The sequence below is a fragment of the Juglans regia genome, chromosome 2 (assembly GCF_001411555.2).
Source record: "Juglans regia cultivar Chandler chromosome 2, Walnut 2.0, whole genome shotgun sequence".
NCBI classification, from domain to species: Eukaryota; Viridiplantae; Streptophyta; class Magnoliopsida; order Fagales; family Juglandaceae; genus Juglans; species Juglans regia.
The window spans coordinates 3,317,615-3,389,703 of NC_049902.1; the positions used below are offsets into that span (position 1 = coordinate 3,317,615).

Here is a 72,089-nt window from a genome sequence, read left to right on the forward strand (position 1 = left end):
TGGAATTAATTGGTTATCAGCAACTAAATTAAAGTGAATTAGGGGAGGCAAATAAAAAAGATAATTCAACATTCACACAAAAGACACCAAGATTTAAGTGTTTTGACTCAATGTGAGCTTACATCCATTGGCGGGATCGGTCTCCATGAATTCACAATTAACAACGGTAGAGTACAAGAGATCAATCAAAGAATCATCAATCCCAGAGTCTCAATACACCCAATGAACTCTTAAGATTCTTTACAAAATGACTATGTGTGTGTATGTGTGTATAATACGGCTGCTTCAAAAGTAAAATACATAAACAATATTATGTATATATACTCCATGGCGCGAGAATTCCTAAACTGAACATTCGCTTGAGCGGTATATCGAGTGGTGCTCGATCGAACATTAGGGCTGGCGTTGGGCTCGAGTTGATTGTCAAGCGAGTGTTAAGTGAACTCATGGGTTGGCTTCCCGCTCATGCTAAGTGTTGAGCGGGTGACGAGCGAACTCTCTATCTGAAACTTCACTCGAGCTAACAATCTGTAGGTGCTCTTTTTCGATAGGAATCAAGTCACCTCTCAACACATGGTTTATATTGACAAGCTCATGCATTCATCATTCTCAAGCATCCACTCTTCTCTTTTGCCCATTCTTCTCCACTGGTTCTTGGTCATTGGGTCCCCAATTTCCTTCTTTTTATTTCTAGTTCCTTGCATTCCCACTGGTTCTTCGATCACCTCCAACCAAATCAGGTCTATGTGCAATTGGTTTTAAGGAGAAGGTGCCCTATACGATTCATATTGACAAGTTTGGGCCCACTCCTCTTCCCTTTTGCACGTTCCTTCTCCAATGGTTCTAGGTCATTTAGTCCCCAACTTCCTTCTTTTTGTCTTTGTACCCTTACTTTGCCTAGTCGTTCTTCGATCACCTCCAACCAAATTAGGTTTGGGCACACTTAGTTCCATGTAAAGGTACCGTGCATGGTTCATATTGACAGGCGTAGGCATTTACCATTCTAGAGCTAGCCACTCCTTTTCACTTGTACCCTCAGAACTCAACCCCCCATTTTAGATTTACAACACCATCCATTTATATGGTTTTCTTCCTCGAGTTCCTCATTTCTCATATCTATTTTCATTTCAGGCTTTCATGTTGCCTGATGTAGTGTTTCTTCTTATTTTTCACTTCTATGAAATTGTTGTGTTGTGTTCTCCAGTTTGTCTGGTATGGATTTTAGGGTTGATGGTTTGGGGGGACCATTCGGTTGTGAATTTCGAGGTTTGATGGTTCAGGATGCGATTTACCAGAGAATTCTACCCTAATTCATTGCCCTACTCATTGATCTTGAATGAGATCTTTTTTTGGTTCCTCCAATGAGTTCTTTATGTCGCCTTCGTGGAAGTATTTTCAATGTCTCCATAAAGGCTTTTTTGGTGCTTCTGTGTAGGTCTTCTTCTTTCCTCCTAGGTAATCGCAAAAAATTCTAGTAGAGATTAGTCTTACTCGATGATTCCGAGCAAGGCTTAGTTTCAATCCTCATCAGTAGTCACGAGGAGATCTTATAGAGATTGACCTTGCTCAATAATGCCAAGCAAGTTATTTTTCTAAGCTCGATAATCGTGACTAGTGCCTTGTAGAAACTGGTCTTTCTTGGTGATCCTGAGTAAAGGCTTAGTTCTCTTCCTCCTCAGTAATCCTGGGCAAAGGCCTATTTTTTTCCTCCTCGATAATAGCAAGCTAGAACTTGGCCCTCAGCAATCCCCAGAAGTGTGGAGCACAAAAATGCTAGCCCCCCAAGCGAGCATCAGGAAAACAAAGTGTTCGCCCTTGACGAGAACAAGGGAAAGATAAGTATCTGTATACTAGACAAGTATCGTGGAGTGCAAAAGTTTGCCCCCGAGGAGAGCAAAAGTGCTTGCCCACATGAAAGCACCACGAAAATGAATGTGCTTGCCCCTAATGTAAAGGAGTATGTAGCTCATGACTTTGGCAAGCATCGTGGAAAAGCAAAGTGCTCACAGGAGAGCAAAAGTGCTTTGGGGGTGGGGGGATGAGCACCAAGGAATTGTTATCGTATTTTGTATGCTCGCAAAAGCATGCATGTCAACTTATTTCGCTTAACATTATTGATAGGGGGTACAACTTTCAGTCAGGACCGAAAAAATTAACTGGACCAAAATTTTCGATCTAGACCGGACCAGACCAAAAACTGTACCTATCGATTTCGGTCCCACAAATTGTGGACTGAAAAAATTTGGTTTGGTCCCGGGGTCTATAAATTCTAGACCGGACCAGACCGAACTATATATATTTAAAATATTACTAATAATTTAATATATTATTTTTTATAGTAATTATATAAGTTAATGATATAATTTTTATTTAATTTATTATTATTGAACGTATAAAATATAAAATAATATATGCTATCAATTAATAATAAATCATAAATCATGTGATAATTTATATACCTCATTATATGTAAATAGTTAATACATCATATATTCATATATATTCTATTACTTATACTTAATTAAAGTATTTAAGTATTTTTCTAAAATATCTAATTTGCAAGCAAGCATGAATAATCTATGTACAATAAAATTATTTGATATTCATTAACCATATATAAAATGTATGGCATTATTAATAATTATGCATACTAAAAAGTAAAGTCTAAGTTAGTAAGTAGTAACTATCAACATAAAAAAATATAATTATAGTTAAATACTTTTTTAATGAGTTAGTTACATAATCCAAGTTAATAATTCACGTAATTTTCATTTTTTTAGTAATTTTAACAAAATTATTAATTTAATTGCAAAACAAGATGAAACAAAATAACAAAATAATTTGGCCAGACCGAACGAACCAGACCGAACTGATAGCTATCGTATTGTAACGTCCTATTCCCGGAGGTCTAGAGAGTTAGCTCCTATCACTTAAGAACATCTCCAATAATCAATAATATAAATAGAAAGTCTACAAAATACTTAACTTATTTGTTGGATCCAAAAATCCGTGTCCCTCCATAGAAATACTAAACAAAAACCTCAATAAAATAAAATAACATCCCCACAAAGACTCAAATTATTCATAACTTAACGTACCAAAAGAATCGCTAGAGATGAAACTACTAAATATGATCCTCCAAAATACTTGTACCCTTAGCACTCATTCATCTGTGATCATCAGACTTTTACAATACTTCCTACTCTTGATCTCCAGTTGAACCATAAAAATATCTGAAAAATGTTATGGAGATAAGGAGTGAGTTATTAACAACTCAGTAAGTAGATAACATATGCTAGTATGTAAACATAGGCATTTTCGCAGAGTTTAGAATGCAAAAACAAAACATTTCAATTTCAATATGCAAATCTCAAAAATACATATTATCAGAAAATCAGAGCGACATTTCAAACATTTCATATTCAGAAACCAACTTTTCATATTCAAAGACTCATTTGGCACAACATGACTGAACATTTTCATCTTATCATATCAGAGCATCATATCATAACAAAGGCCATGTTTAACTCTCGTGGTACGGTTGTGCATTATGCAGAAAGTCAAGCAGAACATAAATCATCATGTTATGAAAGCAATTGCATTCAGAGTAGAAACCACTATTATATCCCGTGGTAGGGCCAGAGACTACTATTATATCCCGTGGTAGGATCATAGGTCACTATTGTATCTCATGACAGAGCCAGTGGTCACTATTGTATCCCGTGACAGGGCTAGAGATCAAAGCAAAACAGAATCAGAATCACCATATCAGAACCAGACTCAGAGTCAGAACAGAATCAGAATCACCATATCAGAACTAGAATTAGACCAGAATCAAAAGTCATGCCAAAGGTTGTTCAAATGGCACATCATATCAAAACAGAGTACTAAAATTCAAATCATTTCACATTTTCCAAAACAATATCAGAACATCTTCACGTCACATGCAAAAATTATCAAATTATTAAATTTTCATATTCGTTCATTTTTCTCAGTTCAATAACAGAATGCAAAAAATCAGCTCATGTCAACACCAACCATGCCAGAAAATACTTTATTCTTATTTAGAATTCCATGAGTAATGCAGAACAAATAGCTGAGGTCGTTTCAAATTTCTTTTCAAAACATATAATGCACATTTTCATAAATCAACATCAGTTCATTTTTATTTTATGCAAAATCTAACATAGGAACTCCGCTTACCTGGACTTCTTAGTTTTTCAGAAATTTTTCCTTAATAATGTTGAACAAATATTGCTCGTCACCTATAAAATAGTCACGTAACTCTTGTAAATTTTCAATCGAACACATATTTCAATATTAAATCTTAAATACCAAATCAACCTATTTTCACTCCTTAAAAAAAAAGCTAGAATTCTCATAACCCTAAAATATCATCACTTTCCAAAATCCTCAATATCCACTTAATAAACAAAAATCCATCTCAAAACTCAACTTCAATTAAAGACCAAGTCTAAGCTACAAAAGCTTTTGTAAAACACAAGTTGAACATAAAACAAAACCCAACCTAAAAACAAGGCCCATTCAAAACCCATTTAAAATATACATTCAAATCTTACTTGGCTTAAGGGAAAAATAGTAATCTCATAAATCTATAATCTCCCCTTACCCTCTAACTTCATGTAATTCCAGCACTTAGAAATGCCCATACATTTTCGAAACTCACAAGAGAGGTAAGACGTGCGACAAAAGCTCATCGTGAGGGAAGGAGGTCGTGGCGGAGCTGGGTTGCGACGGGCAGTGGCTGTCCCAACAACAGCGCACTGAAAGACACAGAGAGAGAGAGAGAGAGAGAGAGAGAGAGAGAGAGAGCAGCTAAAGGGAGGTTGAGATGGAAACCGAGGGATAGAGAGAAATCTCACATACGGGGAACGCGTGGGCTGGGCAATGTTTGGTGGTGATGAAAGGTTCTTCGGCGCCCTCTGTTTCAGCTGTCTGCGGTGGTGTGGCCTCACTGTTGGTTGTTGGTGGTTGCGCAGGGAGGAGCTGTGTCATGCGAAGTTTTTGGGGGTGAACCCTTTAACGTAGAGAGAGCGAGAGAGGATGCTGGCTAGTGGCTAGTGGTTGATTCACGACGGATGGCGGTGCAAACATGCTGGAACTTGAAAGGAGGGGAGGTAGCGGCTTGGTGGTAAAACCCGGCTCATGCTGGGGGAAAACGGAGTGCTCTATTTTGATGAGCAAAAGCATGGGCTAATTGAGTGATGGAGAGGACGTGCAGCATCCACGGCAGCGACTTGCGGTGGTGTTGCCATGTGTGTGGGTGGTTGCGGTTCATGGAAGGGAATCTAGGTGGTTGTCGGTTTCATGTGGGGTAGGGCAGCGGGCTATGGGCTATTACAGGGTGGTTGGATGAAAACCGAGCTGTGGTGGATGTTTTTGGGTCACGATAATGGAGTGTAACACGATGGGGGTTGGCTGTGGCTGGCGACAGCAACATGGTTTGGGCAGTTTCTCCATGCAATAGAGGAATACGTGTATATATATAGAGGTGATGATATAAAGAAAAGAGAAGAAATAGATGTGCATGCTTATTACTAACGAAAAGAGATGTGAAAAAGGTGGGGAGTTTCTACAAATAACAACAATTAGTTTCTTAGTTTAATAAAAACAGGCATGGGTCTTGAGGTGATCAGGTATAGCCCACTTTAAAAAATTTGGGTCTAAGATTAGTAGTAAATAAATAAATAAAAGGGCTCTTCTCTTAGATTTTGGGCCACCAACCAAACTCTGCAATATTCCAACTTGTCTTTTAAAAAAAAAATGTCGGCCCATAAAAATATTCGACAACTGGCTTTCCATACATATAAATCCAAAATATTTTGAAAAGCGGTTTAGTGCTAAGCCCAGTTGTTACAGGTCTAGTCCCTAAAGGTGTTTGTCCTGTCCGATACGGGAAAATGATGTAATTTCGGTCCATCACCCGGACCAGACCGATTTACACCCCTAATTATTGGTTTTGGATTTAGCATTTTTTGATCAAACTCTTCTTTTTTCAACTTAATATTATTAATTTGTAGGTTTGGGCCCCTTTTTTTTTTTTTTTTTTCCTTAATTTGAATCAAGCACGTGCATGCTTAACTAATAATGTAAAAGGGGGACACTGGTTTTGACCCACCTATGTAATAGCAGTTCGTAGATAGTCTTGTAGTATGAATACATGATACGTACTCCTAACTTAATATAAGATGATATACCATTAAAAAGTAGTACTTATATAAGTAATTTTAATGACATGTCATCCTTATTTTTGGAATATCTAATACTTTAATCCTTCAAGACTCTCTTATTTGGATTTAAATATCTTAAAACTCTTTATTCTAAAATTTAGAGTGAGAGAGACGCATAGATAAAAAAAATTATATAGTGTTTGTTGAATATTTAATATTGTTTGTGAAATTCACTTAAATAGTTATAAATGCGAATATCCTACTTTATGTATCTATCTCTTCCACTTTAGTCACTGGAATTTGGAGAACCAAGTATCAATCTCAAGTGAAAGAAAAATAAACAATGAAGATGGTCTTATATTTATTTTTTGAACAACATCAAATATTCGATAATTGTACCATTTTAAAATATTCAAGCTCCATAAAATTTAAAAAAAAAAGTGAAGTGCATACAAGATGAGGTAAGAAAATTCATTTTTTTTTTTTTTTATAAATTATAGATCTCACTATTTTAGATAAGAAACGTATATTATTTTATTTAGATATTAAAAGAAAAAGATTATTTCAAATATTATGGTCTGTTTGAATATATAATTACTTTTTAATATTTACAAAATATTTTATTATTATTCATAAATAATTTATTAATATTCACATATTATTCATTATTATTTATAAATTATATTACTATTATTTATAAACCATCGGAGCTCAAACGTATAAATGAAACCGAGAATGTGGATTTGATACAATTAAAATTTGTTTGTGAAGTCTTGTTTTGGGTCAAAGTCCGCCGAAAAACAAGACTGAGACCTTTGATTATATCCACACCCGACAACACATTAATAACCGGACGATGCTATACATAATCTCATTCTAGTTTCACGTGTTAAGCATTAGAGAAAAGCTTGTTGCAAGCGCCCTATGCGGGGCCTACATGGCAAAAACAAAACGATTCGTTTTGGTTTTGGAATTTGTTTTCATCCCCTCAGTTCCCCTCAGTTCCCTCCCACCCTCTCTTTTCCCTCAATTCCCTCCCTCCCTCCCTCCCTCTCTGTTCCCTCAATTCCCTTCCTCCCTCTCTGTCTTACTTCCGCACGAAGCTTCCTTCCTCGACTCATCGGCGCGAAGCGGCTACCTCGAGTAGACGTCCCTCCCCTTCTAGGCCATCCCTCATCACGTCTATCCTTGGTTCGTCTCCTGTAGAATCGATTCACCGCGGCCTCTCGTCTCCCACGAATGGGAGATTCTGGTAAGTTTCCCTATCTCAAACCCTAACCCATCCTAAGTCGCCCTAATCTCGCTCATCCCGAAACCCTAACCCTAACCCTAACCCGCCTCCCAAAACCCTAACCCTAGCCCTAGCCCTCCCCAATCTCGTTCACCCAGAAACCATAGCCCTAGCCCGCCTCGATCTCGTTCATCCAGAAACCCTAGCCCTAGCCTGCCCCAATCTTGTTCATCCAGAAACCCTAGCCCTAGCCCGCCCCGACCTCGTTCATCCAGAAACCCTAGCCCTAGCAATCTCGTTCTTCCAAAAACCCTAGCCCTAGCCCGCCCCTTCCTGTTCATCCCGAAACCTAACCCAAGCGGTAATATTGTTGGGTCAAAGGTAATATTGATATTGAATTTATTATTTGTTGTCAAATCTTTGATGGGGCAGATTGTAGATTTACTCTGTGAAGTTATTTTTTAGTTTATTTGAACAAGTATGAGATTCTGATATTCCTATGGTAATTGTTAGGTCAGAGGATAGATTGAGATTGAATTTTTGTACTGTTGTCAAATTTTTCATGGGGTAGATTCTGGATTTACTCTGTGAAGTTGTTCTTTACTTTATTGTTTTTGAACAAGTATGAGGTAATATTGAGAGGTAATATTGAACATGTATGAGTGGATCAATTTATTGTTTTTGTTCCTATGGTAATTGCTAGGTCAGAAGTAATATCTCTTGATTGAATTTATTTATTTATTTATTGTTGTCGAATTTGTCATGGGGTGGCTTAACGTGGATTTATTCTTTCACCTAGTTATCTAGTTTATTGTATTTGAACAAGTATTGATACTATTGTAATGAAGTTATTTTTTGTTTAAAGTGACTATTGTAAGTATGAGACTACTCTGTCTCATGGGGCAGACTATTGTTTTTTGTTCATTAGACTAAGGTAACAAGTAAGTAGTTACCTTTTGTTCTCTACTTTATTCTGTGAAGTTGTCCTCTAATTTTTGTTCAATATATTTTCTGGATTTTGATCCTCACCCCAGCTTCTGTTTGTTTGTTCTCCTGTTTATTGCCTGTCTATTGTAATGTTGACAGTTATTCTAGAATTTCAACTCTGTCCTTCTGTTATTTTCCTTATTCAAATGAACAAAAATTCTGGCAGCTTAGATTACAGAAGTTGGGGTTTTTTTTCTCCTTCTAATGCTATGGTAGGCTAGGTATAACTACAACATGCAGTGACACCATTGGTTTCAGTGACCCTTAAGTTTTCATAAATATGTATCTTTTGATATGTGTGCCTTTCCACTGTGCTTATTGTTGAATATTAGAATGTCGTCATAAGCTCTATCTTCTTCATCCTCTGGTATACGCACTTGTCAACCATTGTGTTTCTGCGATCTTCAAGCTACATTCAGATACTCAAATACTCCCAGAAATCCAAGACGACAATTCTTTGGGTGTCCAAATTATAACACGAAGGTAACTACATCACTTGTAATGTAACATATTTAATAAATTGTTTGCAAATTAAAAACATCTAACATTTTTTTATATATGTTTGCAAATATCAGGGATTACCATATTGCAATTTTTTCAAGTGGGTAGATGGTGATCAATACATGCAGCTGGAATTACAAGATAGAAAAAATGAACTATTAAGGAAGGAGAAAGAGGTCGATGAGAGACTTCGTGATATTGAGAAGAGGGAGATTGAGCTCCGTAAGAGGGAGGATGAGATTGAGAAGAGAGAGATGGTGCAAGATGGTCGAGATGAGGAGTTTTTGAAGGAGTTGATGCTCTTTGAGAAAGAAGCTGGAATAACACGTTCATGGACGCTTCTTCGGTTATCTTGGGCTTTTGTAGTTGTTGTTTGTTGTTGCTTAGTGAGTTGGTAGTGGTTGTTTGTTGTTTCTTAGTTTGAATGTGTAATTAAAGTGTTACAAGTCATTTTGGTTGTTTAGTCCAAGTGCGATATGATAGCTATGTAAATTCAGCAATTGCCATTTTGCCTCTGTAAAATTCAGCAAGTACCATGTTACAAGTCATTATGGTTGTTTATAATGCATGTAAAATTCTTCAGGACTATGTAAACTTTGTAGTAGCAACAAGCATCTTTAGAGCTATTTCTTGCTTCAGAAATAAATGCACCATAAATCCAACAAGACTAATTCTTATAAATGCACCAGAAATAATAATATTTTTTTTTTCCTTAATTTGAATCAAGCACGTGCATGCTTAACTAATAATGTAAAAAGGGAACACTGGTTTTGACCCACCTATGTAATAGCAGTTCGTAGATAGTCTTGTAGTATGAATTAATACATGATACGTACTCCTAACTTACTATAAGATAATATACCATTAAAAAGTAGTACTTATATAAGTAATTTTAATGACATGTCATCCATATTTTTGGAATATCTAATACTTAATCCTTCAGAAACTCACTTATTTGGATTTAAATATCTTAAAACTCTTTATTCTAGAATTTAGAGTGGAAGAGAGATGCATAGATAAAAAAGATTATATAGTGTTTGTGGAATATTTAATATTATTTGTGAAATTCACTTAAATAGTTATAAATGCGAAATATCATACTTTACCTATCTATCTCTTCCACTTTAGTTACTGGAATTTGGAGAACCAAATATCACTTTTACAAATGCGCGCCTAAAAGAGAAAAACTTCTCAAGTTATTGTCTGATTTTATCAATCTTAAGTGAAAGAAAAATAAACAATGAAGATAGTCTTATATTTATTTTTTGAACAACATCAAATATTCGATAATTGTACCATTTTAAAATATTCAAGCTCAATAAAATTTCTTAAAAAAAATGAAGTGCAAACGAGATGAGGTGAGAAAATTTATTTTTTTTAATTATAGATCTCACTATTTTAGATAAAAAAAAATGTATATTATTTTATTTAGATATTAAAAGAAAAAATTATTTTAAATATTATGGTCTGCTTGAATACATAATTACTTTTTAATATTCACAAATTATTTTATTACTATTTATAAATAATTTATCAGTATTCACATATTATTTATTATTATTTATAAATTATATTATTATTATTTATAAACCCTCAGACGTATAAATGAAACCGAGAAATAGGATTTCATGCAATTAAAATTTGTTTATTAACAATAATGAAATGAATTAAGATAATTTATAAATAATAATAAAATTGTAATGAACCTTGTTGGTTGGCTGTTTGTATTAAGGAAAATTGATGGTGTAAACACAGAAGAGCTGCTACAATGGGGACTCAGAGTGCATGCAAGATGTTTCATAAAAGGTAGAAGAGAATATTACAAGTGTATTGCTACGGGAATCTTCGAGGGTTCCCAACCTCCATACAAAGTACTCCAGTTCTACAAAATTCCAGATCCCTCGCACTCTCCCTTCCCCTTGGCTATATACTATCAAGCAACTGGAAAATATGAAGGCCATAGGCCAGACCAACTAAGGCCATGGGTCAGGCCAACTCTAAGTAATTAAAAAGAGTCCAATTAAGTCCTATAGTAAAGAAACTATTATTGTAAATGAACTAGGCCCAAAAAATATTCAGAAGCCCATCGAGCAAGCCCAATCTAATTGGGTTCATTACATTGCCTTTCCCTCCAAAAAACCTTATCCTCAAGGTTGGAGCATTAATAACTTGAGGCCCTTTCTTTCAAATACTGGAGGGCAGTGGCGTTCCATGAAACTAAGTCGATGAACACCATACTTCTTCCACCTCCTTGGATCTTGGGAGATTGGACATCACTTGCAACATTCTTAGTGTCATACCTGCTCTTCTCATAACAAAATATCCCATCAAGATAAAAGGAACATCCGCATAGCACCAAAAACATGATTGACATGGGAACAAGCCTCAAACTTTTGTCCCCTTGGGGAGTTGGTTTTCCATCTTTATGTTTCATGATCCTTGAAGTGTAAACTATATTGCCTTTCCCGCCAAAAATCCTTGACCTCAAGGTTGGAGCATTAATAACTTGGGCTTCATATTCCATAACATCCCAGCCATCACAATATATTTCAACAAGGTTTCCTTCATTTCCTCTATCAAAAGACTAAAAAACCACTTTAAGTGGCAATATGTCAAACATATAGTGAGCAAAAAAATTTATTCTCCTTACATTTCTCAGCAAACTCACCCACGTTGCCTTCCTGATCAATGTTCCTCCACCCAAATGCAAGCTCACAAATATCCTTACATACCAACCCAAGAGTAGATTCAATCTTCTCACAAAACCTTAAGGCTACACATAGAGTTCCAGGCACTGAACCATTGGAATACATTAGATACACCCAAGGATTGAGAAACTGATGTTTCTTCTTGTGAGTTGGACTATCATCCACTGCATTTCGATTTTCAGCTCCCATATCAAACAATGCCATATCTCCATCTTCCAAGGTCCTATCATTTGGAGCCGCTGCATGCCCATAATGAAGCACATCACTATTTTTACCAATAGCACAAATACATGTGTATGAGCAGTGCCTACACCCACCATACATGTAGGTGTGGTGAAGAAACACGCTTTCCAATTGATACTCTTTCATTCCCACTCTAGTTTTTTTCATAACCTCAACATGAACTTCGGAGCTTATATCATTGGCATACTGGATAACAGCAAGCTCCAGCTCTAACTTCCAAACACGGCATTCAATCAAAATGGGATGCAAGGTTTCCAAATCCGTCTCACACTTGTCCACACCCTCAAACTCTACTGGTTTTGCATATTGATTGCTGTCGGTATTGAGCCCATGCAATAGAAACAACAAGGTTTTCCTAGATCCATGGAATTGGTCATGTAAAACTCTAGCAATCTCATCTGTGTAGTATACAACGCTAACTAGGTATCTTTCCTTGAAGTATGATGGTGGTTTTATTTCTTCCAACCAAACAACATAATCTGTAGATAAGCGAGGAGCAAATAGGATGGACTCTCCAGTCAATATGTCAATAGCTCCATAGAAGCCTGGTCCTCTGACTTCAAATAGGTAAGCAAAGTAACTCTCTTGCCTGAAGAGTTCGATGTGGTCAGTGTCGTTGCGCAATTGCTCCTCGCCACCTTGGAGGAAGACAAAGCCGTGGAGAGGACGAGATAACTCGGAGAGATGGTGGCGTAGAGATTTCAGGAGCTTCTCTTGGTTGGTGAAGTGGAGCTCCATCGGTACTTGCGGCGGAGAGAGAGACGACGAAGACATGGAGATCGCTTCTCTCGCTTTCTCCATTGATGATTCTCCTTTCTTTCTCCTCTTCCAACTAGCTTCATTGTAGTTCTGCTCGTGCATGATTATGATCCCACCAATCAACCTCAAGATCGAGTTATTCGCAATCACCGAATCTGCTAAGCATTCCTTTAGACTAGAGATAATCGACTCCTTGTTATCGGGGCTGGAGAGATAGAGTACGAACAATTTTACGGGTTGGAGAGGGGTAGCTACGTAGTCATCGATCTCGTTGATGACGAGCTGGCAGCTCTCGAGGGCAACGTAAGAGCAGTAGACGAGCCAGTCGCGCTTCACAGCGTCATCAGGAAAAAAATTGGGGACCATAACGGCATTGAAGGAGAGAACTGAAGAACCATATCAAAGAAGAACCGAGTGTGGATTCATGCGATTGTGGCCGTCGATCACTATACTAACCGTGTTCCTGTCCTCTGCTTCTTCTTGGATTGGAAATTTCTGGATCTCACCAGCCTGCTTAGCTATCTCAGAGAAAAGGTTGGATTTCTTGGCTAGCTCCACCACTGGTGCCTTTTCTTGTCCCTTCTCCACGAGTACATCTTCATTCTTTGCTCCATTTTCTTTTGTCGTCACAGTTTCCTTCACTTCTGGGAATTCTTCTGATTCGGATTTTTCACTCATCATATCAAGAAGAAGATAGCCATCATCAAATACCGTCGTCTCTCTCAACATAACATCATCTTCTAAAAGAATTCCTCTGTGTCTCACTTGTTGTTGCTCTAATGGATAGATATCTCTCCCGTAAGCATACTCGATATTGAGCTTCACATAGTAAATGGTGAAGGAAGCTTCAACCAAGACCTTTAAATTTTTTCCGTTTGAACATTTCACTGTAAGAACTATTTCTCCAGAATCTCTATAGGATTCATCATGGAGGGCACGGTGATAATTCTGAAAACATATTTGGAGTTCTGCATTACTCAAGTCCATGGCAAGATCGTTGGCTCTGGATACCAATTGTAATGAACCTTGTTGGTTGGCTGTTTGTATTAAGGAAAATGGATGGTGTAAACACAGAAGAGCTGCTACAATGGGGACTCAGAGTGCATGCAAGATGTTTGATAAAAGATAGAAGAGAATATTACAAGTGTATTGCTACGGGAATCTTCGAGGGTTCCCAACCTCCATACAAAGTACTCCAGTTCTACAAAATTCCAGATCCCTCGCACTCTACCTTCCCCTTGGCTATATACTATCAAGCAACTGGAAAATATGAAGGCCATAGGCCAGACCAACTAAGGCCATGGGTCAGGCCAACTCTAAGTAATTAAAAAGAGTCCAATTAAGTCCTATAGTAAAGAAACTATTATTGTAAATGAACTAGGCCCAAAGAATATTCAGAAGCCCATCGAGCAAGCCCAATCTAATTGGGTTCATTACAAAAATTTATAAATTAAAGTTTATGAATGATAATAAATGATAATTAGATTTGTTGAGATCACGGAATCCAAACTATGTCTAAACCGAATCTCAGTTCAGGGTCTTGTTTTGGGTCTAGAAAAAAGTTAATTTGTCTTTTCACTTTGTTTATTCTATTTGACCGTTGAACAAAATTTTTATTTATTTATTTTATAATTAAAGGTATTGATATATTTTTTTTTATTTTTTAAAAATATTTAAATATATTAAAATAATAATAATAATAATAATCAAAGAGAAAAAAACGTTGGGCGGTAGCGTAAGAGTGGGGCGGAGAATTGCCCCTGTCGTTAAGTCAGCCGAAAAAGGTCCATCACGCCGACCTTCTTGAGACCTTTGAATCTTTGATTATATCCACACCCGACAACACCCGACAACACGTTTCACGTGTTGAACATTCTCATTAGATTGATTAAATATATATTTAAATTTTAATTATGTAATAATAAAATATTATTATTTAAATAATTAATTATTTTATTTTATTTTTATCACATTTTATAATTTTATTAATTAAATATTAATAATAATTATATTCTAATTAAATTAATATTAAAAAAAGTATTATGAATGTTAATAATAATTATACACTAATTAAATTAATATTAAAAAAAGTATTATTAAATGTTAACAATAATTATATTTTAATTAAATTAATATTTAAAAAGTAGTATTAAATGTTAATAATAATTATATTCTAAATATTAACTGTTAATTATATTCTAATTAATTTAATTTGTTTGCTTAGAGTGAGAAATTAATATTTTAGTATTTGATGAAACAATTGTAGTTAGTTATATTTGGTGAAGCACTGTAACTGAAATCTAAATTATTTTAGAGATGTATAATCTAATGCAGGATCTTTTTGACACAGATTATCTAAATTTTAACCATCCTTCAAATTTTGGCCAAGCCAATGAAGATACTCTTAAACGTTCTCCTCCTACCTTTTTTCATTAATAGGATTCAAATACTTTTTTAATTTTCTATAAAAAGTTAAGTATATTTCTGATTTTAATTTATTTCATATATTTAAATATATTTTAATAAAACACATATTTTTAAATAAAATCCACTCAAACATTTTAGAACATTGATGAGCAGATTTTTCCTTTTTGGCAGGTTTGGGGGTGGGATGAGACATAAAATTCTCGTCTCATCTCATCTTATCATTACACATTTTTCAAATTCTCATACAAAATATATTAAACAATTCAACTTTTTCAAATCTCAATTCAATTTTTTCAAATCTCAAAATAATAATAATACTAAAACATAATATTTTAAACGCTAAAATAAAATACAAAATTCTCATCTCACCTTCCAAACTTGCAATCAAAAATCATATTTTTCTGAAATTTTCTTTAAATTTTACTCATATTTCTAAAAGCACCTGCATCCTACTCTCTTTTCTCTCTATTATATTAAAATAATATTTATCTATTATTTCATTATTATTATTTTTTTGTCACTTTCTTTTACAATCTTAACTAGTTATTCTTTTATATTTTCCCTTTTGTTTTGAATATTACTTTCTTGTGAATATTTTAAACAAAAATTTAAATTATTTTTTGCAAGTACGATAATATATTCAAAATTATTATGTTTTTTTAAAATAATATATCTTTTTATCAAAATTTGCCTTTTCCAACCATAATATTTTATAACGGTTAAATTTTAAAAACTAGTAGGGATTTGAAACAAATAATTAAAAACGGAATAAAAAAAATCTAGAAATATATAATTATGAGGAAATTGAAATAGTATATAGCACTGTACAAATGTGTGTTTGGTAATAAAAATTACTTAAATGTTTAGTAAAAATGACTTTATTTAATATTATTGAAAGATAAAAAATTTGATTTTTATGATATTTTTTCTAGTTTTGAAGAGAGAGTGGGAATAAAAATATATCTAAATATATTATTAAATTCAAAATCAAAAAATTAAAAACTGTTTTAGACTTGCTATAGTTGCTCCCAAAATTTAGGGAGCAACTGTAGCTTGGGGAGCAACCGTAGCAATCCTAAAATCAAAAGTTAGTTTTGGGAGTGAGATGTAGCCACTTTTCTAACGAAAAACAGAGCTACCAAGTGGGGAAAAATATATAAATATAAATATAAAACTTATGCAAATATTGGAGAAAAAGTTGGGGATAAAGTTTGTAGATGCTGGTTTATAAGTATTTGAAGTTTGTATTGGAGAAGAAATCAAAATTGTGATCTTTTCTATTTTCTTGTAAAGCTTCGAAAGAGATGAAGTAGTAACACAATCCGTTAAGTTAAAAGTCTGTTTAAAAGCTAATAGTATCTTAGATTATTTGTGAATAGTAGTAAAATAGTTTATAAATAATAGTAAATTATTTGTGAATAAGTGTGATGTATTCTGAGCAGGTCTAAGAATAGGTGTGTTCCTAAACACAGTGTAAATTAACCAGACCTTCAGATCTTAACACAATCTCATTTAAATAATAGATATTGTCGTATCATTTGTTTTGATCCGTTTAATAATTAATTTGAAATTGATCAACATGACACGACTCATTTCAACCTGTTTCATACAAATGAATTGAACTAGCTCGCATAACTCATTTGATATGATTAAAATAATTTCACATAAAAGTTAAAACATTTATTTATTAGTAGCCACAATATCTAAAAAATACAATAAGATTACTTACTATTAACAAATATCAATATTTTTCGTATTTTAACCTATAATAAAATCAATATTATAATCTCAATAATAACAAATATGAGCATAAGTCGAGAATTACAATTTCAACAATAAAAATATGAACATATTAAGAAATACTAATATTACAGCTCAACAATAATAAAATTATAGTTTTGAAATAAAATTTAAATGAGTTATTACGGATTGATTTCGGGTTAAACAGGTTGATCCGTTACTAACTCATTTATTAATCATATTTTAACGGATCAATCCATTTTGAGTCAAACCAATTTATATTAAGTCCAAACACACTAATTTCGTATCGTGTTTGTGTTAAATTTATGGATCATGTTATATATTACCACATTCAATTAATAAAATATCAAATCATCTCTATTATGTACAGACTGTACAGTTAGAATTTAAGTCTTTAAAAATGCAAAATCAACATGCCATATCAGCATGAACAGTAAAATATTAAAAAAATTAAAATAAAGTAAGTAAAATAGAAATAAAACTAGAAATAAAATAAAGTTATAGCAATATTCATGTTGATCGATCAATGATGTCATTCATTTTCTGAAAAATGGAATTATTGTAAACTAATTGCATGAATCTTGGCCTAGTAACTACCCTACGTGCATCTAGAAGCCATGTATAATGAAAAAGTCTCAAATTGCAGCATGGATGCCGACAGGAATCCATATTTTTTGCAATTATTTTTCGGCAAAAAAATTCATGGTAATTGTCAATTTAAGGATATTCCATATGCGTTTGAGACAGTTTGAACTTCTCCACGACTGCTGGTGTGTTTACTGTTTAGGGTGGCCGTACCTGGGAATTATATACATATACATATATATATATATATATATAAATATATAGTAGGTCAAAGTAAGGTGCAAACACGTTTAACTAGTTAGTTCAAAGAGTTGTTTTATAAAATAATATGTTTTTTTACAAAACTTGTAAAAATAGTTGATGGCATATGTAGCTTAGAAGACATTGCTTCAATTTTTATACAAGTAATATAATTAATAGAATATTACAAATAAACTTTAACAAACAAATTAACTACTAAGATTAGTATTTTAACAAAATGATTAAGTTTAAATCATTAAGATAATGATATTTAATGGCGTGTTTTATGCCAAATGGGATTTATTTCCCCTTTTGTCCATGTATTTTGGTTTTGTATTATATTTTGCATGATAACTGTATAACTTCTTTGAGGATATTTCATTGTTGTGGTTTTGTTTATAAACTTCTGGTACTTATGATTACTAAGTTGTGAAATTTATTTTGTTATTTGAATGTGATTTTTTTATTATTATTATTGGACCCTTCTTTTTTGGACTAGGCTTGTTTTAGTGTGTTTTATTCTCTTTTGGGCCCAGTCCATTCGGATTTGAAGCCAAACCCATAGCTTGCAGCCCAGTCCTCCCTTTCTCTCTAAACGGTGCCGTTTTGAAATCCCGTAGCTTCCGAAGTCCCGATCCTCATCTTCTTCGATTTCAGCCTCAACTACGGTCTCCGCCATTGATGATCTACAGACTTTGAAAACGAAGGTTTGCATCATCGGAAGCGGCCCAGCGACCCACATCGCTGCCATATACACGTCACGGCAAAGTTGAAGCCCATCCTCTTCGAGGGTTGGATGGCCAATGGCATCACCCTCGGCGGCAGTCAACCCCACCGTTTTGGCACCTAGATTATGACCGAGATCGTCAACAAGGTCAATTTTTCCACCACCCCTTTCAAAATCTTCGCCGATTCTAAGACCGTTATTGTCGAATCCATCATCGTTGTGACCAGTGTTGTCGCCAAGCAAGCTATAGCAGGCCAATAAAAGATATTATGATGATTTGATTTTTGTTTGTTTTGATAAATGTACGTACATAGGCATTATTCAATGGGAGGTATAAGAGTTGCCTGCACAGGGTAGTGGTGAACAGGGAAAATGAGAGAAGATCATTGGTTTTCTTCACCTTCACTATGCCATGTGCGATGGTGCGACCCCCATTTTCAGGAAGTCGGTGGTGTTGGAGGCCGACGGGGACAAATAATCAAAATAAGCTTTTGGGAGGATTGGAGGAGAAGAAGTGTTGTGTTGGGTCAGAAGTTAACATGAAAAACAATGGAGGTTAACGGAAAACAAGAAAATTTAACAGAAAAATAAGAAAATTTAATGTAGCAATTAGATAGCCACTTATTATAATAGAGTATATATATATATATATATATATATATGATATGATTTCACCTAATTTATTAGTGTTTTTTTGGTTGGTTTTAGACTTAAAGATGATTAAAATATTTTACTAGAAATTAATGTGAACCATGGTTCAATGTGGTGAAAAATTTTAAATGAAAGGGTGGTGCCATGTAGAGGTGTAAATTTAAATCGAAAAACCGGTCCGGACCAAACCGGACTGGTTGGTCCAGTTTTGAACTAGCCCGATCCGGAACCGGTTCCTATATTATGAAAACCGGCAGGATCCGGTCTGGTTTCGGTTCCGTAGTTTCTGGGACAGGACCGGACCAATTGGAAAATATATATATATATTAATTTTATATATTATACAAAATATATATATAAGTTTTATATATAATTATATATTATATATGAAATAATTTCATATTATAATTTATAATATAAAATTTTAATCTTAAATATGAACATTTGTAATATGTTTGATCATACGTTATTAATATAATTATATATAAGATAATGTTATTATAATTTATAAAATAAAAGTTTAATCTTAAAGAAAAAAATTTAATTGATCATATGCTTTAAACATGATATATATATATATATATATTTGAAATTGTTAATAACATTTTATTATAAGAAGTAATATTTTATTATATACTTTTTACATTTTAAAAAAAATCGAAAAACTAGACCGGACTAGACTGGAAACAAGTAAAACCGGAGGTACCGGTTTATGAGAATAACCAGGAAGTAATCAGTTTTGAAAAATGTAAAACTAGTACATACCGATTCGGTCCTTGATTTTGTCTAAAATCGGACTGGTTACAGACCTAGTGCCATGCATGGTGACTTGAATTAATAGCCAAGACCACTTGAGAAAGAGAGGCTAACCGCTGGGCTATTGCATGAAGTGTTAAAATGTTTAATGAATTAAAAACATTTTAAATGCATTCATTGGAATTGAAAAGTTATGACTTTTCACAAGTATCACTTCATTGTTTATAAACAATGGACCTCATACACGAATTTAAACAATGCAAATTCTCTAGAAGTTTAGAGAATCACTTCCTCCTTCATTTTGTGTCTTTTTTTTTTTGGTTATTTTATATTGAAAAATGTTATATCCACAAAAAGATTTTACAAAAGTAAATTAAAAAACTGACGTGGATTTATATGATAAGTTAGATTTACTTTCTAATAAAAATAACATTATAATATGACGCAACGCATCAAGTCACGTCAGTTTGTAAAATCTTTTTGTGATTCAAACATTTCTCTTTTATATCAGATTCGAAGTTCTCATTTTGTGTGCACTGAAAAAAAGATTAATGAAAAGCGACGTTAATATTGTATCTTAGGAGTAGATTATCAAGAATTCTAATGCATCTTAAGTTTTGGAGGCGACATAATCTTATATTCTGAAAAAAGTGTCAATCATAAAATGCCTCAATATTGGATTCTCTCTTTTTAAATTTTACGTTATTGTTATTTTATTTATTCTCTATTTTACAAAGCTTATGCACATATATTTTTCATATCTTCCATATTTTCCCAACAATCTCTCTCTCTCTCGGGTCTCGATCGACAAATTAAAACTAAAAAAATTCATGTTTCAGTAGCGTATAAACATTGAGAAATCGAGTCCAAATGAATATTTGAATCCTATATATATTATATATATATATATATATATATATGTTTTACTTGGCTTATCACTCATTAAATGGCAAAAGATATGCTCTATATATACATATATATATATATATATATAAACTAGTTATTATTAGTTACATTATTATATATTACTTGCATGTCATGTACATGATCAAATATATATATATATATATATATATATATATATATATATATATCTATCTCTCCCTCTCTCTCTCTCGAGCAAGTATACATGGAAAGCTGATTAGAAAAAAAAAAAATTATGGATGGATAGCTTGTTATTATCAAAGTCAATAATTAAGATATTAGATAGGGTTATATATATATATATAGATTCCGTTATCCTTTATCACGCGGCAATAATTGGCATATATATATATATATATATATATAACCCACTCGACACTCCACATTTTTTTTAATTTTTATTATTTTATCAAATATTTATTATATAAATAATGAATAGAAAATTTGAAATAATTTAAAAAGAATAAACTCAAAAAAAAATATTTTAAAAAAATATTAAAAATTTAAAAATTTTAAAAAATATGGAGTGTGGTGAAAGTTGTGTAGCAAAACTCAATTTTTAAAGTTTAAAATTCTAGAAGGGTAATCAGATTAATTGACCTCATTAATCTTCTTATGGATGCAACTGAAAAAAAAAAAGGGTTCACATTATTCATTATTGTGCCCACAGTTTTTAGGCGTTGTTTGGATTCGAAGATCACTTCAGAACATTTCAACTCTTCCCAACAAACTCTCTCCAAACTTTTTATTTGTTTTCATATAGGACAAAATAGCTTATATTGCTTTTTACTTTTCTATGCAACTAGTATAATAAATGCAAATGAAGACTCACGCGTTCACCCAGCCCTCCTTCACACGGGTGTAAAATAAAAAATTATTTTATATATAATAATCAAAATTATTATTTAACGATTTTGGAAACAATTTAAAAATAATTTTTAAAACAATTTTTTGTAATCAATTTGTATTTAATATTTTACAAACAAATTCCGTTAGAAAAAAATATTGTAATCCAGAAAATATTATTATAAAATATATTATAAAAAATAAAAAATTGGGTAGATAATTTATAAATTATTATTACTTAAGGATAAATATATTTATAAATAAAACAAATTTATTAAAAACACTATGCAATAATTTGTGGGACCCACATCTATCTTATCTCCAAAAAGTTAAAACCATCTCAACTCACTTCCAATCCAAAAACCATCTCACCTCAACTCATCTCAATAATTTCACTACTATTCACAACCCATCTCAACTCATCTCAACTCATCTTCGAATCCAAACGACTAATTTTCGGTGGGTGAAATAATTAAAAAATATAAAAAATTAGCCAAAACATGATTGTCTTAGTTAAGAAGTTAGTAACAGTAACACATGATGCACCGACTCATGTACGGTGAAGAAAACAAAGACAACCGCCCGGCTAATTATGATGGTTTCAAATAAGGAAAAAACTTCAGGCCGGATGGGTTTCAAACCTATTTTCACACCCAACCAATAAGACAATAACATGTAGGCATTCTATAGAAATTCTCATTACACCCGCATACACCCCAAAACGTCTCATTCTCCTTCTTTCTCCCCCTCCCTCCCGCATCTGCAAGACACACGATACCAAAAGCCCCCCCCCCCCAAAAAAAAGTACAAAGCCAAAGCTCCCTCTCCCTCCCCCATCTGCGCTCGATGCCGACGGAAGGTAGCCCTTGCAAAATCGTCTTCTGTTTGAAGCTCCCTCACGCCGAAGCTCTCTCTCCCACCAGAAACGAAAAGAAAACAAGTTCTGAACAGTAATTCTTCAAACAGTGCTTGATCAGATCCCATTGCAGTCACTGATGCTCTTGAAAAACTTTAAATGAAGGGTTTAAATCACCCACATGGTTCATGTGTTTTGCGCAGTAATTGCTTGCCTGCCTCATCAAAATGAATGCTACCCATGTGCATTTGCTGCTTTTCCCCATTCCCCGCCGACCTAAATACCCATTTTGGCATATTTTTGAATTTCTTGATACTGTAGCCAATTTATAGAGAATGACATTATATTTTTCAAAATTTTTTTAAAAGGGTATCTTTATAAAATAAAATTTATACATGTTTCTATCATTTTCATACATACCCATGCATTACACTGATAGTGATGAAACTTGAGCAGTTGTGTGCCTCAGTTTTGTTATGCAACCCAAAACCAGATGCAGCATCTCGGTAGATTCTGAGATCAGGGGAAAACAAGGAATTAATCCAACTTGGATGGGGGGATGGACCTCTTGAGAGTGACTCTCCCTAAGGAACCTGTCCGGAGATTATTCCAATTTGTAAATGAAATTCTCCTGTTGATTTCTCAGTTGGGGAAGGAAAGGGGAGAAAGGAGGGGGGAGGCGTTTTGGGTACATGCGACTGTAATGAGAATTTCTATAGAATGTCTACGTGTCATTATTTTATTGGTAGGTGTGAAAATTGGTTTCACACCCGTCCGGCCTGAAGCGCGACTCTTGGAATAAAGCACCGATCTTCTTTATTTTTTGGAACTCTGCTACAGCCACATAGGACTCACCGAAAGGCAAAAAAAAAAATTTTTCAATTATTTTTTTAAACACTTGAAATATTTTTAAAATATATAAAAAAATCATAAGTTTATTTAAAAATATTTTCTTAATTATTAAATTAAAAAAATAAAATAAAACGCAATTCTGGAAAAATTTTCGATAAAAAGTTTATCTGAAATTAGTATTTCCTTTATTTTTTTTGAAGATTTCATTTATTGATGTGACATGACTTGTAACACAACTTGTGAAAGAAATTGTGTTCCGTTAGATTATTACGGTATATAAAGTAAAGATGGTAATATATGACACGATTTATTAATCTAATATAGATACGACACGATAAAAATGAGTTAAGATTAAGTTTTAACGGATTCGGATCAAAACGAATTGACTCTTTAAGACACGATTGCTTAACGGGCTGATAACGGATAACGGGTCAACTTGTTTTGACTCGTTAAGAAAGTTAAACTTACATTTATATCCTTATACTTAAAAATAAACTCGTTGGGATTTTAATTTCGATATTTTTATTATTTGGATTATAATTTTAAACTTGTAATTAGTTTTATTTTTTTTATAGATATTGTGGTTTTAACATTTATATAAAATCATACTAAACTTAATTAAGTTAAACGGGTTAATTTCAGGTTTGTTCAACTCATTTATATAAATGAGTCAAAATGAGTTGACATTATACAACTCATTATGTTAATGGATTGTATTGGGGTTTGAGATTTTGACACAATAATGTTAACGAGTTGAATTATGATTGATTCATATAGTATAATATACATATTTTGACACGATACGAATACGACCTGTTAACACAATTAAACACCCCTAACATGCAATAATCTTGAAATTAAGTAACTCTCAATTTGCGGGGTGATTTGTGACCTTCATCTCCTGTATATTTTGAACAGACCAGCCAGCCATTCATTTCAATTGGAAATTAGAAACTCTTTGTGTCGGCATCTCCAACACATGCAAGATCTTATATTGATGAATACCATCGATCATAATTGAACATATCTGTCTTCGGCCAATATATATAATTGTATTAATTTATTATATCTTTTCCATGCATCACATGTTTAACGTATTCCCTATTGATAGTGCTGCTGCATTTCTAATACGAGAGATATGAATTTTAAGATGTATATATCAATTAAAATAACACGTATGATAAAAGTAAAGATAATCATAAATTTATGCAAAAATTTTTACAATTTATTATAAATATATTTTAAAAAAATGAAGAAAGCAAAAAATATAAAATTATTGAACACACAACAAATCTAATATTTAAAATTAACTAATTATATTGAAATCATAATAGGACATGCATTACTCCACTGGTTATAAGACCAATTAGACATGTACATAATAATAACAACAATAACAATAATAATAAATTAAAATAAAATAAGATAATAATATTTTTAATTTTTTCAAAAAACTACATAGATGTAAGCATTGTTGGAATGATAAAATGTAAAAAGAGAATATTAATTTGAAATTTAAAAAAGTATAATGTTTTTTTTTTCAAATGAAAATATTATTAATTTAGAAAGTGATTTATTATGATTCGTAATTATGAGAAATAATATGAAGACAATTATTATTTTTTTGAAATGATATCCTATAGTAATAAAATATTATTCTTTAATTATTAATATAATAGTGTATCATGTCTATTTATACGTCTTCATTCAGTCTCAAGAAGATATTTTTAGTTATTAAAAGTTAGAAATACCTTTCACATCATCAATAAGAAAATTTTTGTGGTAGGTAGCGCCAATTAAGGAATTGATATAAAATCAAATATCAGAAGAACCAAGTAAAATAAAAGAGTACGAAAACATAAGAAAAATAATATTTGCAATTTGAGGTGTTGGGACTTGGGAGATCATGGCAAATTTGAAAGAGTTTTGTTACACAACTTCTATTACATTTCATATTTTATATTTTTTTAAAAATTTAGATATTTTTTTAAAATATTTTTTGAGTTTATTCTTTTTAAATTATTTTAAATTTTTTATTCATTATTCATATAATAAATATTTGATAGAAGAAAAAAATAATAAAAATTAAAAAAAAATATAGAGTGGGAGTGTGAGGAGATTGTTAAGATTTATTCAATTAGAAATTTCTAATTAAAAATAATACAGTACATAAAATAAAATAAAATAAAATAATTTAAAAATATTGTTCAATATTGTAAAAGGCTGCATTGAAAACTGAAGTTTATTTTTAAAAGGCTGCAATTTTTTTAATGCAACAGAAATGTTATTTTAAAATATGTTTAATAGATGTTTTTTATAGATAAAAGAGATGAAATAAGTTAGATAAGAACATAATTAAAGATTCTCTATAAAAATTAAAGTACAAACTTCGACAACATTATTGGTATTAAGTGGGAGTCTCATTTAATCTATACTTGCAATTTCACACATACAATTACATACTCACATGTTAGCTATTGAAATTGTAAAAATTAAAATTTAAAATTTGAGATTTCAAGTTAAAAATGAAATAATTGACAAAATGCAACTTGTTGGCAATATTATACTACAGCAAGATTATTAATGATGACTATAGTCGTTGCTAGTTTTATAATTATCGTCACAATTACTTTCTCATTTGTTGGAAAACTCTACCACTAGTGTATTTGCGACCAATATTTGTTGGAAAATTCTACCACTAGTGTATTTCCTTAATCACTACGTAAAAAAAAAAAAAAAAAAAAAATTCGAGACATATTTTCGAGATATATCTTCGAGACATTTAGCATTTCTGATTAGGTAATTGCCTATTACTCTATTGGAAGAAGGTCCCAAAAAAAGTCTAAAAGTATAATTTTTTTAAAAAGGATTATATACTTAATTAAGAAAATTAATTAATCCAATAAGATAACTTCAAAAGTATTAAATAGATATTATGTCATTATTAATTTCAAAAGTTTCTCATATAATAATTATTTTAAGTACTTTCTTTCTAAGAATACACTTTTCTTTCGTCTTTATTAGTTTAATATATAATGTGAAAATTATAAATATCAAAATTTAATTTTCGAATGTTCATAAAATTTTTTTGTATAATCTTTGAAAAGGTAAGGGCTTACTTTTTTCTAAATGTATAGGTTATTTATAGAACTTTATTGATAATAATGATTATAATTGCTTTCAAGGCTCTTTTATATATTAAGAATATTTTAAAATATCTGTGAATAGTAGTGAAATAGTTTGAGTTAAGATGTTTTATTAAATTTTGAGAATATATACCTAAGAACAGTTCTGTTCCCAAATGACCCGAAGATAGTATGAAGCACGTCTTATAAAATTAGATTTGATAAAATATTCTAATCGACATTTTTTTTTTATAAGAACAAAAATCCTTCCTATGAAAGAGGTGTGGATCAATAATTTTCAAATAAAGATTCAGTACCTAAATTAGTTGAAAATGTATTATAAAATCTTAATCAGTAATTTTACTTGGCAAACTATTGAAATTATTTTTAAATAAAAATGGAATGTAAAAATTAAAATTAAAATAATTTAATTTAATTTCCCCCCGGCCCCCCCAAGGCGCCGGAACCATAGAGCTGGGGCCCTGGAGCCTGCATGCCATTCACACCAGAACACACTCGATCAAATTTACTATTCGGCTTAATTTCACAACGGATCTTTCCTGTGAAGTTCCACTCACTTGCTTTTGTGCTTCCTACGTTTCTTTAATTTCCCTTAATTGCAAAATTCAAATCTTTTTTTGTTTTATCTCCATGCCCATGCCCATGAAAGCCGCCTGACTTCTATAAAAACTAGTCACACTTCGAACTCAAAACCATCAGCTTACAGATCGAGCTTAAAAGAAAAGAGAGAAGAATAGAGAGAGAGAGAGAGAGATCAGAGTGATCATATTGGAGGGTTGAAAATGAAGAAGACAGGCAGTAATCATGATGCAACGAAGCCTAATAGAAAGACAGTGGAGAGGAACAGAAGAATCCATATGAAAGGGCTATGCTTTAAGCTTGCTTCTCTTATTCCTGATCTCCAAAACATCAAACCCTCCAGGGTACTCACATCTAATTATTCACTATCTATCTTTAGTTGAAGATATGATTTTCATGCTTGCAGACTAAACGCATTAACTTTTTTTTTTTTTTTTTATCTGCTCTCTCGAATTCATGGAAACTCCATTGGAAATTAAGCTTTGTTTCTTTTTTGGTTTCAGAGATCGTGAGCTAATCTCACTGACTTTTTCTGTGCCAAGAAGCTTGCTGATAGATGACCTTTTCTTACTGTTGATGAGCAGTAATTAGCAATAATAGAGATATGCTTTTTAAGTTATAGGAAGACATTCAGCTTATATATATATTTATAAACAAACTACATATATAAATATATTAGTTTTACCTCATATTGATTAATCTACGCGGTCTCCAGCTTTCTTTTTCTTTAGTTAATTATATAACTTAGAAGAGATCATATTCAAGTACCCAGATGATCTGTTAATTTCAGTACAGCTAGCTAGTTTAATTTGGTTAAGTACTAATTATTTATTTTCTATATTATATGTTTCAGAACATGGTTTCACAGCAAGATAAGCTTGATTACGCCACCCGCTATATCACCCAGCTGAGAGAAAGAATAGAAAAGTTAAAGCGTAAGAAGGAACAAGTTGCAGTGAGTTTAGGTACTGGTAGCTGTAATATGATTGATGACACGGGGAATGGCTCATGGCTTCCTGTTGTTGATTTAAGAGACTTGGGTTCCAGTATAGAAGTGATTTTGATAAGTGGGTTGCAGAAGAATTTCATGCATGAAGTTACTTGTATTCTTCAGGAAGAAGGTGCTGAAGTTGTCAGCGGTAGCTTTTCTACTGTGGGTGATAAAATTTTCCACACAGTTCATGCTCAGGTATATATCTATATATACAACATGATCTTAATTAAATGCTAGTAATTCTTTTGTGATAATTATTTTCTTCGATCCCAATCATCATTTCTGTTTGATGATTTTTCCAGCCGAAGATTTCTAGAATTGGGGTTGAGACTTCAAGGGTATGGCAAAGATTGCAAGAACTAAAAAACTGAGTGGGTTTCTGCATGCAAATCTTACTAGTTTCTCATCAGAGCTAGCTGCTAGCATTCAACAACAGTACTTAATTAAGCCTGTTTGTTCACTATTTGTGTGCAAGTTATATGTCTGCCATATATATAATATATCTATATATATATATATATATGTATGTGCTACCTAGATATTTAAGGTCCGTATATGATCTTATTGAAGTTCTTGACCTCGATCTTGTGCGAGCATAAATTAATTCAAGACAAATTATTAAGTCACATCTTGAATCCTTTATTGATATTGTTAATTGTATTTGTTTAATGTAATCTGAAATCAAGAAACTATGAAAAGTTCCCCAATTATATATTATCTGATTCTTCTTAATTCTAATAAACTTCTAAATGATAATATGTCAGTCCAATCATTAGTACGTACTAGTTGTTGATCAAATTTTACTTTTTTAACTAAATAAAAATATATAAAAATTAAAAAATAATAATCAACTAATGATCTTGAGAAGCGAGATACTGACAATGAATTAGCTCCTAAAGAGAAATGACATTTGTATTCTATTAATCTTGTATATATATATCAAGAAGAATATTAAAAGGCTTTATCAACTAGCTATTAATTACATGGATGCGTACATGTGCATGTTTTTTTATCAGTTCTTCGATCAACAGGAATACGTAGTGATCATCATGAATTTAATGCCAAATAAATTTGAAAGTTTTATAGTTATCTGGCTATTAATCACATGTGGTCGATCGATGCACGATCCCAACCAATCAATGGTTTTTTTTTTCCCAGTAATAGTACTAGTACTGATCATGAATTTCTTATTAATTCATTTTCATTATCTGAATTTATATAAATCACCGAATGTTTTCAATTTATAAGGCTTTACACACACATATTAATATATATATATATATATATATATATATATAATTAAACTACTTAATTAGATCTTCGGCCTTCATGCAGCAATATTTTTGAGGCACTAATTAACACATCTTAATTTAACATGAAGAAATTATAAAAGTAGAGCTAGCTAGCAGCTTGTATATATAAAATATAATATTGTTCCTACATTATGTTGGAGTTACTCCTCATGACTCAGCATGCAAGCCCGATTCTTTAGCAGATAAGGATCTTCCACAACAGAAATCTCATATACAATAGTATTCAAATTTAAATATTGTGTATGGATAACATCAGTTCAAATAGATTTAAATTGTAAATGATAACATTTGTATTGAGAACCAAAACAGTTCCATACACTTCTTATTTCGTTTCATGGAATTAACATTACTGTTAATTCCTAATTAATTTAACGAATATATAATAAATAATCGTGCATACGGCGTCCAATGGCAACTACCCTTTTGTGAGATCCGGCCATTAATATCTCGAGAGCCATGAAATACTTTGATCAGAAAGTAGTATATCATTTTTTGTCTACATGTCTGCAAAATAGTTGGAGACCGAATTAAGATTGCCAGAGCTAATTAAGAATAAAGGGTCCAGAGTTTCATGTTTCATCTAGGGGTGGGTGGTGGCCCCGAACCCGTCTACCTGCCCTCCATCGGCCGGCCTTTGCTTGGGTGGCCGGGCGATCCCGATCGTCAGATGCCCGGGTGCAGGCCTCCACCTGTACCTAAGCATAGACCCTGCCCAGGCTAGGATCAGGTTTGCCCGCATTGGGTCCCGTCTGTCCGCTTAATATATATATATATATATATAATATTAAGAAAAATATTTTCTTTAATAAAACGATGTTGTTTTGATATAGAGTTCTGAATAAAATGTCCCCAGCCCTTCCTTAATTCCTCAAGTGATCCTTGTATCTCTCTTTCTCTTTCTACTCTCTCAATCTCTGTGCCACTGGTTTAGTATTTTATGGCCTCGCCTTCCTGGTCTCTCTCTCCCTCTCTCTGTCGCCCCAGCCAATATCTCTCTCTCTAATTGGTTTTTGTTTCACTGGTTTGGTTCATTAAGCCATGACTGATAGTTTTTGTCTGGTTTGTGGTTGATTATGATCTTGGTTTTTGTCTGGGTGGTGGCTTTTGGTGGTTGATTATAAATCTACGTTGCCGGTTAGTGGTTTTTTGTCTGGTGGGAAAGCAGACGGACTAGGAGCTAATCCTCCCCCTGACATGTGGACAGGGGACCCCACCCACGGGGGTGGGGTCGGAGTTCGGGAGCAAAACCTCCCCCCACCCATACCGGGGGGAATATCCCGTTTGGAGGGTGTGGGTTGCACCCTTAGTTTTAGCCTTGCATTTGGTGCTAGCTAGTTATGTCCTACGACCAATACATGCAATATATAAGCCAGCTAACAAAAATTTGTTAATTAATGATCTTAATAATGAAAAAAAAAAGGTTCAGCTAATCAGATCTAAGAAGAAAATTCAAGTTGATTTCCATTTTGATATGTATATATATATACACGAATAACATAAACTATCATATTAAGTAGTACCATATCTAGTGAGATAAAAAATTTCACGAAAAACTAGTACTCATCTCCCACTATATAAGTTAAAATACCATATCTAACTAATTTCTAATAAAATTTATAGAGAATTCTTAAAAACTCATAACTAATGCATATATTATTTATTCATCAAGTATAAAAAAAATTCATAATTGTTTTGCTAAACACATTGTACATAGGCTCCACCCAAAGTTTTATTGGTAATTTGATACATTATCTTAAGATAAACTTAAAGTATATCGATACACGTGAAACACATCCCTTTACATGGTCTTTATAATAAAATTACATACCCAATATTACATTTCCAAACAAAATCATACTACAATTCTTATAGAAATATAAATAAATAAATAGAGAAGCCACGTCATCAATATACTTGTAAGCTACACCTTATAAGCTACATCGATATGCTGAAAGTGCATGGGGGGAGTGCACTCTCTAAGGCCAGGAGTGGGATTGGTAAAAGTTTAGTGTTCATCATCTCTTTATCAACCCATTTTTCTAGTTTTATTTTTTATTTTTTGGACCACTTGATTTCATTTGGCCATAACTTACTCATTTTAAGTCCAAAACAAGCTTATGATATGTCAGAAGATAACCTATGGTTGGTTAAAATTAGGATAAAATACTTTGATCCTAACATTAACTTTAGAATTAGGGTGTTTAGCTTTTTGAGAATGTATGCAGGTGTTTTCTATTGTACGAATACTCTCAGTGTACATAGGCCATGCCTATCTTCATTCATCTTAATGAAAATTACGTTTTACTGATAAAAAAAAAAAAAAAGAATTAGGGTTTTGGATTTCCCACTCTATATGCAACAAAATTTCACCTAATATAAGGAACATGTTTATGAAATTATAAGGAATTTTTTCATGTTGAAAATTTGATGTTAAACATGTCATAGCAGAGCCTTTAATGAAATGTCTAAAACTCAAACAATTATGGCATATCATCAATTAGATAGTTTTAAACTCATTTTAAAGCATCAAACAATATGTAATCATATTCATATGGACGAAAACAAGCAATATAGGCTATGATGCCAATGTTAGATAAGGTTAATCTGAATTAATTTAATCAGAACAAAATTTCTAAAAGTCTGAATCTTTGCTCGTCTTACAGCCCACGTTAAATTGTTGTGATTACACTTTTGCATCACTTAAGAGGCTACTAGAGTCTCCCAAAATGACTTCATACTTAAAGATCAAGAGTTTAAGATGGTTGTTCTAAAAATTTATAGAGAGAGGGAAAGGTCTTTGTTTGTACATTCACTTACTTTTTCCTCACATACAAAAAACTAACATACGTAAGACTCCTATTTAAAGAGTCTCTTAATGAGGTGGTTAGTTAATTAACTCTTTGTGGTAAAGAGTTAATTAACTACTTGTGATGGGGAGTTAATTGACGTTGCTTGTAACTTTTCCACTCATGTGGACTCTACGTGGGTTTTGGGGTACCCATTTACTTACATAAATGAAACGATGGTTCAAATTAATCAACTTTAAAGAAGTTTGTTGAATTTAATTTTGAGGTACTTCAAGTAATATTCAAAATTGAAAGAGGTTTCTAGATGAGCCTTCACCAAACAGGCATGCGAAAGAGTTTGGTCCCCTAACTCATATATATCTAACCATATCTCTAGCAGGTATACTGCAAACGAGTCAATTATTAATTATTATTATAAGAACAAAGTGCTACAATTAAAAGAGATTCTACGAACTCAAATTTATAAATTAAGGTAGCTTGATATATATGAGAGGCCGTTAAATCTAGTTGACAAGAAAATGAGCTTTACGTACAATTTGACATTTCATATCAAATCACAATAATTTATTTTTGTATAATTTTTTTTTTGTAGATCAAACATGTCTCCTTATCAAATATATTGACAAATTTTGGATGGAAACTAGGTTTTTCCCCTACCGACAAGTGAAACTTGGACCCTCCTCGATCATTTTACTTAAAATTAGGGAGAATATTTTTTTGCAAAGTTTTATATGTATACCCAAATCTTGTTGGATTCGTTCGTGACTTCCTATCGTTGTTATCGATCCTTCACACAAATCACTTTCATGTACTCTACCTATATACGTCGTTTTCATAGTGGCACTAATTAATTAGCATATTCCAATCTCAAGTACTCAACGATAACAAAAATATTGGAATATTATTTGTAATTTCAAACTCCTAGATTAATGTAGGCCCTAGGATTAATTGTTAAATTCCAATTTTATTTATTCTAATAATAAATATACATGAATCTGTGCGTAGAAGAAAATATGTACGTACTTTGATGGTCATGATCATATTAATTGTTGGATATATATATATATATGTATTTATATATATAAACCCATGACTTCAAAGGCAAGCTGGAACCCAAAATATGCCGGAAGGTACGTACGTAAAGGGTTGTATATGATCATTATTATCCTGATAACTTGATACTGATCTTTTACTTAATTATAATAAGAAATAGTTGATCGCTTGAACGTTGGAGCTCTCTCTCACTGGGATCGCCCAGCCCAAGTACTTCTTCTTCTGATCCTATTTGTAGGGCATGCATGCATTGCGACAGGTTGCACTCATGCGGCCGCCCTAACAGTTATATATACCAACAATTATATATTATGTTTCAATATCAGACGATCGCTAGAAAACTATGAATATTGGATCATGCAGGCGATGCATGCAGGTACGTAGCTTAATGGAGGTTTTTCTTATAAAATACTGCACATGAAAGGGATCAGTACCTTAATTAATTGAACTTATAATTAGCTAGTAATAATAATAATAATAAATTATTAATTAATAAGCTGATCATGATCATGATCAAACAATATAAAATATAAAAATATACTGCACATACAAAGGGATTCATGCTTAACATGAGATGGCCGGGCATTGTTTCGATCGGATGTGCGATGCATTTGATGATATAAATTAATATGCTGGATATATATTGGGAGAACATCATGTTCTTTCTATTTCTGTCCCCCTTTTGGGTTCAGTTCTCATCCACAAAACTAGGTCACTTTCTTTCCATGCAAGCCAGGCCACATATATGAGTTTTGCTAATAATCATCTACATGCACCACCACACACTATACTTTTTTTTTTTAAATTTTATTCTCTTTAAACTTATTGAATTCTTCTACTCATCATCCATAACCACACATTTAATAAGAGAAAAAAATAAGAAAATAAAAAAAATGTGGTTTGTGGGGATATCATGAATAGAATTTTTCCACATATATATACCATATAATATACTTACATTAATTAATTTTCTATTACTTTATTTCCATCACACTCAAACCCTACATATACATATATATATATATATATATGTATATATATATATTAATGGCTCACGTACAATATGATATAGTCTTCTCCCGGCCAAATCCCAATATTCCTGATCTGTGCCCTGATCATCAAACATGCTATAGCTCCTCATCATCAACCTTTAAATGAAACTTTCTAGCACTTAAATATGCATATGTAATTATCAAATTTTCCAAGTTTGCAAATCATGCCATTAGGCCGCCGAAAGGTTGTACATAAGTCCACGAGGGGAGTTGTGACGGATGGATGTATCATTATTTAAAGAAAATTAAGTAAAAGATATTTGTTAATTAAATAAGAGATATATTATATAGTACAATGAAATGGTGTGTCTTTCAACGATGTTTACTTGAGAGATGCATGCCGTCCAAAAAATTAAGGCCCCGCGCGGGGGGTCACTTTTACTTTATGTGTTTTTTTTTTTTTTTTTCAACGAGTACTTCTACTGATCTTGAAAGAGATTGATTTGGTTGTATAATAAAAATGCATTGACCTTGAACACTACTTTTCCTTTCACTCCAATTCAAGCTAGCTTATAAAATAAATAAATATATGATCATGAGTCGCTAGCTAGCCTCCTTCTTTGTTTATTAAATCAAAAAACATATTTTATTGCAAATAATTAATAAGATTGTCCATCCGAAATTGAAGTACTAATTAACTTCCACATGACTTGTTGGGGACGTTTTACTGCTACCCACTTCTGATCTCTTACGACCAAAGAGTAAGGTGGCTTAGAGGTTTTGATAGGGTGTCTCCGATGCCTGAGTAATGATATGAATCTTTTTAGAGCTAAATTATTCCAGAGTTTTCATTAGCATGCCTAGATTCTTTAAATAAAGCTTTTGACCTCTTAGAATCATCCAAACTAACAGTTTCTACCACTATTTAAAATTTGAACCTCGAAACATTTGAGCTATTTACTCACTTTGAATGAGTGAACATCCCAACCTTCCCAGGATAAACGGGCGAACGTTCATATCCTTAACAAGCTAACATGAGCCCTATCGGGCTAGAGGAGTTTGAGCCTTGAGTAAAGTGGGTCATCGGGCCACCATGATCTAGGCCCATGGTAGCACCCCGCGAGCCATTACGATTGTATTAAAGCCATTCCATGACCCTTCAGCATTTCCCAAAAATTATTAGTATCAAACCAATTTGTTTTCTCTTGTTTTTCCTTTCAAAATCAAAGGCTCATTTACTTGCTAATTCCTTTCTTTTTCTTTTTCTTTTTTGGGTAGACTTTGCTCAATTTTGAGTGTAAGAAAATTGTGGACATGAAAACAGTACTAAATAATTAAAGGATGATGCTAAATCCACTAGACGGTGGCCACCAAATGTGTATTTTTTTTCAAACATTTTTTAAATTCCCTTAAACATTAAAAAAAAACAAAAATATAAACTCATTAAAAAATATTTTCTTAATCATTAAGTAAAAAAACACAAATTGGTGGACACTCTCCGTTGACCACTCTCGGTGGACACAATATTTTCCATAATTAAAACCAATTTGAAGATATATTAATGAGTTAATCTTATAACTGGTTCAACTGTTGTTCCCCAACCAAGAACCCTCCAATGGGTGACTTCCGCATAGACAACTCACTTTAGTTACTATGTACCCCCATTGCAGGGTATTACGCACGCTGCCCTCTCTTTCTCTCCCCAACTCACTCCCATGAAACCCAGGGTATTATGGCTCTCATTCTCTCCCACGGAACCCAGATGACGACCCCTTTACGCCACTCTCCCCTCCCTCTTTGTTGATTCTCGCACGGAAGCCCCCTCCATCACCACTCTCCTCATTCTCAGCCCCTAATCGTGACCCTCCTAGTGCCGCCAACAAGATTCTCTACCTAGTGCTGCCACCGACGTCTTTCTGGCATCAATCCAGTGTCACCGACGATAGATACTAGATTTGAAATTGCAGGTTTGAGAATGGGTTTCATTGTAATTTTAAATGGATTGTGGTTTGATTATGGGTTTGTGGTGGGCGACAGAGAGGATGGTGGGCGACGAAGATGGTTGGCAGCCGGTTTGAGAGTGGGTTTTATTGTGATTTTAAATGAATTGGAGTTTGTTTGTGGGTTTGTGTTGGACGACGAAGAGGATGGTGGGTGTCGAAGATGATGGGTGACAGCAAAATTACTGGAGGGTGACTGAGCGGCGATGGGTGACAACGGCAAGAGAAGAGTGAGCTGATGTAGTTACAGCTTGAGTTCGAGGAATGCAATGTGAGGAACAATGGGGCTTACGGGTTTTGCTTTGCAGAATTCATATTCCAATGTGATGCACCTCTTTTGGTTTCATATGGAATGTGTGACGTGGCGAAATTATATTGGTGTCTGTTAAGGCTAAGGATGTAACCGGTCCGGTTCAGTCCGATTTTAGACAAAATTTAGGACCAAACCGGTATGTACCGGTTTTACATTTTCAAAAACTGATTATGCGTTGATTATCCACCTAAACCGATACTTCTGGTTTTACCGGTTCCGGTCCGATTTTAATCAACTACCATAAAACAAATTCTGCGATAAAAAGAAAATTAAATATTCTACCATAAAAAAAACTGCTCCCATGTAAAAAATATGCTGTCATAAAAAATCTGCTATAACAAAAAAACTGCTATAGAAAAATCTGCTATAAAAATATAAAATCTGATATGAAAAAAAAAACTGTAACAACAAAATAAACCCTAAATCAGAAGCTCATTAAAGTTTTTACAATATGCAGTTATGCACATATTGATGCCAGTTCATAAAAAATACACAAAAGAAAAAAAAAAAAAAAAAAGGATCAACCAAAACTGACTTTTTTTATAAGTGTTCAATGGACACCAAATAAATTGGTATAAAGAAATCTCAAGTACATGAACTGCAATGACAAGCCAAAAGGGCAAAGTACCCGCCTTTTGTTACATAGCACAAGAGAAAAAGTTTTTGGGTTCCTTATATCAATACACAAAATAAATATTAATAGAGAAAGAAAAATCATCAATGCAATAACAGAAAATCCAAATAGAGAATACACACAATGCAAGAAAGATCATAAACAATACACACAAAAAGAATACACTTAGAATATACACATAAAGAAATTCAAATAGAGAATACACACAATGTAAGAAAACATTGTAATGATTCAAGAAAAAACAAAACACACAAGAAACCAAACCAGTAGAATCACTGATTGACATCCATGCAACCCAAAAAAATTTATCAGGTTCAAATCTACTAACAGATATATATGAACAAACAAACAAAATTACCCACAAAAACAAAAAGGAAAGAAATCAAGCTATTTTCAACTCAATGGGGAACTATACATGTTCATCCTCGATGGAGAGCTATGCAACATATATGAACCCTAAATCCTAAAATATAAAATATAAAATTATACCTTCCACAGTTATAAAATATAGATTCAGATTGATGGGGAGCTATACAAAAAAATTATAAATATAAACCCTAATCATATTTCAAAATCTGTAAAAAATCATAAATCTCAAATCTGTAAATTCGATAAAAAAAACCCTAAATGAAATGAATCAATTAGCAATGAATTGAAACATTGCAATGATTCATGAAGTGAATGTAAGATTTTGAAAATTAAAAAGCATATATATGTTCACATGCCAATTAGCTCGCCGAGAGAGGGGAAAACAATATCTGTCATTCTGTAACCTTGGGAACAACTGGAAGTGGAGGAGAACAGAACGGACCAACAGTTTCGACGGCGAGGGGCTGTTGACGGCGTGAGAGAGGGGTTGAGAGTGAGAGACAGCTGCGGCAACTCAGGGACTCGAGAGGCAGAGCAGAGAATCAGAGATGGTCAAGCGGGGAGAGAGAGTGGGGGTGGGAGGGACCGTAATATATATAACCCCATTAAACGACGCCGTTTGGCCTTTGGGACTAAAATTTAGTCTATATGCATAATATATATAATACGAAGTATAGTATATATTTTATATATATATATTAATTATATATATAATATATATAGTGATATTAATATATAGTATACTATATTATATACTATAATACTAACTATATATTATACTATTATAGTGATACAATCATAATAATACTATATACTATACTAATACTAATACTAATACTATATATAGTTATATATATTTTGTTATAGTGATTTATATCTAATACTATAGTATAGTATTAGTTATAGTGATTTAGTATAACTATATTAGTATAAGTATAACTATAGTTTATATTAAACTATTAGTATTAGCATATATATTAGTATTAGTTATAGCTATATAATATATTAGACTATGTAGTAATATTAATATTAGACTATTAGTATATCTATATATTAGTATTAGTTATAGTGATTTAGTATAACTATAACTATAGTCTATATTAGACTATTAGTATTAGTTATATATTAGTATAGCTATATAATATATTAGACTATATAATAGTATTAATATTGGACTATTAGTTCCTTGGATTGAATAAGAGGTTGATGAATGAGATCTTGCATTATCAAAGAGGAAGAAATTATTTTTATAATTTATAATTATTTCAAGAAAACTCTAATTATATCATTTATGAGTGTTCACTATTTCTAAAATAGGACGACAACGTTAGAGGATCGAAAATGGTGTCTCGTTGTACAAATAAGTATAATTGTACTTTTTTTTAAAAAATATTTTTTAAATATTAAAAAAATACATACATTCACTAATAATTACTTTTTTTAACTAATAAAAAAATACAAAAAATATCACTTTCGGTCCCCTATCATTTTCCTTCCGAATATAACCTCAGATATGCTCTCGCTACAACACCACCAACCAAAAAAAGTCAAAAAACAAAAAAAAAATATTCTAGATAGATTACTGAAAACTTTGGAATAACCATTTATTCAGCAATATAAATGATGGAATTAATGAATAAAATAGAAGAAGACATGTAAAAATGAAAAGAAAAATGATTAAATAGTAGGGGGAGGGGGATGGGGAAGGGTAAAAAGAGTACTGGGGAGTAGGGGAGTAGGGGAGGAGAGGGGTAGACCAGAGTGGGTCAGAAGCAAACGTTTATGAACAGGCAGTTCCATGTGCACACATGGGTGATAATTGGCGAAGGAAGAAACACTCATCCACAGCAAAAACTACACATTTAGTGGAAACAAAGAGAAAGACGATCCACCATATCTACACCCACATGGTTAAAACCCAACCTTTAGCACTCTCTCACTGTTCTCTCTGATCTTTAAGCATACCCGATTCAGAGAGAGCCAAGAGATGGAGAAGAGCAGCGATGGGTTTGTGAGGGCCGATCAGATTGATCTGAAGAGCTTGGACGAGCACCTCAACAGGGCTTGGATCATGGAGAAGAACAAGAAGAAGGAGGATGGCACTTTTAACCATACTCTTAGCAATAGTATTCATATTGACGTCAGGACCACCTCCAGGACTGTGAAGAAGGAGAGGCAGGAGTGGGAGATCGATCCCTCCAAGCTCGTCATCAAGGCCGTCATTGCCCGTGGCACCTTCGGCACCGTTCACCGTGGCATCTACGACGGCCAGGATGTCGCCGGTCTGTCTCCCTTCCTCACACCCGACTTGTAATTTTTTTTTTATTATTATTTTCTCTTCTTCTATATCTACTTCTCCTTTTCGTTTGATTATAATCTGCCAAATTTTATATTTTACACAAATTTTGTTGTTTCTTTTTAATTTTGTTCTTAGTTTTTGGCTTGAAATCTCGATTCACGACGTTCCCATTTTTGTTTCCCTCAGAACCCATTCTCCTTTTTTACTAGTAGCTTTTCCCTTCTTGTGGCTGGGGCTGCCGTTAATATAGTTTCCATAATTGTCATTTCTTGAAGGAGCTTTTTTTGTATGGAAAGTTGTTACTTGTAGTATTTGTGTTTTTTTCTTTGGATTAATCTAATCTTTTCTTAACGATTTGGCAATTCAAATGATACCCAGTTGGTTTTGCATACATGCATGCACTTGTCTTCAATCAATTTGGTTGATTTTGATATAATACTTTAATTCCGTCGGTCCTATAGCGAATTGAGGGGCCATTCTGACTGGCAAGCTGACACAATCTCTTGGTACTTTTTCTACTTTTTGACTTTTTAATAACTATTAAAATTTCTTAATCCTTGGGGATTTTTTTTTTTTTTTTTATAATTGAAAAGAATTTATTAAAACCACGTAATTAGGTAATGCCAAGTACACAGGAAGTATACTGGAGATAACCTAATTACATGCTAGAAGGGATTGGGGATTCTGTACTCTTACGAAATCTGTAACTTATACACGGGTTCGGAGTGAATTTGCTGATGATAGGACATACTTGTTTGATGCTATTGTATTTGTGAACTTTCATGTGATCTCTGCCTATAGTTAAGGTCTTATTAGAAAAAATGGTCTTATCAAGAAACATGGTAATTAATCTAGTGTGGTATCTAAATATTACGATTTGTTTTCTCCTCTCATCGTCGTCACAATTTAGTAAAGCTATTGAATTTCTTTGTAAGATTATGTTAGCCTCTTTTGAATTTGTTATGCTAAGTGGGTTACATTTGTTATATATCATTAATGGTAGTACCCAGAAGCTGTTAACAGTGGTTTTCTGTGGTCTGTATTCGTTCTTGATATTTAGTTAAATTGCTCGATTGGGGTGAGGAGGGTCATAGGACAGAAGCTGAGATTGCTTCATTAAGGGCAACTTTTACGCAAGAAGTTGCTGTGTGGCATAAGCTAGATCATCCAAATGTTACTAAGGTTTACTCTCTAGTTCTGCATCTTTTCTGTCTTACTAAGGTTTACTATGGCTTTATGGATAGCTAATCTTGTTGCATAATAGATCTTTTCAGATAGATGCAAGGCACCTCTGCCTTTTTTATAAGCAATCTCCTATATTGTTTTCATTTTGAAACTGTTAAAGTGAATTAGACCAACCTGAATTGGTTAAGTTGAATAAAACAAACTCAAGTATTGCTGCCTGGTCCAAATATCTGTATCAAACATGCAGGCTACAATCGAAAATGCTGCTCCATTTCTTTAAAATTGTTGTAATTTACTCCTTCAAAGCTAAAAAAAAGTGCTGGAAAAAGTGGTTAACGTGTTTGAGCTACCTAAATTGCTCCTTGTATTGATCTCCATGGAAGTGAGAGACATGGAAAGGCATGTTGGAGTCAGCATCTGAAGCTAACACAAATTGAGAAATGGTTCCCAAGAACGTAACCACTACCAGTGCTAAAAGAACAATTAAGGGAAGAAAACGAATTTCAATTATTGTTGAAAATGTCTGATGCCATTCTATCACATGTAACTTGGTTGTCCATGTCTAGTTATAGGAGAGGCAATGCCTTATGTGTATTTATAGAGGAAAACGCTACCCATCCCGCCCTTAAGTCCCGTTCGGACATCCCGCTCGACGTGTCAATACACGTTGCAAATGAAATAGAGTAAAATAAAGACACGTTGTGATTTTAAAACACAACGGACCCGAACCCGCGCGAACCCATCTCCACTTCACAAGCATCCACTTCGCAAGCAGCCTTCGCGAGCAGAACCCATTCGGACCAGCCATTGCTGCCGAGCTCCCGAGCTCCATCTCCGACCTCATCTCCCCTCCCTCCATCTCCGACCTCATTTTCCTTTTCTTTTTTTTTTCCTCCCCGCGCTCTCTCTGCTTCTCCCTCACCTGTCTACCCCGTTCGGCACAGCCATCTCCCCCAGCCCCACGAGTTCCAGCCCCACCAGTCTCTCAGCCATCTCTCCAACGGATCGGACCCAAGATATAGTGTTTTTGTTTCCCTTTCTGAGTTTCCTCTGCTCTGCAATTGATGTCCGAAGGTTTTGTTTGTTTTTTTTGTTTTTTTGTTTTTTTTTTTTTGTGGTTTGTCTGGGATTTGTTTTTTCTTCTAAGTTATGTTGCTCTAGTCTTGTTGTGATCTCTATGTATTGTACTAAGGAATGAAAATAAAATTGAAAGATGGAGAAATTTGTGAAACAAGAACTTGCACTTTACATGTTTGTTAAAATGTCTCTATGAAAATCGAAATGGATTGGGTAAACTAGAAGTTAACCCTTCAAGCTAGCTGATGAATTTCAAGACTTATGGAATTGCAGGAATAGATGGTAGCTAGTCATTTTAAAAAATTTAGTTGATGATAGACATATGAATCCTTTGCTTGATCTTTTTTATGCCAAATTTAGTTTATGCCAATGCTTTATTTTAATATCCTTGTTTCACATGTTGTATATTTGCAGAGAATTTGAATGTTGCAATGGATGCCGATATAGAATTTTCAAATAATGAGTGTGATGAGGTAGAAATTGATAAGGAGATTGGAGGTGATGAAACAATTGAAGAACCTACGGTTGGAATGCAATTTTCATCTGTAGAAGAAGTGCATGCTTATTATATGAAGTATGGTAAGAAGAAAGGGTTTGGGGTATCCAAAAAGAATATTAGACAGGATGACGATGGGACAGTAAGATGGTTTTGCTTGGCATGCTCGCGAGGAGGCACATTGAAGAGTACGGTTGCCAATGTTATGAAACCAAGACAAACTGTAAAGATGGGATGTAAGGCTAGAATTAATGCGGTATTAAATGTTGAAGGTGGATATACTATATCTAAGGTGATATTGGATCACACCCATGCCTGTAGTCCGGGGAAGGCAAGACATTTCAGATGCTTTAAGAAGGTTGATGCTCGTGTTGCTAAGAGGCTTGAAATAAATGACGAGGCAGGTATAAGGTTGTCCAAAAATTTTAAGTCTTTGGTTGTTGAGGCGGGAGGTTATGAGAATGTAACATTCGGGGAGAAGGAGTGTCGAAACTACATTGACAAAGCACGACGACTTCGCCTCGGGGTTGGAGGTGGTGTAGCTCTATGTAACTATTTCGAAGATATGCAAAAAAGAAATCCGGAGTTTTATTATAAGATTGACATTGACAATGAGATGCGGTTAAAGAATGTGTTTTGGGCAGCGTCAGGAGTAGAGCTGTGTATGAATCATTCGGGAATGTGATTACATTTGATACAACATATCTAACTAATGCGTATAAAATGCCTTTTGTACCGTTTGTGGGTGTGAACCACCATGGACAGTTAACTAATATATAATATCATTATGGATTGGACAGTCAATCCAATGAGGACGCAACTACATTTGAGTGGTTGTTTCAGTCATGGTTGCAGTGTATGAATAACCAACCGCCAAATGCAATCATCACAGACCATGACAAGGCCATGAAAATTGCAATATCGAGGGTGTTTCCAACTTTTAGGCATCGATTCTGCTTGTGGCATATAATGAAAAAACTTCCTGAGAAATTTGGCTCACATTGTCAATACGGGGAAATCAAGAGTACCATACATAGATGCGTATATGACTCTTTCAGTCAGCATGAGTTTGATGAACATTGGTGCCGTATGCTCGATACATATGATTTGCATAAGAATGCATGGTTAGTATCACTGTATAGTGATCGACATTATTGGGGGCCAGCCTATGTTAGAGACACATTCTGGGCAGGAATGTCAACCACACAGCGAAGTGAAGGAATGAATGCATTTTTTGACGACTACGTTCACTCTAGAACTACTCTGAAGCAATTTGTTGACCAGTATGATTCGGCCCTTAGGAGGAAGGTAGAGAATGAAGTAATTGCTAACTTCAATTCCTTTAACACGGACATTTCGTGCATAAGTCGTTATCCTCTTGAGAAGCAATTCCAAAGTGCATATACTTTTGCTAAATTCAAGGAGATACAAGAGGAATTGCAAGGATTTCTATATTTGACTACTAAGGAGATGGGGTGTGAGGATGGTAGATATATGTTCGTTGTTGTGGATGAGGTTCAAATTGGTAATGACTTATTAAAACGTGTAACCTTTAATGTGGAAGTTGATCAAGATCCCATTGATGTGAAATACAGTTGTAAATTATTTGAGTTTAGGGATATTTTGTGTAGACACGCTCTCCATGTCTTAACTCAAATGGGCCAACATACAGTACCATCAAAATACATCTTGGATCGGTGGAGGAAAGATATTAAGCGAAAACACACCTTCGTGAAAAGTAGGTATGACACTACTAGCATCGACGATGCACGAAGGTACGATAGGATCCAAGATTGTTTCTATGAACTGTGTTCCAATGCTTCAAAGGCTGAGAGCAGTTGTGTTAAATTGATTAGTCAGATAGAACAGTTGAAGACACAGTACCCTGGTATCGCTGATCATGATACTAGCAACACAGTTGATACAGCTCCTTCGACGGAGGCTTCAACCCCTAGAGTTCTTAGTCATTTGGTAGTTCGGAGTAAAGGAAGACCACCGTCTAAGAGAAAAGTGCACCCCACTGAGAAGAGTATTAAGAAATCCAGTACGAAAAGGCGATTGCACAATAACCAAGCTGAGGTTCATTTTTATTAATTTTGAATACTAAATTTACGATTTACTTGTTTTTTATTTAATTTATTTTTAATTTATACTTTTAGCACTAGGATCAACAAAGTCAAGTTTGGACACATGCGCCGGACTTTTTTTCAACTCCTTCGACTGCTCATCACTCACAGGTAATGTAAAACTGAAATATTTTGAAAATCTTTTTAGTGAATTGTGTTGACACTGACAAGATTTTTTATGCCTTTATAGGACAACATTACAGAGGCTTTCCATCAGGACTTCAGTGCTTTTTGATTGATAGATACAATGAGACAAATTTGTACTTGGGATATTATTGGACCCGTTTTTGTATTGACGTGTTTAGATCATTAATTGTAATTTTGGGATTGTATTAAACCTGTTTTTGTATTGACGTAGTTAGATCATTACTTCTAATATTGGGATTGTATTGAACCTGTTTTTGTAATCGTCATTTTTATAATAGTTTCTTGATGCAATATCATAATCATACTCATGACATTGAAATTACTTCAAAACAAGCCTAAACAAAGTACCCATGATATTGAAATTAACTTCAAAGATTACATATTGTCTTACCATTTCCCTGCAAATAAGCCTAAACAAAGTACCCATGACATTGAAATTAACTTCAAAGATTATATATTGTCTTAGCATTTCCTCCCAAAAAATAAGCTTAAACAAAGTACCCATGACATTGAAATTACTAAAACTACAATGACTCTCTCAACATTTCTCTTGCGCCTCTCAATCTCCGTTTCTAGTCGATGTCGAGTTGTTTGGACATCCATTGCTAGTTGTATCTTTTCAATTTCGGTTTTTAAACGGTTGATTTTCTTCTCGCCATATGGTGGTATTTCTGGGTTATACCAACAAAAATATCCGCAAGAATGCCCAGCTTGCAAAATCAGCCAACACATTAGGAAACAAGGATTACCATTCACTTCTCAGCAAACAAGATTTAGATTTGAGATACCTGAAAGTTTTGACAACTGAAAAATCGACGCCAGTCATTATCCTCTGTATGTGCAGTTCATCTGCATGCTTTAATACCACAAAAGCATATTGGGTATTCATTTTGACAAGAGTTCTTTGAGCGTGAGATATTGCTAGTGCTACAACGTGCTTCCAACATTGTAGAATATCTAGTCTCGTGCAGGAATATGAAGACAACACATCTAGCTTATTAATTGAATAAATAGTAGACAACACATCTAGCTTATAAATTAACATCAACTAATAAAAAACACGAATCTATTTGGCAACACGAATTAACATCAGCAAATAAACAACAAATCTAGCTTATAAATTAAGTGAATAATAAAATTAAAAGAAAACTAGCATCCACTAGCATGTACTTTTTTTTTTTATATTTGGTGGGAGTTCTAGGATTCCTTTAAGTTTCTTGCAATCCTCCAAGATCAGGATATTCAAAGCATCAAATGTTCTTACGCTTGTTAGAAGGCTAACAATATCAGTCCCTGCAAGATCTATTTCTTGCAATGTCGAATTACAATTAAGTGTTAAAAAGAAATCCAATTTTGATATGGCAGAGTTCTTAAAGATTGAAAACTTCCAGTGCTGGAAAAACTATTGACGAAAATGGAGTAAGATTTGAATAATCATAAGCATAAAGTTCCCTTACGTGCTTAAAATTGAAACATACTGCTTGGTAAATGCATAAGATGTTTATAGCCTCCTAAATTCAAAATGCGAAGCCCACTGAGGTTCCCAGCAGATGGAGGCAATCGGTTTTCACAGAGACATTTTAACAAACATGTAAAGTGCAAGTTCTTGTTTCACAAATTTCTCCATCTTTCCATTTTATTTCCCTTCTTTAGTACAATACATAGAGATCATAACAAGACTAGAGCAACATATCTCAGAAGAAAATACAAATCCTAGACAAACCACAAAAAAAAAAAACAAACAAAACCTTCGAACATCAATTGCAGAGCAGGGGAAACTGAGAAAGGGAAACAAAAACACCATACCTTGGGTCCGATCCGTCGGAGAGATGGCAAAGAGACTGGTGGGGCTGGAACTCATGGGGCTGGGGGAGATGGCTGCGCCGAACGGGGTAGACGGTTGAGGGAGAAGCAGAGAGCGCGGGGAGGAAAAAAAAAAGGAAAATGAGGTCGGAGATGGAGGGAGGGGAGATGAGGTCGAGATGGAGGGAGGGAGCTCGGCATCGATGGCTGGTCCAAACGGGTTCTGCTCGTGAAGGTTGCTTGCGAAGTGGATGCTTGCAAAGTGGAGATGGGTTCGCGCGGGTTCGGGTCCGTTGTGTTTTAAAATCACAACGTGTCTTTATTTTACTCTATTTCATTTGCAACGTGTATTGACACGTCGAGCGGAATGTCCAAACGGGACTTAAGGGCGGGATGGGTAGCGTTTTCCATTTATATAATCCTCGTGATCCAAAGTTCCCTTTGTGTTTCCTTTATATAATATTTGGCCATTTGATCTAATAGCACAAACCTTGAAGTTTTGACCATGGCGGGAAGCCTTGCTTCTTGTGGGACAAAGAAAAGGCAGGGTATAGGGCTGCTAATGTTATCGACTAAGGAAGCCTCAAACCATGTTTTTTCCCTTTTGAATTTCATTTTCATTAATTTTATATTCTGGGCTGCATTTCTCATCTCCCGATGTCATAGTAGCAATTCGAGTACTATTGCTGTCTGACGATTAAAAAGAGTTCGTGCATTTGGATGTTTTAGCTATTATGAATGTACAGTACATACAGTTCAAGTTGATTCTTTTTTTCCCCCTTTCTCAATTGGTTTTTTTTTCTGTTTTTGTGGAAAATAGATGAAATTATTAATATTTCTGTCATCCTTCATTGTAGTTTCTGTCCTATTTGACATTATGGTCTTTTTACTATCCAGTTTATAGGGGCAACAATGGGCTCATCAGAACTACAGATACAAACTGAAAATGGTCAAATTGGCATGCCAAGTAATATCTATTGTGTTTTTGTGGAATATCTGCCTGGGGGTGCTCTGAAATCTTACCTCATAAAAAACAGGAGAAGGAAGCTAGCTTTTAAGGTCGTCATCCAGCTTACACTAGATCTTGCTAGGGGGTACCCACCATTTGTATCTTGCTCAGTGTTTGCAATTCTTTTGTTCTTCATAATACTGTGGTTTCCAGTTCAAAAGAAAACAAAGATTCAGAAAAAGACAGGCTGCCATCTCTATTTATGCTCTGAGTAGACCAAGTACTCTTTCTGATCTCTTCTTGTTTTGGCTTAACATCACACAAATCACTTTTATAACACTCTTTCTTCTACCTTCTTGGGCTTTTTTGCTATCTTTGTAGGTTTTTCAAGCCAAGATCACATAAAATAGTACTGAAATGACACCAAGCTTTCCAGAAGTACACCAAGCTAACTCATTCATGCCCAGAGCCTCCCTGATCCGCTACTGGAGCAAGCGCATCTCCAACAACCTCCCGAAACCACTCTTCCTTCTGTCCAAAGCTTCCCCTCTCAATGCAATCGACTCCGCCATTCTTACCAAACCCGCCACCCAAAACTCCCTCCCTGCACACCTCGATACCTTATGCTCCTTAGCCAACTTGTACTGTACCTTCAACTCCTCGAGCATAGTGCTGTGACAAAGACGCCAACTTTGATGTCTACTCCAACAAAGGCTTCGCCGACTACGGCTCTTCTCGTCGAGGTGGCATCTACTCTTTCAAGAATTACTCCGATGGGCTGAACGACCCTGGTGACTAGTTCAAGAAGTACAGCGGAGCCTCCACTGCCCACAGCGAAGCATTCACCAATTACGCAAACAACGCAAATGTTTTCACCAATTACACAAACAACGCAAATGTTGCTTACTCCAACTTCACCAGCTACGGCTCATGAGCCACCGGCAGCTCCGGGGAGTTTAAGAACTACGACAAACTCGTCAACGTTCCGAATCTCCGATTCACAAACTAAGAGTTTGACGCTAACAATCACAAACTTTCTTTCTCAAGCTATAGCAATGATACGAACTCGGGTTCCTATTGAAGTTAATTTATGTTTTCCAGAAACTCTTTTGTTTTCTAGTTTACTATTATTAGTGTTTGTTCTTGTTAGCTATTTTTGGGAAGTTGTATTTCAATCAACGAATTTGTGAGTCTCAATGTAATAGTATAAGTATGTGATTAAAGTGAAATGAAAAGGCAGAACCATAGAATCAATCTGTGAACAACTGGGTTGAGGTTTCTTAAGAATTTCCTCTATTTTTCTCTGCTTGCTTCTTTGTTTAAAACCAACAATTGGCATAAGAGCTAACCAGGTTCACCTGAGGGTCGAAAATGGCTGCCTTTGGAGCAACAACATCAGTTCCTATTTTCAGTGGTGAAAACTACAATTATTGGAGCATTAAAATGAAGACTTTTTTCCTATCTCAAGATCTATGGGATGTAGTGGAAAAGGGAGTGACAACACCAGTAGAAGGAGTCTCGGATTCAACTCAAAGCAAGCAAGAAAGCACCAAGGATGCAAGAGCTTTATTCTTCCTGTAGCAGGCAGTCTCTGAATCAATATTTTCAAGATTGATGAGGGCCAACACTTGAAAGGGATCATGGGAGATTATGCAGTCAAAATTTCAAGGAAATGCTAAGGGAAAACTCATTAAATTTCAAGGTTTAAGGAGAGAGTTTGAAATTTTGAAACTTCAAGCTTTATTCAAATCCGTGCTCATGGTGAAGAGGTGACTGATCAAAGGATGGTTCAAAAAATTTTAATTATCTTACCCGAGAAGTATGATCATATAGTAGCAGCCATTGAAGAGTCTAAAGACCTGCAAACACTTTCAGTTACTGAATTAATGGGATCTCTTCAAGCCCATGAACAAAGATTGGCTAAAAGGAATGATGGTAAAGAAGACTCAAAATTATAACAAGCAGTATAAGAGCCACATCGTTTGAGACAGCCAAGTTTGATGTGGAGAAGTTCACTAGAAAAAATAATTTTGGTTTATGGAAAATCAAGATGCGAGCTCTTCTTGTTCAACAAGGTCTGCAGGATGCACTTCTTAGAGAAAAGAATATGGGATCTTTATCAAACAAGGAGAAGACTAAGATCTTGCAGAAGGCTCACTGCACCATAAATTTGTCTCCTGGTGATAAGGTTTTGAGAGAGGTTGTGATATGAATTCGTGGGAATAGAATCCCTTGAACCCACAATTAATTTGAAAACTCATCCAAGAAAGTCAAAATCAAGTCGATGGATGGAGAATTTAGACTCGTTGAGAACTTGTTTCAAGAATCTAGATTATATTAAAATCTAGACCCGTTGAAGAACTTGTCTCAAGAACCCAGATTACAAGGAGGAACGCCACGAAGGTTGTGATTTACCTTTGATAAGTTCAAAAGTTCAATCAAAAACAAGAGGAATAAACTCAACTCACAATGAACAAATTTCATAAAACTGATTAAAATAAGGCTACAAAGAGTATTTAAAGCAAAACCTAATTAAAACCCTAGCCAAAATAAATATCCATCTTCCAAAAATGCCCTTGAGTGATTAGTGTCATGTCTACAATACTCGGCTACATTAACTTCTTGAAACCCTAGTTCAACAAAATAATAATTTTTCTAATATGCTCTTGAGTAGGCTCCCCCTTAAGTCATTCTCATAATAAACTCAATTATTCTAAACTAATAAAATAAGTCTTTTAAATGAATTAAACAAGTTGAAAGCTTTCAAGTATAAAGTCTTTAAGTCATTTTGTTGCGTTCTTCCATAGCTTGTATCAAATGAATCAAAACTTGATCTTCATACATCAAGCCCATATTAAATGTTAGGCTCTTGCTAGACTCGTCCCAAGTGGATTGCACCAATCTTTGCATTGCCTCATTGATCTTTTTGGCTCTTGATCCTGTAATTGGCCCCATTTGGAACTTGCAAATGATCTTTAAGACTAGGTCCATCTTGGTGCCCATCATTCACCATTTCCTCAAAATGATTCGACCTCAAATCTCTACCTGCATCAAAGGGAAAAAAGTTAGTAACATTGAAAATAACATAAACATGATACTTACCTGTAAGATCCACTTGATATGCATTATTATTAATTTGTTCAAGAATTTGGAAAAGTCCATCCAAGCTATTCCTGTCATCAACAGGTAAAGTTATTAAATTTAAAGGAATAAATGGATTAAGTCTATAAACAATTTTAAAAGGTGAAAATTTAGTAATAGTATGAACACTCCGATTATATGCAAACTCAATGAATGACTAACAATACTCTCACAAATGTTCATGGAACACATCTAAAGTCTTCCTCACACCAAAATGACCACTCCAATTATATGCAAACTCAAAGAAATGCAAATGATACTCCTACAAACGTTCATGCAGCAAGTCAATGAATGACAAATGATACTCCCACAAACGTTCATGCAACATGTATAAAATCTTCTTTACACAAAAATGATCCATCAAATCAAATCCATGTACAAACAACTCACGCATAAGACTAGTAGGCTCACAAAATCTATTTCCTTTAAACAAATACCAATCTAGTCTATAGAATTGACCAAATGATGCTTTCTCATGTACTCCATACATACTAGCTAAGCCATTATCATTAACATACAATTTCTTATCACATTCAAGTCTCAATAACTTTGCATCTAAAATTATGAAAATGACATACATTCTAGCTAAAGCATCAACCACAAATTTTTCCTTACCTTTTGTGTACTTGATTACATGAGAAAGTTCTCAATGAATTGCACCCACTTGGCATGCATTTTATTCAATTTACATTGTCCCTTCAAGTGCGTCAATGACTCATGTTCTTCAAAGAAAGATCGGATAGGAATTGTCATACCTGTCACAAAATCAATGTAATGCTCTATCTCTCTAATAGGTGGAAATCCACTAAATATATCGCTAGGAATCGTGACCACATATCCTTTCAACAAAGAAACAACAACATTAGGCAAAGAGTCGTTAAACTCGTTAGTATAAAAGCTTGCCTTAGCATAAAAACTCACTTTTATTTTTCTGTTTCTCTCTACAATCTCTCTTTCTTTTTCCTCTTATAGCTTCACTATTTTTTCTTGACTCTCAATCACCTCTCTATTTTCTTTTTCACTGTCTCTTTCTCTTGATGTTTTGGCCTCCTTCTCTTTTTTCCCCTCTCTCTTTTTCCTTTTCACTCTCTTTTTTTATTTCACACTCCTCTTTTTTTGAACTTTCAGCCTCACAATTATTTTTCAACTCATTCTCTCTTTTCTTGAGGTTTCAACCTCGCCCTCATCTTTTTTTTTCCTCATTTTTCTCCTTCTCTCTCCTTTTCAGCTTCACTGTTTCTTTTTTTCTCAATCTCGCATTCCCACTTGCTTTTTAGCTCAATCTCAATCTCACTTTTGTTTTTTAGCTTAACCTCTATTTCACTTTTTCTTTTTTGATTAGCTCAATCTTTTTTTCACTTTTTCTTTTTTGATCACTCTCACTTTCACTCTTTCTTTTTTGAGCAACTTCACTTTTCAATTTTAGTTGGTCCACATGGACCTGTGTTGGAATTAAAGGAGCAAGTTTTATTATTTTTTCATCATTTTAAAAAACTATACGTGTTCCTTAACCCATCATGGATCACCTTCCTATCATACTATCATGGCTTCTCCAACAAAATATGGCCAGCATGATTGGGCACTACATCGCAAAGCATCATATCCTAGTATTTTCCAATTGAAAAAGAAACTAGCACTTTCTTATTTACCCTAACCTCCCCACAATCACTCAACCACTGCAACTTGTATGGTCTAGGGTGTTTTAAGGTAGGTAAATTCAATTTCTCTACTAAAGTAGTGCTAGCCAAATTTATACAACTCCTTCCATCAATGATCATACTACATATCTTCTTGTTGATATGTCATCTAGTATGAAAAATGTTCTCACTTTGCTACTCTGTATCATCCATCTTAATTTGTGTGTTGAATGCACGCCTGACAACAAGAGAATCACCATACTCTTCATTCTCATACCCATTTTTAATATTAGATTCACGTCGCCTCCTATCTCTCATACCATGTAGATTTCTAACTACCGCTTCTTGATGATCCATCATATCCCTCACTTTACCCAACACCAAGTTCAACTGCTCAAACTGTTGTTGCATGGCTTGCAACACAAATGATGAGTTATTTATCCTCCCCTTTTGTGATAAGTCACTCTTATGAGACATCATAATGTGCTGTACAAAAAGAATGTTAATGGAAAATCTCACATACTCACTTACGTGTTTATATTCGAATAATGACACTTCACTCGTGTTTCACTCTTAATTGATTTTTTTCCCGATAATAGTCTTACACTCTCTTACCTTTTACCTCAAGAGTTTTTCCACTCAAGTTCTTTAAGAACTAATTGAACTCAATCATGACAATGCAAACTTATTTTATCCCAACTAGTAATTAGGTCCAAGAAATAAGAACAAGAGAAACACGGAAGGAATAAAAACGACACAAGGATCAAGAAAATTATACGAATGAATGAGTAACTATAAGACAAGATGCCAACTATAATGATGTATGTAGCCCCCTTTGATGATAAGGCTTAAGAAAAAATTTCTATTTTCTTTTTTTTACGATTGTTTTTTTTTTCTTTTCTCTAATTCAATCACAAACAACAATATTCAATTGTGAAAATCAAGCAAGTGAATTTAAACATACAAAAATTGACAATGAAGTAGAAGAGAATCAATAGAGCGACACTTCAAGCAATTGACAAACTTAGAGATATAATAAACCCTAGAATTTTGAAACTCTAGATAATGCAAATTTCACCCAAACCCAAAACCCTAAGAATTTCGACACCTACTTTTTGTTTCTTTTTGTTGTTGTAACCCTAGAATTAAATATAAAGATGCAAAAATTAAAAGATAGAATCAGACCTGATTGAAAACCTGGCTCTAATACCAAATGATATAAACCCGTGGGAATGGAATCCCTTGAACCTACAATCCATTTGAAAACTCATAAAAAAAAAATCAAAATCAAGTCAATGAATGGAGAATCTAAACCCGTTGAGAGCACGTTTCAAAAGCCTAGATTATATTAAAATCTAGGCTCATTGAAGAACCTGTCTCAAGAACCCATATTACAAGGAGGAGCGGTACAAAGGTTGTGATTTACCTTTGATAAGTTCAAAAGTTCAATCAAGAACAAGAGGAGTAAACTCAACTCATAATGAACAAATTCATCAAATTTGATAAAATTGATTAAAATGAGGCTACAAATAGTATTTAAAGCCAAACCTAATTAAACCCTAGCAAAAATAAATCTCCGTCTTCCAAAAATGCCCCTGAGTGAATAGTATTGTGTCTACAATACTCGGCTACAGTAACTTCTTGAAACTCTAGTTCAACAAAATAATAATTTTCTCAACATGCCCTTAAATTAAACAAGTTGAAAGTCTTTAAGTGTCAAAGCCTTTAAGTCATGTTATCGTCTTCTTCCATAGCTTATGTTAAATGAATCAAAATTGGATCTTCATCCTTCAAACCCATCTTGAATGTTTGGCTCTTGCTAAACTCGTCCCAAGTGGATTGCACCAATCCTTGCATTGCCTCCTTGATCTTCTTAACTCTTGACCTTGTAATTGGTCCATCTGAAACTTGTAAAGGATCAGTAAGACTACTCATCTTGGTGCCCATCAGGTTGCCAAGGAGGATACAACATCAAGCATATGGCTGAAACTGGAAAATCACTATATGACCAAGTCCTTGGCAAATCGTCTGCACACGAAAACCAGACTCTACACTTTCAAAATGACCCCAGGTATGCCTATGAAAGAACATCTTGATGAGTTTAACAAGATTATTTTAGATCTTGCAAGCATAGACATCAACATAGAAGAAGAAGATCAAGCTATTCTTCTGTTAAGTTCTTTAGATATTTCATGTGCAAACTTGAAGGAAACGGTAAAGAAACATTAACCTTGGAGGAAGTGCAATTTTTCTTGCACTCGAGGGAATTACAAAACAAGGTAGAAATCAAAACAAAAACTGAAAGGTTTGACTGTAAGAGGAAGACCAGAAATCAAAACAGAAAAGGGGAAGGTTTGACTGCATCAAAGTGCTGACTCTTGTAGTGCTAGAACTTGATGGCTGATGTTGGCTATCCATAGAGTGTCTATTCTTTATAGATAAAGAGAGAGTTCATGTTACGTTTCTCTTAGCACTTGAATAGATGAGAATGTCTTACAGAGCGTAGTCTTTCCACTGCAGTGTTTTGGTTGCCCCAATTTATGCCTTTTGACTTCCACGATGCGTGTAGGCTTCATTGGCGTTTTCACTTCCGTCCTTCCTTCGATCACCTCCAATCAAGATTGGGCGCACCTGGTTCCAAGGAAAATGTATTGTGCATGGTGTTGGGATTAACTATAAGAGTTTTATTTAAACTTTATGTCCCACACACCTATCTTGATAAAATTTAGAATAGCTTAAAACCTATCAGTTAATAGATGAGTTATAATGAGATAAGAAAACTCTTAAGAGATAAGATTAACTATATATCTTTAATCACAATCAAACATAAAGTCTAGATTTTTTAATGCTCAAAAGTCTATAAATAGGATTGAGGGATTAAAGATTCTCACCTACAATATCATTATACCTCTAGCCATCTGGAGACACTTAGGAGACAAAGTTGTTAGGCTAATCCTTCTCTCATAGTTAGATTAATTTCTTTATCAAACAGATGGAGATAGATATATGTTTAATTATCATTGTTTTATTATTATGGTTCATAGAAAATCAAATATCCGATTATTAATATTCATGTTAAAATATTTAACATGTGCTATTAGAGATTCAGTTTATAAATATTCTATAATCTCCATAAATTATGTTGTAAATCTTGATTTTGATGTTCATGATTGTGTGTTAATTTTGTGTAACAACCTCGGATGCTTTCTTTCTCTAATATATATTATTTTGATAAGGAAAAAAATTAGAAATATATAGATGGGTACCAATTTTGATGCATGGAACAATGACGTTTATGAGACGTAAAAGATCGATCGGTCATTAGAAAAGTCTTTCGCACTGCATCTTGTCAAAGCAGACAACCGTTAATTGTTAATATTGATCGATCAGATCTCATAAAGTTTAATTTCTTAATTTTTATTGTAATAATTGATATTTCTCTTTCTCGGTATCTCATATATAGATTAGATTAAACTGAAATTAAAGAGAACTTTAATTATCAGCATTAATGCTGAACAATCGTACAGATGACGACTAGGAATATTAATACAGCTTTGACGAATTCCAAGATCTAGTCCAAGTCCAAGGAAACCTTGTTCGAAGTATTGAGTGACACAACAATTAAAACAGTGGGCCCAAACTGACTCAATTATAAAAACATAAAAATGATTGAATCACTAATGCCAAACCCATGGACCGACCTGAGTATTGAACTGCATCACACAATTTGTTTGTGTTGATTGACTAGATCCGGTTCCGACCCGGATCCAATCAAATTATAATTTTTTTTAATATTGTCAATAAAAGAAAATTAAAAAAAATTAATTTTTGTGCATGTTATTATTGTTAAATACATATATTAAATTTTATCAAATTTTCTATACATGTTATTATTGGTATATACATGTATTAAATTTTATTTTTATACATGTTATTATTGTAAAATGCATGTATTAAATTTTATTAAATGTCATATTCATGTTATTATTGTTAAATACATGTATTAAATCCTATGTACATGTTATTATTAAATACATGTATCAATTGTTTATTTTGGCTCGTATTATCATGCCATGTATATATTTGCTTATCCAATATGAGGCAAATGATTTATATCAAAATTAAAGAAAATATTGGTTGTCCAAAGGTACAAGATTTTCTTAATTTTTTGTGACAAATCATTAAACCCAATAGTAAGGTGGATATGGTAGAGTGAACACTTTGTGTGTCAAGATCTACTCCAAAAGAATGATTTTGATGACACTACTTAGTTCATCCATCAAAGTAAAGTTGGAGTAAACAATTTGTGTATCAAGATCTACTCCCAAAGGAAGATTTTGATGACACTACTAGTTCATCTATTAAAATTTTGGTGATACAGCTAGTTCATCTATATAATTTAAAGTTGGAGGGAACACTTTGTATGTGAGAGTTTACTCCCAAAGGAAAGTTATAATGATACAGCTAGTTCATCCACATAATTTCAAATTGGAGGGAGCATTTTGTGTGTTGGGGTACACTCCCAAAGGAGAGATCTTGATGACACTATTAGTTCATCCATAATAGTTTAAATTCTGTTATTGTTTATACGTGTCGAACTCAAAGCATTAATGTGATTAAAATATTTTTCTTGCAGTAAGAATGCAAATATCTTTACAAGGTTTTCTATACAGAATGGACTCTAGTTTAGAGAAATATGAGCATGTCAGATTTTCGCTAAGGTCTCGTTTGGGAATGATTATAGTTCTAGACCCTCTTTCACTTATTTTAAGTCTAAAATGAGTTATTATCGATAATAGTGGTAAGGGTCAGAAATGCATAATGTTTAAGAAGATTAAATTAATTATTACATATCAAACTTTGAACTTTAGGAATGGAAATAATGAAATCTTCTTGTTTTGTACATAATGGTTTACTCCAGATGCATTATTACTTCATTAACATAATAAGATACGAACGAGTTGGTAGCATGCATGTTAGATTGATTTTGTTAATTTGTATTGAAAAGAAATTGTATCTTTTGGGAAATGAATAAAATGATGGTAATAAAAATATAAGAATTGTATCAATTGAATTTTGAAAGAAACAATGATACATGAAGGTTTAGGTGCCCCAAGCATAAAACATGATTCGAAGGGAAGGGTAAACTTTTTTTCTGTATAAGTTTGGAATCAGATCTTATACATATTTATACATTCTTTTTAGATTGAACTTGAGTGCAAATGTTCATATGTATTCTGCTTGTATAAATTTCAAATCAAACTCTATAAATGTTGATACTTATTTTAGTAGTTAAACTTGATGCAAATGTTCATATTTATTTTGTCTGTATAAGTTACAAATTAAACTCTATAAATGTTGATACTTATTTTAGTGGTTGAACTTGGGCACAAACGTTCAAATATTTAAATTGTTTCAAAATGCCAATTATGTTTGTTCCATTTTTCCTTCCACTAAAATTGTCATCTGCCTTTATAATAGTGCTTTTGTTAAAAGTTTTTCCTATTCACTCATGAGGCATGCATTGAAATCAAATGAAAAATGGTTTATGAAAAGGTTTACAATTTGTGGCATAAAATCTGAAACATAATTTGTGACATAAAAGGTTGGAGAATATCTCCAAGAAAAGTTATAGAGATTAGTAAATAAAATATTTTCTGCATTTAGATTTTCTAATCTCAAGATATGTGTTGATTTATATAAAAGGAAAGTAAATCAAACATATCAAGAAAAGATGGTACAGGGAATATAGAGTTTCTTGTGATAATGCATATAGACGCATGTAAATAATTTTCTCTATAATTTTCATATAAGTATTTCATTACTTTTATAAATGATTTTCATGATGTGAATGTGTCTATCTGGTACTTGAGAAGTCCCAAGCCATTGCTAATTCTTGAAGTACTTCTCATGGTAATTCTATATTATCTTAATGATAATATGGAACAACAAGCAAATGATCATCTACCTCATAAAAAAAACACCTTTGAAGAATTGACCATAGAGAAATCAGAACAGGTAATCTCTTGTAATCATCTTAATTTGCTATTTGGTTACTCTACGGGCATATCTTCAAAGTTTGAATGTGATATAAAAACAAATAAAAGTTTACATATGTTTTCAAAAATTATAGAAATAAATGATTTTATAACAGATTGATCCATAAAATAGTGATTGAAATCCATAGATCAATGTAAATTCTGTAATTTCATCTAAAGTGTATGAAAAGTCGAATGGAAATGGGACTTGGAGACAAAGTCCTGACTTTAAGGGCAATGTTAAACGATATAAAGTTAGACTGTAATTAAGGATTTCACTCATAAATAAGCATTGATCAGAGAAATTTTCTATTAAACCTGAAAGAACTTATTAATGATTACTATGACATTAATAACTCATTATGATTTAGAGTTACATCAAATAGATGCGAAAATAATTGTAGAGTGAAATTCTGAAATTTACAAGAAACAAATAAAATGATTACTTTGAATAAGTAACAGATTTTTTAAAAAATTGTTATCTGAAATTTGATAATACCAATTCTATTTTGGAATTAAGAAAAATATTGTTAATATATATACTCGTAAGTTAGTGGGAGTATATTTGTATTTATGGTCATACATGTATGACTTTTGGCAAGTATGAATTATGGTTTCTAGTATGACATTAAACTTATGTCTCTAAAGAATTTTAAAAATAAAATTTATGAATGAGACATCATTCGTAATTGAGATTGAATTTTAATACCAAGACGATAAGTGTTAGGATTTCTTAGTATAGTTGAATAGAATTTTGGAAGATTTTACGTGAGGAATTGTTGTTCAATAGATGCTTTAAAATCAAAATGTGACATGCTAAGTATTTTATAGTGTCCTTGAATTGAATAGGTTGTTAAGGAAATCCTGTATATGATTGTTATAATAAACTGAGGATTGCACAAACTTGTCTAACGTTGAATATTAGTTTTTCAGTTGGCATTCTTCGTTGTTGCCAAAGTAACCCAAGGATGTTTGATCCAAAAGTTGTGAAAATAGTGCAAGGTTATTTGTAAGAATTTAAAGACTATATTGTTGCCTTAATAAGAACTGATACTCTTAAGGTGATTGGATATTCAGACCCTATTTTGTGGGATTACTCTAATAATGGAAAGTACAGTTATGGTTATATATTTTGCTATCTAGTAGAGTTATTTTATAGAAAAGTTTGTGGCAAATCTGTTCCTGCTTCATGTGCAATAAGGACTGATATTTGACTGAGGAAATATATTTTAGGACTTAGAATTGTCGACTTATAGCCAGACCACTAAGAAAGTATTGCAAGAATTCACCATAATAGTTCTTTTATCTGAAGGATAAGTATTTAATGAGATTTTAAAGACCTAAGAGTTAAGGAGAAAGTACATAAACAAATATGTTCATAATAATAGTGTATTAATGATTATACTTTAAAGGATATATGTTGAAAAGATGGGTCATATGCTTCTAACCATGATGTGAACATGTTAAAGAGATCATTGGTATGCTGAGTATTTTGTTACTGGACATTGAAAGATATCTGTTATGGTTGTTTCTATTTTCTTGTCTTTCCACTTTATATGTACATTAAATGATGTGGATGAATGATGACAAGATAACATCTACAATAGACATTAATTGGAACCCAATGCATTACAGTATTAACCTTAATTATCTCAATTAAAGATCGTGTTAAATTAAGTTACTAGTGTTATGCTACATAAAAGGAAATTTGTTCATTATATAACCGAGGACCGCCATGACTCGCATTAGTAACTAGTTCGACATTAATATTATGGAATTCATGAAATGTATTTTGAGTTATGAAAGGTTTCAGGATATGAATTTGCGCAGTATGATTAATTCCTGTGATAAACCCAAGAACGAAAAATATTATTTTATCGGTGTATGGGCCAAGTAGGAGAATATAAGAGTTTTATTTAAACTCTATGTCCCACACACCCATCTTGATAGAGTTTGTAATAGCTCAAAACTTATATCATTTAATAGATGAATTAAAATGGGATAAGAAAACTCCTAAGAGATAATATTAACTCTATACCTCTAATCACAGTCAAACACAATGTCTAGATTTCTTGATAGTCAGAAGTCTATAAATAGGGCTAAGGGGTTAAGGGTTCTCATCTACAACATCATTGTGCATCTAGCCATCGGGAAACACTTAGGAGGCAAAGTTGCTAGGGCGATCGTTTTCTCATAATTAGAATAATTTCTTCATCAAACAGATAGAGAAATGTATGTGTTTAATTATCATTTTTTTACTATTGTGGATTATAGAAAATCAAACATCTGATTATTAATATTCATGGTAAAATATTTAAAATTGAATAATGATAGGGTTACTGTAACACCCCGTCCCCGAGGGTCCAAAGAGTTAACTTATGTTATCTGATAATCAACTCCAACATTGTTAATGTACTTTCGAAAGCTCTAAATCAAACGTAAACACTTTAAATTTAATTAACCACATTTACTCATATATCAAATCCTCAATACAGTAATTCCAAAAATATCAACTTCTCTACATGTCACTTAAACTCACATTTTAACAATATAATTAACAAAATCACCATTACTCATCAAAAACTTTCTATTCTTAATCCACTATTCTTAAGTCATCTCACCCAATACTTTATAGTCTTGATCCTCAACTGAAAAATTTAAAATCATCTGAAAATATTATCAACAACTCAGTAAGCAGAGAATATATACTAGTATGAGAACATGAGCATTTACAGATTTCAGAATGCAGAACAAAACACTTTATTTTTAGAATGCAGAGTCAGAACATGTTATCAAAAATATCAAAGCAAAAGTTTAAAAATATTCTTATTCAAACTTTCCATGACACAACATAACTGAAACATCATATCATAACAGAATTCCATGTTTAACCCTCGTGGTAGGGTTGTGCAAACTTCGATGGCCAACCAAGCAAAAACAGAATGTGAATCTTCTCCTTATCATTCTCGGAGCTCCGAGTGTGCACATAGCAAAGACCACGTAGAAAACTACTTTATTTCCAAAGTGGGTGCACCAGAAACAGAAAGGTTGGTACCAACCCAAATAGAGGCCACAGTTTTACACCCGTGGTAAGGTCAGAACAGAATGTCATGCCAGAGGTTTCAGAAATCACATCATATCACATCAGAGTACAAAACATTTTCAGAACAGAACATAATCAGATCACAAAAATATAATTTATGCATAATTTTTCATATTCGCTCTTTTCATAGTTCAGAAACAGAATGCCAAAACTTTACTCATGTCTACACCAGTCATGACAGTAAATACTTTATTCTTATACAAATTTCATGAGTCATGCAGAACAAATAATTGAGATCGTTTCAAATTTCTTTTCATAACAAAACATGCATATTTTTTCAAAAATCAACCTCAGCTTATTTTATTTATTTTTTATGCAAAATCTAGCATATGAACCCCACTTACCTGGACTTCTTAGTTTTTCAGAATTTCCTCAACAATGCCGAATAAATATTAATAGTTACCTATAAAAATAATCACGTATTTCGATATTTAAGCCTAAGTTTAAAAAATATTCTACTTTAATTCCTCAAAATTTAAAACCCTCATAATCCTAACATATATCATCACTTTCTAAAATCATCAATATCCACCATAACCAACGTCAAACTCAAAACATCCATATTTAAGCCCGAAACAGCCAACAAATCTCACAGCATATACCAATCATACAAACAACTCCATCATCCAATCCAACCGATCCCCTTACTCCTCAGACTCAGTCCGGCACAACCAACCAATTCACAGAAAAAATAAGTTAGAGCAAAACAAATACATTTAAATCTCAAAGTTCTTTAGGAAAATACTTACAACGCTATAGTATAATTTTCGAAGGATCATAGAGGTGCTAGAAGTGGCGACACAACATTGTAACAGTGGAAAAATGGACAAAGGCTATGGGTCTCAAAAACCTAACTTTTGAACGAGGACAAATGAAGACTTGAGCTATTAGGGAATGACTTAGGGATGTTGGTACAGCTAATGGTAGCGGTGGTTGGCTGTGGGTGGCGGCGTGGGAGGTGTTTGGAGGCCAAAATGCTCAAATCAAAAAATAGATGGTGGAGCTTTACTGGTGGCAGATCGGAGCTGGGAATGGGTGGATTCGGTTGTTGGGAGATCAAAGGTGATGTGGTGAAAAGATGGTGGTCGGTGGTGGTGCGACGGCGGCGCGGGAACACAAAGAATGACGGTGCGAGAGGAGCTGAAAACACAGGGGGTGGCCACCGTCCGGTGAGGAAGAGGTTGGGAGGGGCAGTGGTGAACACGGACAGCACACCGCGACGCTTGGGGCTGACGAAGCAAACGAACGGGCGAGAGGGGAAGGACTCGTGCGGGCTTGGAGAGAAATAGAGGAGAAATAAGGAAAAAAGAAAGAGAAGGAAAAGAAAAAGAGAAAAAGAAAAAGGAAAAAAGAAAAAAGAAAAAGTAAGGAAAAGAAATGAAGTCCAGTCCTCACAACTTCGGTAACAAAATTGATCCAACGAAAATGATTTCAAAATAGTAAATTTAAATAAAATAACTTAAACTCAGTGTATAGTTAAAATAAAATAATAATAATAAATCCAACAATACAAAAATTTTAAAGTTTAATATTAAACTGATTTAAAGTAAAGAGCAATTTAAATGCAAAACAATAATTAATACCAAGAAACAACATTAAAGTAAATTTCACAATTTAAAAATTATAAAATAAATCTAACGAGAAATCCGATAAATTTAAAATAAGAGAAACAATATTTAAATTAAATAAAAAAATCATTCAATAGAAAAAAAAAAAACTAAAATATGGAGTATCACAGTTACTACTCTACTACTACCCATCTACTACTCTTTTTGTATTTGATTTTTTTAAAATTTTTATTTTACTTACTGATTATGGAAGTGAGTATTAGTAAAGTTAAATATTTTTTAAAATTTTTTGTTAGTGATTAAGGATGTTAAAAAAATACTTTAAAAAATGATAAAAAAAAAACTTTAAATGCATTTGGGTAGTAGATTGGTAATAATAGGGTAGTAACCCTATCACTACCCTTTAAATTTAATTAGTTATCAACGTCTAAGTTAAAGCAAATTAGTGAAAGCAAATAAAAAAGAAAATTCAACAATCACACAAAAGACATCAAAATTTAAGTGCTTCTGTTTAATGTGAGCCTACGTCCTCTGGCGGGGTCAGTCTCAATGAATTCACTATAAAAAAAAGTGGAATACAAGAGATTAATAACGGAATCCTCAATCCCAAAGCCCAATACAACCAATGAACTCCCAGGATTCTTTACCAAAGGATTCTCTCTCTCTCTCTCTCTCTCTCTCTCTCTCTCTCTCTCTCTCTCTCTATGTATAATGCTTCAAAAGTAAAATACATACAGAGTAGCATGTAAGAGCATCGCCCTTAGTGGCAACAAAAGCGGGGTAGCCCGACTCAATGGCCGCAGGAACAAGGTTGGTTGGATCCACTAGCACGTGAAGGGTATGGTTGAATCAAGAAAAGCGTTCAGCATCTCCACCTTTCCCAAATCGCCGATGGATTTAAAAGATGCCTCACAAGTAGGAATGTCGCTAGGTTGCAAGTCGCTGAAGGTACCTATCGAAAGACCTTGAGCGCAGCTCCGGACTTTGGAGAAGAAATGACCACATTGACTTGTAGCCCTTAGAAATTCATGTCCCCACACCTTATCAGGAAGCATCAGGAACTACCTTAGCTGCTTTTGCAGGATAGGTTGGCGTCCTGAAGATTTGTGTTTAGCTGTCCCAACCGGTCAACCTCTTCCTGCAACAGCCTCGTCTCCTCCTGCTCACGGGATAGGCTGACCTAAAGATTTTGGTTGAGTTGCTCCAATCAGGTATCATCGTCCTCTCAGTTCTACTTGTTCCTCCACTGGCGACGCTCCAACTTCTTCAATCTCTTGCGCTCGCTCGACAAGTCGAGCCTCGTCTTCTCGAGTTCGAGCTTCAATTGTTCCTTCTCTTCCCTGTTGCTGCGAGTGCAGTCCAAGCTCCCCTAGGTGGCTGCCTCCTGATCATTCACGATAAATGCCACATCTGAGAGGTACCCTGACGATGTAAAGGCAAAACTGAGAAAAATGGAAAAGGTAGGAAGAGAAAAGTAAAAGGCAGAATCAAACCACAAGGAAGAAAGCCGATAGGCATTCGACAACCTGGCCAATAGCTTCCTCCCGACTCCCCTCCATGGCTAGTTGGGATAAAGAAGGAATGGCCTTCCCAAGACCCATGAATTCAAGAGGTTCCCTAGAAATCTCAGGAGGAGCAGGCAGCTCCTTAGTCAAACACCTTGAGAGGGGGCCGACTGCAGCATCGAGAGGAAAGTTGTCCGCCATTGGACATTTAGCACGGGTGAGCGGTTCCTATTGTGGAATTTCACCAGTTGCATCACCTATAGAATTGCCACTCATGAAAGGCTCAACCTGGACGAGCGGAGAGATGACCGAGCCCCTCAAATCGTCGTCGGCCTGAACAAGAGTGTCTGCAACTGGATTCATTTCACTCCTGAAGACTTCAACATGCAGATAAGATCGACCTCTTGTGCGATCTTCTGCCTCTGCACGGTTGCTAGAAGAAGTCCCTCCCCCCCTCATCGGCCACCTCAAGATGAAGAATGTTCCCCCTCAGTAGGAGGGGACGTTGCAAAAATACTCTCGAGGAAAGGGCTCATCTCAGCTGCAACCCTGGGCGTCTTGCCAATCTTCGCGGGAAAGGGCATCGCGAGGGAACTACCTGCCAGTTCACCCTTTACTACCAGCGTAAGGGCTGCCTCAGTAATTAGATGGCTAGATTCCAAAATAGTCGTTTCCTGCATCAAACGGTCGTGAACCCCAAGAAAAGGTTTGTCCTCAGCCTGAACACCCTCCCTACTGGCTTTCTTCCCTTTATCTGGAGTAGGAATGTCCGAGGAATGCTTCCGGAGCAGAGCAACCTATGGCCGCATAACCATCAGCCTATCACCAGAAGGAAGTGTCCCAGGGGAGGTAGAGAATCCTATAGACTCTCTTCAAAAAGGAGGACCTCGGAACAGAAGCTTCGATTCAAAAGGACTGGCTGTTGGATGCACGACCCTATCTCCATAACTTATCCCTGATCTGTCCGTATGGGAAACTCCCGGCGGTTCACCTGGCCCACCGGAAACTCCTAACCATGACCAGAAACAAAGAAGAACTTGAGAGACCAGTCTTTTACCTTACGGTACCGCTGCTCTATGATAACTAGGGCGTGGGACACCTTGAAGTTACATACATTCCCCTTTAGGCACAACACCCTGTGGGTAAGAAGAAACTCGTGGCTAGTAAGGTTCGCATCTTCCAGGTAGGATTCCAACAATACTCGCCGCCAGATAATGCTGCAGCAAATCAGTAACAACCAGACGTTTCAGTGCATTTGGGAAGGGGCGAAACCAAGGCGATCCAGAAGGTCACAAATGGGGCGAGGAAATGGCAATCTCAGGCCACACAAAAACATAGAAGGATATAAGGCTACCTTACTAGAGTGACCATTTGCATCAACTGCACCCTCATCAGGGCCCTGGACTTCAAATGAAACAGATTCTGGCACTCGATAGGTGAAGGCTAACAAAGTCAATGTTAACTCGACAGTAATCGAGCACAATCCGCTACCCAAACACACTGGCCCAACATTGGCAAGGACGCAGGGATGAACAGATTTTTTTTAAATCATCATTGCCAGAACGCGAAGTAACAAAGGAGACTGGTTAAAAAGAAGAAAAATCAAGAACATAAGAATGGCTGGATAATCACATTGTAGTGGGAGCAAGTCTGGTCCCACTCCCACATTTTATAAAAGAAAGTGACGATTAGACTCCCATAAATCGTGACAATCAAGGTCCTTACCACTTTCGGTTACATGAAATGCGGTTCATGAGACGACATTAACACGAGGAGCCGCCTGACACCCCTTCATTAATGAGCTTGAAAAGATGTGATGGAAAGATAAGCTCAACATGGAAAGACGCCATCAGGAGTGACCAATCCACATGAGCTCCTCGGACAGTAGAGAACCTAAATAGAGTACCCGACCGTGGGAGGAAGGCAAGATTAATCATGATAAAATTCTCACCGTACTCGTTTGATGAAAATTAGCAGGGTAACTATAAGGAAATTTTACCCCCCAAGGCCTAGTAAGCCCAGCTAAGCCCGACCCGGGACAAAAAGCCACAAATTTGGCCCATTGGTAGAATTCTTTGTTCGTGACCTGTAGGAGGGATGGCACAATAAGGGATGAGATTCGTTGATCTGAGGTCTCTCAGGTAATGTCTAGTCATCGAGTGCCCACCCATATGGCAGGTGTGACATACGAAGAGTCGTTGATCTACTTACAGAGAAAGCATAAATTGAACCAAGAGACAAGCAGATTAAAAGGAGAAGATTGGAGAACCACACCGCATTAATGGCTCTACCACAGACAACACGCCACATTAATAATGTCGTCACAGAGCCATACCACAATAATGGGGTCGTCGCAGAGCCACACCAAATTTAAAGGTTATGACAAAATGAACAGTACGAGGAACCCAGACTGCATAGTACCAAATAGGATCTACTCTTCAAACCTGTGGTACAAATAGATGATCCCATGTATGAGGAAACTCTCTCTGATCCCAAGACTTTTTTATTTATGTTCTACAATCTAAGAACATTTACTAACTTTGGCATCAGAGGTTCTCGGCCCCAAGCCACCCTCTCCAAACTGTATTATATTCTCCATTGTGCAGGACTCGTTGTAGAAAACCTGAGTTGTTGGATCTTGGCCCAAGGGCGTGCAAAACATGACGTTAACAATATTACTTCATTGGATTGGTTGATGAATGAGATCTTGCATTATCAAAGAGGAAGAAATTATTTTTATAATTTATAATTATTTCAAGACTCTAATTATATCATTTATGAGTGTCAACCATTTTTAAAATAGGACATCAATGCTAAAGGATCGAAAATGGTGTCTCATTGTATCAATATGAAAATAATATTTTTTAAATATTAAAAAATACATATATTCACTAATAATAACTAATACAAAAATACAAAACCTCCAAACCACAAATTCTATCTAGAAAAACTATCTCATTAAACCATGGCTGACAACACCCGTTCTAAATATCAACAGCACAACAAAATGATACTTTACAGGCTCAGGTGGACCAGACTAAACAAGAACTCAGTGAGGTCAAGGCTGATGTCTAGGAAATTAAGGACATGCTACGTACCTATTTCACCCAAGAAAACAACTCTACTCCCCCTCCTCCTCCACCTCCACCTCCACCTCCACCCCCACACCATCAATTCTAACTGGAATTTGAAAACCAGGAACCAAGAAGATTTAATTATAGCGGTGTAAAATTGGAATTTCCTCATTTTCAAGGGTCTAACCCAACTGCTTGGCTTTTTAAAGCCAACCACTACTTTGATTTCCACCAAACCCCACTCCCTCATCGTTTGTTTATGACCTCTTACCACATGGAAGGAGAGGCCCTTGTCTGGTTCCAAGAGGCTGCATATGGTGGTTTATTCCGTGATTGAGAGATGTTCTCCAGGTCGTTACTTCTTCGCTTTGGGCCCACGACGTATGACGATCCATTGGAGGCATTGACAAGGCTAAAATAGTAAGGTATTGTTGCTGTCTACATGAGTCAATTTGAAGCACTGTCCAACCACGTGAGAGGTCTCTCAGATTCTCACAAGCTGAGTTGCTTCCTTAGCGGCTTGAAAGATGAGGTTCGTATTCCAATCCGCACGCTTAATCCTATAAATTTAAAAGAAGCATATGGGTTAGCAAAAATGTAAGAGGAATATCTTTGTAGTACCAAAAAATTAACAAAGCCTATGGGAGAAAGGACCACTGTCGTGGGAGAGGGAAATTCTTTCCAAGGTTCCTACTCTGGAAATTCATGGAAAAAATCTATGGGGGGCACTAAACCTGTTTATTCAACACAAATGAATGAAAAACGTCGCAAGGGCTTATGTTACCATTGCAATGAGAAGTGGAACCCGCTGCATAAATGTAAAAGTCCTAAAATATATTTGTTGCAAGGAGATGAAGATGGGAGTGATGAAGATAAAGAGCTGGCCTGGGAAGAAAATGAGGAGACAAGTCAACACAAAGAAGAGCATTAAATGGGTGAGGTACTGCCCAACAACAAAGAAGAGCTAGAGATTTCCGTAGCTGCTATTTCAGGAACCCCCACAGTGAGAACCATGCTTCTATTGGGTAGTGTAAAGGGGGAACAAGTGGTAATATTAGTAGGCTCGGGCAGTTCACACAATTTTATTGACTCTACTTTAGCCACGAAGTTGCAATTGGCTGTCGATTACTCCATTAATTTAAGGGTGAGAGCATCTAATGGGCAAGGCTTAAACAGTGAAGCAATATGCAGATCTGTACATTTAAAGGTCCAAGGTAATTTACTTCAACCTCCTCTCCATTTATTAGATCTAGCTGGCTGTGATATTGTTCTTGGAGTCCAATACTTAAAGACCTTGGGCCCTATAACTTCGGATTTTGCGAAGCTATTGATGAGTTTTGTGTGAGAAGGGAAGCCAATAGAATTAAGGGGGCTGAAATTGAATTCTTCAGTGGTGGAAGACAGTCAAAAATTGTTGAGGGCCACTATGGCTGAAAGGAAGGGCATTCTTTTACAAATTGTGTGTGAGGGCGGAAAGGAACCGAAAGAGGAGAAGTTGGATGAGAAAATTTCTGAACTATTGGAAGAATTCAAAGAGGTGTTTAACAAACCTAAAGGATTACCCCCACCTCGTACCCATGACCACCGAATAATCCTTAAGGAGGGCACCCAACCTATAACCAATCGACCCTACTGATACCCCTACTACCAAAAAACTGAAATAGAGAAGAGTGTTGCTGAATTATTAAAGTTAGGAGTGGTGAGGCCCAGTTCTAGCCCATTTTCCTCACCTGTTTTGCTGATTCAAAAAGTCGATAGAAGTTGGAGGTTTTGTGTGGATTATAGGTCCCTTAATAAGGAAATGGTGAAGGCAAAATTTTCTATTTCAGTCATAGATGAGCTGCTGGACGAGCTCTTTGGTTCGATAATTTCCTCTAAGCTCAATTTAAGGTCGGGTTATCACCAACTACGTGTGGTGCCTAGTGACATTCCCAAGACCACATTTTAGACCCATAAGGGTCATTATCAGTTTTTGGTTATGTCTTTTGGCCTCATCAAAGCTCTAGCCACCTTCTAAGGGTTAATGAATAATGTTTTCAAACTCTATTTGAGGAAATTTGTCCTTGTGTTTTTTGACGACATTCTAATTTATACTAAATCTCGAGAGGAGCACTTGGTACACTTCAGGGAAGTCCTAAAGTTGCTAAAACAATACTGTTTGTATGCAAAAAAACATCCAAGTGTAGGTTTGCAGTGAATGAAGTGGATTATTTGGGCCATGTGATCAATGATAAGGGGGTGATGGCAGATGCTTCTAAAATTGCCACAATGTTGGAGTGGCCAGAGCCTAAGAATGTGAAGGCCTTAAAATGATTCTTAGGGCTCACAGGGTATTACAGAAAATTCATCCATAATTACGGGCTGATTGCAGCTCCTCTTACCTCATTACTAAAAAAAACTCTTTCTTGTGGAGTTCAGAAACCAGCAAGGCTTTTACAGCACTAAAGAAAGTTGTTTTTCACCCACTAGTGTTGAAATTGCCTGATTTTAGCAAACCTTATGTGATCGAATGTGATGCTAATGGGAGGGAGATCGGCTGTGTTAATGCAGTGCGGGCAGCCCATTTGCTTCTTAAGTTAGGCCCTTAAGGGAAAAGCATTGTTACCATCGACCTATGAGAAGGAGCTGTTGGCTCTAGTCACATCTGTGAAAAAATGGAGGCCATATCTCCTAAGACATCCCTTTATTGTTAAAACTGATCAGCAAGCTCTTAAGTTTTTGTTGGAGCAATGAGTAGGCATGGAGGCCCAACAAAAATGGTCGGAATTACAAGATCTGAGCCAGCTGATCTCATTTCTGTCACGGGTAGTGGCACAATGCACACCGTGGCGTGGCGTGGCGTGGCGTGGCGGTATGTGAATCTCGTGCACGGCATAGGCCGTGAGTGGGACTCACGAGCTACTCATAAGGTCAAAATTTTTCTAGGAGTCGAAGGATTAGTAGCTGAGGAGTCTAGCGGCACGTGGCGGTCTTGGGTGGCAAAAAGGTAGTAGATACGCCCATCCATGTTATTTCTTGGAAAACTTGAAAAAAAAAATTGGACAGCTCCTAAGAGTAGGAAGGAAGGAGGAGCCAAAGCTCCCCCTCGGGGGCACACGGATGGTGGTGGAAGGGTCTTATGGGTTTTGGGAGAGAACATTAAGAGGAGAGAGAGGGAAAAGCAAAAGGAAAAACACTACTTTGCCTCCTACTTTGACCACATAAAGAGACCGCTTGACCTTTTTTTTTTTTTTTTACTTAGTAATTAAGGAAGTGATTTTAAATGTATTGGTGTATTTTTTTATTTTTTAAAAATATTAAAATATATTAAAAAATGTGAATAGAAAAACACTATGGGTCAAAATGAGCGGGCTACTCTACTGCCTAGAGTAGCCCGACTCAAAGCAAATATACAAAGATGTTGTAACTATGAACCACACTTGGAGGATTCCTTTGCACATTGTGATGCCATCACTCCATAGTCAAATATCAATTGGCTCATCTTCTAATATAGCAAACCAGATCACTAACTTTAGCCTAAGCAATCAGAATTGAAGTTCCAACTTCATTTCTAACACTAGCATTCTTGCCCACTTATTAATACCATAAAGCACAATCCCAACTTTGCCTATATTAGCAAGATCAACCATCAACTCCCACTGGGGCAACCCAAGGACTAGGGATGTGAATTTGTTTACCATATACTGTGGAGTGTGGTTATATGCGCGTGCATCTTTTGCCTCTCTTGAACAGCGGTTCTTTTACTTTTTATCATTTCTTCCGAGTTCCGAGCCATATTATTTTCTTTTTGTTCCCAAAGCAATTGCCTCTTGCTGGTTTAACAAGCAAGCATTAGGTTTCTTGCCAGAGCCGGTGGGATCCCTCCTTGATAGCCGAGACTTTTAACTGTACATTGCTGCACTCTACGCACTAGTACTCCAAGTGGGTGGGGCACTTGAGTCAAAAGCGAAGCATTTCTGAGCTTGGGGTTATTGTAAATCGAAGTTTCAAGAGTATTATCATTGGATTAATTAAAATTAAATAATAATTTAGATGAATATAAGAAAATTTTAATTTTTAATTATTTCATTCACATGAATCTTTACATTAAAATAGTTATTTTTTTATTATATAATAATAAAATAATATAAGATAAATTTGATTTTGATTATTCACATTAAATCTTCATATTAAATTATACATTTATTTATTATATAATAATGAATAACTATTAATTTTAAAAATATTTAATTTTTTTAATTATTAATTTATTTAATTTTATTATATTTTACTATTCTACTTATTATATATTAATTAATAATTATGTTATTATTAAATTAATATATCACTAAGTCAAATTAATATATTAATTATGATAAAATATGTAATAGAAAAAAAGGAAGAGAGAAATAATTAATAAAATATGTATTTAATATATGTACAGTAACTTTTAAATTTGAAAAAAATTTTAAAAATTATTATAATTAAATTTTAAATATTTAAAATTTGACTAATTC

At 34.3% G+C, this 72,089-nt stretch overlaps 4 protein-coding genes across 5 annotated transcripts; 3 read left to right on the forward strand and 1 right to left on the reverse strand.

Moving 5' to 3' along the window:
- Window positions 1-11,071: 11,071 nt before the first annotated feature.
- LOC108988489 lies at window positions 11,072-13,107 on the reverse strand. Its single transcript, XM_035687347.1, has 2 exons — window positions 11,579-13,107; window positions 11,072-11,481 (listed from the first exon to the last, which is right to left on the reverse strand). Exons 1-2 carry the CDS (start codon window positions 12,984-12,986, stop codon window positions 11,072-11,074), a joined length of 1,818 nt encoding a protein of 605 aa, XP_035543240.1. The 5' UTR covers window positions 12,987-13,107.
- Window positions 13,108-27,172: 14,065 nt separating this feature from the next.
- LOC108988504 (transcription factor bHLH162-like) lies at window positions 27,173-28,335 on the forward strand. Its single transcript, XM_018961773.2, has 3 exons — window positions 27,173-27,314; window positions 27,824-28,159; window positions 28,267-28,335. The coding sequence occupies exons 1-3, from the start codon at window positions 27,174-27,176 to the stop codon at window positions 28,333-28,335; spliced, it is 546 nt and encodes a 181-aa protein (XP_018817318.1). The 5' UTR covers window position 27,173.
- Window positions 28,336-39,204: 10,869 nt separating this feature from the next.
- On the forward strand, window positions 39,205-48,326 carry LOC108988490 (probable tyrosine-protein kinase kin-31). The gene is made up of 4 exons (XM_035687348.1): window positions 39,205-39,727; window positions 40,805-40,926; window positions 47,476-47,685; window positions 48,198-48,326. Exons 1-4 carry the CDS (start codon window positions 39,433-39,435, stop codon window positions 48,324-48,326), a joined length of 756 nt encoding a protein of 251 aa, XP_035543241.1. The 5' UTR covers window positions 39,205-39,432.
- LOC108988467 (protein FAR1-RELATED SEQUENCE 5-like) lies at window positions 42,919-45,023 on the forward strand. Of its 2 annotated transcripts, none has more exons than XR_004800859.1 (3): window positions 42,919-44,581; window positions 44,662-44,739; window positions 44,819-45,023. XR_004800859.1 is itself a non-coding variant. In XM_035687545.1 (3 exons), exons 1-3 carry the CDS (start codon window positions 43,361-43,363, stop codon window positions 44,865-44,867), a joined length of 1,038 nt encoding a protein of 345 aa, XP_035543438.1. In that variant the 5' UTR covers window positions 42,919-43,360; the 3' UTR covers window positions 44,868-45,023. The 2 variants fall into 2 exon arrangements, 1 of the variants encoding a protein (XP_035543438.1); XM_035687545.1 differs by having other exon boundaries at window positions 42,919-44,277; window positions 44,668-44,739.
- Window positions 48,327-72,089: the final 23,763 nt, after the last annotated feature.

What these genes read in the sequence shown, in the direction of transcription:
- LOC108988490 (XM_035687348.1), top strand. Translation starts at nt 39,433, where the DNA reads ATGGAGAAGAGCAGCGATGGGTTTGTGAGGGCCGATCAGATTGATCTG. An exon ending in ATCATCCAAATGTTACTAAG is followed by an intron (nt 40,927 to 47,475) that starts GTTTACTCTCTA and finishes TTTACTATCCAG; the next exon opens with TTTATAGGGGCAACAATGGG. An exon ending in CTAGGGGGTACCCACCATTT is followed by an intron (nt 47,686 to 48,197) that starts GTATCTTGCTCA and finishes CCTCGAGCATAG; the next exon opens with TGCTGTGACAAAGACGCCAA.
- LOC108988504 (XM_018961773.2), top strand. Translation starts at nt 27,174, where the DNA reads ATGAAGAAGACAGGCAGTAATCATGATGCAACGAAGCCTAATAGAAAG. An exon ending in AAAACATCAAACCCTCCAGG is followed by an intron (nt 27,315 to 27,823) that starts GTACTCACATCT and finishes TATATGTTTCAG; the next exon opens with AACATGGTTTCACAGCAAGA. An exon ending in TCCACACAGTTCATGCTCAG is followed by an intron (nt 28,160 to 28,266) that starts GTATATATCTAT and finishes TGATTTTTCCAG; the next exon opens with CCGAAGATTTCTAGAATTGG.
- LOC108988489 (XM_035687347.1), bottom strand. Translation starts at nt 12,986, where the DNA reads ATGGTCCCCAATTTTTTTCCTGATGACGCTGTGAAGCGCGACTGGCTC. An exon ending in TGATCAGGAAGGCAACGTGG is followed by an intron (nt 11,482 to 11,578) that starts GTGAGTTTGCTG and finishes CTTTTGATAGAG; the next exon opens with GAAATGAAGGAAACCTTGTT.
- LOC108988467 (XM_035687545.1), top strand. Translation starts at nt 43,361, where the DNA reads ATGAATAACCAACCGCCAAATGCAATCATCACAGACCATGACAAGGCC. An exon ending in AGCATCGACGATGCACGAAG is followed by an intron (nt 44,278 to 44,667) that starts GTACGATAGGAT and finishes TTTTAGCACTAG; the next exon opens with GATCAACAAAGTCAAGTTTG. An exon ending in CGACTGCTCATCACTCACAG is followed by an intron (nt 44,740 to 44,818) that starts GTAATGTAAAAC and finishes ATGCCTTTATAG; the next exon opens with GACAACATTACAGAGGCTTT.